This window comes from Diaphorina citri, unplaced genomic scaffold, assembly GCF_000475195.1.
Source record: "Diaphorina citri unplaced genomic scaffold, Diaci psyllid genome assembly version 1.1 scaffold937, whole genome shotgun sequence".
In the NCBI taxonomy this organism is placed as follows: domain Eukaryota; kingdom Metazoa; phylum Arthropoda; class Insecta; order Hemiptera; family Psyllidae; genus Diaphorina; species Diaphorina citri.
This window is the reverse complement of record NW_007378368.1, coordinates 1-58,406: the sequence shown is the minus strand read 5'-3', so window position 1 is coordinate 58,406 and position 58,406 is coordinate 1. Positions and strand designations below refer to the sequence as shown.

The 58,406-nt window shown below is 38.8% G+C and overlaps 5 protein-coding genes and 1 long non-coding RNA gene across 6 annotated transcripts; 2 read left to right on the top strand and 4 right to left on the bottom strand.

Annotated features, from left to right (window-relative positions):
* Positions 1-326: 326 nt before the first annotated feature.
* On the top strand, positions 327-4,010 carry LOC103513188 (synaptogyrin-like). Its single transcript, XM_026826462.1, has 4 exons — positions 327-534; positions 1,031-1,264; positions 1,974-2,127; positions 3,976-4,010. The coding sequence occupies exons 1-4, from the start codon at positions 436-438 to the stop codon at positions 4,008-4,010; spliced, it is 522 nt and encodes a 173-aa protein (XP_026682263.1). The 5' UTR covers positions 327-435.
* Positions 4,011-11,981: 7,971 nt separating this feature from the next.
* LOC113469051 lies at positions 11,982-13,695 on the bottom strand. The gene is made up of 2 exons (XR_003392593.1): positions 13,586-13,695; positions 11,982-12,014 (listed from the first exon to the last, which is right to left on the bottom strand). It is a non-coding gene; the product is annotated as an uncharacterized LOC113469051 (long non-coding RNA).
* A 2,075-nt stretch (positions 13,696-15,770) lies between these two features.
* LOC103513186 (muskelin-like) lies at positions 15,771-22,195 on the bottom strand. Its single transcript, XM_008477997.3, has 4 exons — positions 21,888-22,195; positions 20,118-20,187; positions 19,331-19,477; positions 15,771-15,902 (listed from the first exon to the last, which is right to left on the bottom strand). The coding sequence occupies exons 1-4, from the start codon at positions 21,986-21,988 to the stop codon at positions 15,771-15,773; spliced, it is 450 nt and encodes a 149-aa protein (XP_008476219.1). The 5' UTR covers positions 21,989-22,195.
* Positions 22,196-24,349: 2,154 nt separating this feature from the next.
* LOC103513185 (chromobox protein homolog 1) lies at positions 24,350-41,961 on the top strand. Its single transcript, XM_017445716.2, has 6 exons — positions 24,350-24,446; positions 24,887-25,006; positions 26,077-26,311; positions 26,664-26,754; positions 27,293-27,459; positions 41,628-41,961. Exons 2-5 carry the CDS (start codon positions 24,888-24,890, stop codon positions 27,409-27,411), a joined length of 564 nt encoding a protein of 187 aa, XP_017301205.1. The 5' UTR covers positions 24,350-24,446; position 24,887; the 3' UTR covers positions 27,412-27,459; positions 41,628-41,961.
* On the bottom strand, positions 32,232-48,362 carry LOC113469052 (hornerin-like). The gene is made up of 7 exons (XM_026826461.1): positions 48,309-48,362; positions 47,766-48,008; positions 47,319-47,670; positions 47,098-47,264; positions 46,514-46,907; positions 45,282-45,361; positions 32,232-32,978 (listed from the first exon to the last, which is right to left on the bottom strand). Exons 1-7 carry the CDS (start codon positions 48,334-48,336, stop codon positions 32,338-32,340), a joined length of 1,905 nt encoding a protein of 634 aa, XP_026682262.1. The 5' UTR covers positions 48,337-48,362; the 3' UTR covers positions 32,232-32,337.
* Positions 48,342-58,159, bottom strand: LOC103513183 (cell wall protein IFF6-like). The gene is made up of 7 exons (XM_026826460.1): positions 58,070-58,159; positions 51,573-51,649; positions 51,020-51,213; positions 50,202-50,326; positions 49,827-50,067; positions 49,281-49,760; positions 48,342-48,511 (listed from the first exon to the last, which is right to left on the bottom strand). The coding sequence occupies exons 1-7, from the start codon at positions 58,157-58,159 to the stop codon at positions 48,342-48,344; spliced, it is 1,377 nt and encodes a 458-aa protein (XP_026682261.1).
* Between the last annotated feature and the right edge of the window lie 247 nt (positions 58,160-58,406).

Below are 58,406 nucleotides of genomic sequence, written 5' to 3'. Positions count from 1 at the left end.
GCAGTTTAAACCACTTTTTTCACCACTATTTTTATCCCCGGTCACTGTGTGTTCTCCCTGTTCTCAGTTGCCCTTTTGAATGAAGGTTTAAGACTCAAAAATTAACTAACCCAGTGTTTGGTGGTTATTACACTTTTTATGAGAAAGTACCCCGCTCTGAGCCTTTAGGTGCCAAACATATTATAAGGAATCTTTCCCTTTGTGAACGGTGAAACACTGGAGTGAATTACCAATTGTCTTTTTAATTATCTATAGAGAAAAAGATGATTTTGACTTTCAGTTTTAGTTTATGTTTTATTAGGCATATTCTTTGTTATTACTTTTGAGACGGATTTCCTGTATCTTTGGACGGTTTTTCTCAAGTTTGACGGTTTTTCAAGTGGGTTTTGGCCCACTTTGGTTGTGTGTTCTTGGTGGTGGGTTTAGTCGGGGACAATGTCGACAGCAGCATACGGAGCTGGCAAGGCGGGAGGCACGTTTGACCCGCTGACATTCGTCAAGAAGCCCCAGGTCGTCTTGAAGCTGGTTTGTTTTGTAAGTGTGCCTCTTATTTGTTTTCTTTCATCCTGTAGGGTATGATTATATATCCTCGGCCAGAAGAAATTTCCAACATACTATTTAGGTACCAGTTAAAAAAAAAATAATAATAATAATAAAAATGTAGGTACCTAATAATAATGCAAAACGGCAATTTTTTCACGAGACGAGACAAAAAAAAAACTTTTTCTCGTCTTTTAAATTTCAAATTTGGAGACGAGAAGAGAGATTTCTCGTCTTATTGTAGGTACATCACTACCATTAAGGACAATTTTAAAAAAGAAAGAACGAAAAAAGAAGAAGAGAGAAAAAAAAAAAAAAAAAAAAAAGAAACAAAAAACAACAACAACATTCCAAGAGTTGATAAAGGGAGGAAGTTTATTGAGATGGAATTTCAAATCTAGATACTTGAATCCAACGAATCCGGATTCATTAATTCGATGGATAAAAAAAAACCCATCATGTCCAATTGTCCACTGTTTCTCTTCTTCAGCTATTCGGTGTGATCGTCTACTGGTGCATATCCTCCGGAAGCTGGTACCCCGAGGGGGAGTCCAAAAAGGAGGTCTGCCTCTTTAACAAGGATGCCTCGGCCTGTATGTACGGCTCTACCATTGGCTTCTTTGGCCTCCTGGGGGCAGCTGCCTTTGTGGCCGGCGAATACTTCTTCGAGCAGATGTCATCGGCCAAGTCCCGGAAACACTTCGTCATTGGTGACATGGGATTCGCCTTTGTGGCCGGCGAATACTTCTTCGAGCAGATGTCATCGGCCAAGTCCCGGAAACACTTCGTCATTGGTGACATGGGATTTTCAGGTAGATACTGCTTCCTAGTATCTAATAAAAAATACAGATATAGGTACAAAATGTTTGTGAAGAATATGAACAATACTGAATGCCAGCCTGGTTAGCTTAGTTGGTAGTGCGTCTGCCTTGTAAGCGCTAGGCCGCGGGTTCGATTCCCGCCTGGGGCGGATTTTACCCTGATGGGGTAATGTTCGTTCCCATCTAGAATAGTTAGCTTGGAAGATCACTTGCCTTATAGGCATTAAGTCGTAACCCGTACGTGGGTTCAATACCCGCCAGATACGAATATTATTCTCAGGAGGTAAGGTTCGTTCTCTTATCTTGTCTTCCTCTCTCCAATTTCGCAACAATCAAGACACGATTCTTTCTATCAAACCTCTTAAAAAAAGTCTCTTGAGTGGAAGGTAAATCCAATACTAAGCAAGGTTGATACCACAGGCCGAATTCTCGATAAAATTTCACCATCTTTTCTAGCATCAAAGCAGATAGAATGATGTTCATCACCACCTATATGAAACGAAGCGCTCACTCATGACCAGGTCGTTTGGACTCTCGGGCCCTCAACAAAATCCTGGATACGGCCCCGAATCAAAGTCAAGGCTTGAATCTTACAAACCCTATATTGTTTCCTCAGGTCTCTGGGCGCTGCTCTATTTCATCAGTTTCTGCTACCTGGCTAACCAATGGAGTGATACCTCAGAAAAGGACGTACCAGAATCTGCCAGCACCGGGGATGCCTATTCCGCCATTTTGTTTTCATTCTTCTCGATATTTACCTGGGTAAGTAGACCTTATAGACCGCCGAGCTGTTATTTTGAGCTTTTTCCAAATTTAGCCCCGAAATCAGAATTTTGGCCTTGAATTTAAAAGGGCCGATCCGAAATTCTGCACCTTCTGGGAACCCCGCCAAGGGACACTTTTGATCTACATAAGTTGTTGCATCTCTCAGTGAAGTTTGAGGGACTTGGGCCAAAATATTAAGTCCTGAGAAAGACGAACTCTTTTTTAGTTTTTCGACATTTCGGCCTTAAATTAATAATGGCCGACCCGTACCATGAATGGTCTAATTACCTAATTAAAAAGACAAGACATTAAAAAGACGTTTAAAATGAGACATTAATGGTCTAATTACCTAATTAAAAAGAGAACTTTTTAGAAGAAACTTTCATCTGATTGAACTTCTTCTTTACTATGACCATCAACAACCTCAATCTTGCACCCTGGACACATGAAGAAGTCCTCATCATCATCATCACTATCTAGAATATAGTCATAGTTCTTAGGGATACAGCTACGATGGTAACATCTCTTGCCCTCTTGTGCAAACCTGCAGTTTCTCAATATGTTTATCTAATGAACACTTAGCGCACACTTGAACCTTATCCAAAGGAGCTGGAGCTCGGTCCTTTGCCTTGGTAGACTTTCTCAAAGGAGCTTGGACCTCCTGACCTTGGGGCTTAGAAGTTATTTCTTTTTTGATTCTCTTGATAGTGAGAGCCAATGAAGATGTTTTAAGTGGTGTCACCGTCTTCAGCAAAGACCTCTTCTTCTTTTGGGTTACTTTGCTCAAAGCTTATACCTTATGTAAACATGTCAGGCTTCTTAGGGGGTAACTTTTCCCATTTGGGAAATGTATCCCCGAATCGAGTAAATTTCGACAGAAAAAATTATTTTTCAATTTATGCAAGAACTACAGTAGCTAGAAACATGGCGTTTACATGAATTAAAAGAAAACAAAACACATTTTATGATATTGAAACAGACTTACCTCTAACTTCTGCACACTCTCCTGCAGAGTAGAAATTTTCAGACCAATTTTTCACAAAAAAAAACAATCAACCACTTTTTCTGAAATTTACGAGAACTGAGCGTACAAATTCAAATTTTTGCACCTCACACGGGTCCGACATAATGTAAACAAGAAAAATCCCCCCCCAAAAAATCTTTTTTGTTCAAAATAAATTCGTGAGATGGCGCCACATTTTATATTCAATGATGGGAAAAGTTACCCCTATATGGGCAATCTATCCCCCTACGACGGTACCTACAGTTTTTTATAACAAACATTCCATTTTATCCATATTTACACTGACAAAAAAATAAAAAAATCCTGAAATGCATTTCAAGAAGAGCACTCCTTGTAAGGCTTCCTCAGTATTCAAGGAGGGTGATTCTTTAAGTAGGTTAATAAATTCGTGAGATGGCGCCACATTTTATATTCAATGATGGGAAAAGTTACCCCTATATGGGCAATCTATCCCCCTACGACGGTATGAATAAAAAATAAGTAAGAGCAACTGCTCTATTATTAAAAATTTCCCTAGAGTGCATTAGACCCTAAAAGTTTGTCCTAGAACAATAGAAATTTTCTTCCTAGAATCTAATAATTTACCTGTTTTTCAACCCTAGAATAATGAATTGAGGGAGAGAAAATCCCTAGAACCTACAATGATTTAATCTTATTTGCATTGAATTTTTTTCCTAGTACCTAATGGCTGGGTTCAATCCCAGCCTAGGTGTGAAATAAATTTTAGCCGCAAGTATGAATACTACAAAAATTAAGAGACTCTTTCGTCTTATTCGAGCAGCATAAAAAACAAAATGAAATTATTGTTCCTTCTTTATTTTTCAGGTGGTGATGAATACCAACAGCCCCCTGCTTACTAAGACCACCCCTTAGCTTCTGGCCCTGATATTTAGGTTGTTAATAAACCAAGACATCCAATGTCCCTTTGGTACTTGAAACCCTTGCCTGGGATTAGAGGAGAGAATTTTCTGGCATACTCAGTAGATGTAAGAAGAGTAGAAGAGAAGCGATACTTTTGACATACCCTGTAGAGTGTAGATGACTCGCCAGCAATGGAAAATTTGCAACGTTTTATTCTTAGAATAGAATAGAATAGAATAGAATAATAAAATAATTGTATTTATCAGAAAGATTTTACAATGTGGTTGGCAAAATGCAAAAATAAACAAACATTGGTATAAAGAAAACACTTATAGGTAGTAGGTTCTCTTTACAAGCAAAAATAATAATAATAAAACCGACTGATATAAATGTTACAAAGTATAAAACTAGAGCTTGTACCTTTAATTTTAACAATGATCCAAAGATTAGAGGTATCTAAAACTTCAACTTCAATTCCATGTTTGGAAAAAATTATCAATCCACCACTTGCTCGTCCTCTTTGTTTGTTTTTAATCGCAGGAGCGAAAACCATACTGTAATAATCCCTGAATTTTTGTATACAGGGTGTTTCTGTTAGCCAAGTTTCACACACTTCCATGTTTGGAAAAAATTATCAATCCACCACTTGCTCGTCCTCTTTGTTTGTTTTTAATCGCAGGAGCGAAAACCATACTGTAATATTCCCTGAATTTTTGTATACAGGGTGTTTCTGTTAGCCAAGTTTCACACACACAGATTATATCCCACTGCAACAGTAGTTCCATTTCTTTCAAATCTAAATTTTGTATTCTTGTCATTCCATTTATGTTCCAGAATGAAATTTTAAGTTGTTCGCCATTTCCGGGTTTCATGACTCTTTTTGGCCTGGATCCAGTTCCATTTCTTTCAAATCTAAATTTTGTATTCTTGTCATTCCATTTATGTTCCAGAATGAAATTTTAAGTTGTTCGCCTTTTCCGGATTTCATGGCTCTTTTTGGCCTGGATCTTCTGGACGAAAAAAATTATCGATACTAGGTTGAGAGTCATCCCGCCTAGCTGTCTGCTTAGATTTCACTTGTGGAGTTCTCGGTAGTCCAGGGTTTAACATAGGAGCACGCAATACGGACGAGGTCGCCGAGCTTGAAGCAATGTTGCCAAGTGACATCTGTGTAGACAACGAATCAGCATTCGTGCTATCTGTCTGCTGAACAATTTCAACACCTTGCTGATCATTCGTTTGGTCCTCAGTGATTGTATCCATGAAACTATCAGAAGAATATGCATCACTTGTGTTCAAGTTCACTCGTTTATTATAAAAACCATTTTGTTCCTGCTCGGGTGACGTGACACGGAAAGTGCTCTTTTATTATTAGCATCCGTGTTATATTGGGATGGAATAGTATCGTAAGTAATCAGTCGGCCGGATCTGATTACCGCGTACTTTCCCTCGGCTCGCAATCTTTTCATTTCTACGCGCAGCTGTTTCTCTTTCTCTCGAACTTCTGGTGACGTGTCCTCATGAATGAAGATATTTGATCCTCTGAGATTGCCTTTGTTTTTCAATATCTCAAATTTACGTCTTTGTGTGGTAAAACCTATAATGACGGGTCTCGATTTGTTAGGTTGACGGTTACCTAATCTTCTGAGGAAGTCAAGCTCAAATAGTGTAAAGTTCTTAATTTTCATCAAGTTTACAATCACATCCATCACCATGTTTTCCAAGTCACTGGGTGTTTCCTCTCTGTTCTCGCTCAGTCCGAATATAATCAAATTTTTTCTTCTTTTCTCATAGTCTAGATACTTGAGTTCTTTCGTATGCTTTGCTACTTCTTGAACCAATGGTTGAAAGTTGGACTGGATGTTATCTAATTTTTTGTTAATTTTCTTATCGCTCTCTTGTTGTGTAGCTTTAATGCCTGCCAACTCTTGAAATAGCGCTTTCATGCTATACTGGTTATCTTCTTCAGCCATGATTACCTACGAGTTGTTAAAATTACCTACAAGGTGCATAAAATAAAATCGAATCGGTGACTAGTAGGTGTATACGTAATCTTGGATATTATAGGTAGAGCCGGCAGTAGGTACCGTTAGACCGGTATCTTCTTCAGCCATGATTACCTACGAGTTGTTAAAATTACCTACAAGGTGCATAAAATAAAATCGAATCGGTGACTAGTAGGTGTAAACGTAATCTTGGATATTATAGGTATAGCCGGCAGTAGGTACCGTTAGACCGATAGGTATTACCTATATCTATTGACACAGTGACTGAGAGCTTAGTCGTACAGAGTAAGGGTCATAGAACAGGTAAGCAATACAAACACGCGTCAGAGCTTAGTCGTACAGAGTAAGGGTCATAGAACAGGTAAGCAATACAAACACGCGTCGTGTGTGTAGAATTAACCTTGAGCTTTATAGTGAATGAAACTATTCCTCGCTAGGTACCAATTAGTTGTATCACATGAATGAGTGCGTATTGTGCGTGAGTGGATGAACTCAAGTTACGAGGTGACAAGTTGATTTACGCTGCCACTACGCTACTCCCACTTGGTACTTATTTTGTTGCGCAGTGGGTTATCAGTCAGAATTGGTATTTAATCTACATCGATTTCAGAAGTTGGTATACCTGGATTTGCTTGTGATGCTATCTCCCGAGTTTTTGGGAAAGTTAACAAGATGATGGTCCGATCATGCGCACAGCCTGATTAATTGATCGTTTTATAGGTCTTAATTTCTAGAAAATAGAATCACCGGTTCTAAAAGGGAATCAAGCCATCTTGAATTTTAAACTTCCAATGGGTTTCGTGAAGATGATGGTCCGATCATGCGCACAGCCTGATTAATTGATCGTTTTATAGGTCTTAATTTCTAGAAAATAGAATCACCGGTTCTAAAGGGGAATCAAGCCATCTTGAATTTTAAACTTCCAATGGGTTTCGTAACTAATTTTCGTACTTACTACGGTACCAGGTCACCTAGGAACGTCCAAGATATCTCAAAATGAAGCTTGTGAAATTAAAAATTGTTTTAACACTAACTTATAATTGAAAAACACATTAAACTATCAAAAAAATATTAAAATAGCAAGAGCAAATTTCACTTTGACTTTATCTAATCACGGCAGTATTGCCAACACTTATAATTGAAAAACACATTAAACTATCAAAAAAATATTAAAATAGCAAGAGCAAATTTCACTTTGACTTTATCTAATCACGGCAGAACTACTTAATCAACTGAAATAATGGCCATTGTTTTGGCATTTCCAGACTCCAGTCTTCTCTGTGCTAATACGTACGTAGGCAGTTTATCGAACGTTGACCCAATAGAATAGTCAGAACAATGACCCTTTAAGAAGAAGAAGAAGAAGAAGAAGGGGGGGGGGTGAACAAGTAGGTACCTACATCTTTTTTGTGCTAATTACTAATTTCAGTACTTAATTTCTACTTGTTAATTATTCTAAGTTCTTACTCCTTGCCTATGTTAACTGTGCTTGTGTTGTCTTACGTGTGTTAATGTGTTATAATTAAAATGAAGACAGCTGTATCGTAAGAGATGGATACTTAATTAGCAGAGTCCTTATCCTTAGTCCCTCTTGTAAGTATTTATTTAGACCAAATAAATTAGACGCGTACCCTAGCTGGTTAACTAATGGTTTAAAAAACAGTCATAGCCTGTGGCTGGGAACTCTTTAGACCTATTCGAGCAGAACTTGTAAAAAAAGCTCCATTACACTAACCTCAATGGTAAATCGTGAACTTTGACGCCATGGCATACGCTCCCGTAGGCGATGACGTCACATCAAATGTCCCGAGCAAAGCTCCTTCGCAGGCAACACATTAACGTGTTTGTGCGCATTTCTTTCTGCTCCTCTGCAAGCGTGCTTGTATACTGGCGCTACTTAGCGGACGAAAAAAAAACAACTGCGTAAAGTCTGACGTCACACATCTTTGAACTACCTGGGGTGTTGTTAAGAGCTTCTTCTAGTAATCTCTCAGCGTACAGATTGAAGAGAGCTGGGGACATGCAGCATCCTTGCCTCACACCTCGTCCAATGATCACTTCCTCCGTTTCTTCATCTTCCAATCTAACAATTACTTTTTACCTCAGATTTGGATTTTTCCCAACTTTTTACATAGGAATCGACCATTTATTTATAATTTTTACCCATTTGCAACTGCTCCATTTTAGCGCAGTGTATCAAGTGGGGAACAACATTTGTGACAAGCATTTACTCGTATGCTCTAATGCTCAACATATAATTCCTTTTTTTTTACTCTATTACCTAGCTACTTACTTAAGGTAAGATTTTTTTTTTTTTTTTACTTAAGTAAGTACCCACAAGTGCTCACGGATTTCACTTTCTCTTCTTCCTAAGTAGGTAGGTACCTCCCTCCTGTTCTTCCCTTGTTGTTACCTATCAAAAGAAAACCGCCGCCACAATACCAGCTCATGTTACCATTATCACAAATATTGTCGTTATCTTATCACTCTCCCCTTATCATTCGTCTTATCACCAATCCTCAGATCAAAAGTCAAAATACATCTTGGGAATATTGCTTTCTCTCTGCACATCTCATTTCCTTTCTCATCTCTAAAGACACCTTATCAGAGGATGAAGTGAGTCAAGTCCTTTGTGTGAAAATGATTCACTCAAGGCCAGGTGATCTAAGAAACTGCTCTTTTTTACTTTCCTTAGGTATCCTATAGGAAGGAAAGTAATGTAATCGGGTCAAATTTTCGATGGTCAGTTTTTAGTGCCAAAACACGTTTTGAGGTCCCTAGAGCCTAAATCCAAAGTTTCAGCCATTGGTCCGTGTGTCTGTCTGTCCTTCTGTCTGTCTGTAAACAAAATATCTCGAGAACGGTAAGAACTCGAGACTTGAAATTTGGTATGTAGTTCACAAATGTGACAAGGATGCAACACAAAACGTTTGGTTAAAATAGGTGCTGCGGTTGGCGGTATTTTGACCGCTTTTTGGCGTTTTTCAGCTATATCGATTAAACGGTTAGAGCGTTAGAGATATTATAAATGTTACAACAGAACACCCAAATAAGCACCATTCAATAGGATAAGAAAAGTCGTGTGATGTTCACACCAGATTCTTTTCTAAACGGTTTGATAGAAGAAACTTAAACTCCATTTTTCATAAACATATTTTTTTGAGGTCTTCGATTGGTCTAAGAGTCAGAGAGTTTTTCTAACTTTCCAAACTTGTGAACCCAAACTCCCAAATTAACTTCTTTGATGTATTGTTAGTACTGTGAGTACCTAATTTCTACTTAACTACTTATGCTATGTTTAAATTCGATAGACATACATTACTTACCACCAATATCTGAGTAGCTGCAACTTATTTATGCTATGTATAAATTTGATACATACTTACCACCAAGCCAGTTTTGATACGATATGTAGGTATACCCGAAGTATGAATTTCAAGATGATGTCCTTGGAACTCCTCACTAAAACTACATATTATACCTACCTACTACCTACTCTACTATCAGTATCTACTTATTTTTTAATATTAATGATACAAATTTCTTGACCACGCACCCGGGTCTCCCGGCTTCAACGCGTCAGCTCCCATGGCGTAGTGGTCACTGCGCTCGCCTTGCACGCGGGAGACCCGGGTTCGATTCCCGGCGGGGTCAAGAAATTTGTATCATACAAATGATTGATTCCGTGACTGACTGTTGCGGGGCCCACTCAGCCTCGTGAGGAAAATGAGTAGCTCTGACATACACATAAATGCGCATAGCGACCGGTGCCAGCATGGTAGGTAAACATTGGATTTTAGGATTACTTATTGAGATATTGGGAAAAATCCTGCTGCAGTGAGCACCAAAGTTGTGACATAATAACAAAAAGAAACTGCATTTTATTTTATAATTTTAATATTCGTACTAATCTACTAATATTCTAATGAGTAGAGTTTATAGAAGAATAAGTTCCATTACTCGACCTACTACACGTAGTACCTGCTTTACAGAGTGTCCAAAAATTATCGTACCAAACTTCAAGAGGCGATTTTCACTGTTTTGAAGTAAGACTTTTTTCCTCTCTATGAACGGTTCTGCAAATGCTCTCAATTTGAACTGCAAGGGTTCTTGGTTACTTCTAGGCCCATTTTCTTCTATATCCATGCTCACCCGGGAACAGAAAAATTCTGTGAGCCGTATCAACTAGAAAAGTTTTTCCGCCCAGGCCGGGATTCAAAGCGAGGACCTCCGGTTGAGAGTCGCTGTTCATAACCAATCGGCACAGGGCCCCAGAGGTGGACAAACCACATCCAACTCAACTATTGACTAGTTGTATAACTGTGTAACCGCAAGTGTGTGTGTGTGTGTGTTGAGAGTCGCTGTTCATAACCAATCGGCACAGGGCCCCAGAGGTGGACAAACCACATCCAACTCAACTATTGACTAGTTGTATAACTATGTAACCGCAAGTGTGTGCTGTGTGGTGTGTGTGTGTGTGTTTTTTTTTATGCAAAAAAATGTGTCTATCTCGTTTCTTCGAAGTGTGTGTATATCTCTTCCCTTACTTTGAAGAATGAGTCGGTAAGTACTGAACAAAGGTGAGAAATAAATGTCCTTTAATTAATTTACTTCAATTGAAGTAACAAAGAAGCAGTAAGATGACATTGAAGTTGGATAGTAGCCATTCTGTGCTCTGTGTGTGTGTTGTACAATGCTATCTGCTGCTCTGTGTGTGTGTTGTACAATGCTAAATAATTAAATTATACCTATCACATTACTTTATATTGTGATCTCGGCACAAAGAAAACCATCTTACACACCTATGAATACATAGAATAATAAAGATCTTTTGTACCTAAGTACATACATACTAGAATAACTATGTATTCTATGTGATAACCTATCCATCTACTCGGAATAGGCCACTTTACTTACTCAGTTACTCACACTTAAGTCTAATAATTACATACCGTTACTTCACTTCAAAAACAAAACTGTCCTCTCATTTATTTTATTAAAATTTTCAATTTTAATGTTTTTTTTTTTCGATATAATCTCCTGAAATTTTTTGAGATGGTACCTAACCACTCAACATGAGTTTCTACGGCCTAGCGTTTACAAGGCAGACGCACTACCAACTAAGCGAACTAGGCTGGCTTAATAGGTACTTACTTGAAAAGTTCATCAAAAACTAGTAGTTTGGTGAACCGTAGGTAGACCTCCCTGGAAAAGGTTTCCCTGCAGGGGTCCCCGTGAGACCCCAAAACCTGATGGAACTGTAGCAAATAGGTCTTATCGCCCCAAAATGGAATAAAGGAGGATGGGATAGGAGAAAGCCAGCCGTTCCGAGAACGAACGTCATCTGTTTAGGATAAAGTTCGCTCGGGGGCGGTAATCTAACCTGTGACAGTCTGTGACCCAGCGCTAAGACGCACTATACTTACCCTCCAAGCCAACTAGGCTGGCGACCCTGGTTGAATTGAATCATTCCAATTTCAAATCTTCCACACCCCGTTCCGAGAACGAACGTCATCTGTTTAGGATAAAGTTCGCTCGGGGGCGGTAATCTAACCTGTGACAGTCTGTGACCCAGCGCTAAAACGCACTATACTTACCCTCCAAGCTAACTAGGCTGGCGACCCTGGTTAAATTGAATCATTCCAATTTCAAATTTTCCACACTATGTAATATCGGGCAGATTTGATCATCGTATCTGATAAACCCACATTAGCACAGTTTATTCGATTATCTCATCTAATTTGACATGACTCGTATTTCCCGTGTTCTCATCTCACACACACACTCACACATATTCAATTTTTTTATTAAGGAGCGCGGTAGCGCTCCGCCCCGCCAAGTCAAGAAAGTTTGACCGCGCTACTAGAGATATTATACGCGACAGGGAATACTTACTATTGATGGCATTTGTCATTAGTTGTTCTACTTGTTCATAGTCACCCTCGTGGACTAGTACATTGAATAGTTGTGTTAATAGTGGATGTTCTAACCTGATACCTGGAAAAAGAAGAGAAATATTTATACATAAAAGGAAAAAAATAGAATAGAATATACCCGGTTTATAGTTAGGGCTGATTGAGATTCTGATGAAAAACGCCGACCCCGTCTGTACACGGGAAAAGGCGAAGAAAAAGAAGAAGATACTTGGAATGAAACTGAAACTTCCGCTATTCTAAACAAGGTCTCATGTATTTGGTACAGAATAAATTCGCTAATTATAAATGAAAAAATAGTATACAATAAGTATACCCTGCTTATACTGCCAGAATGAGACTGAAAAGTCCCTTTGCTCCCAGAGTCTAAACAAGGTCTCGTGTATTTGGTACAGAATAAATTCGCTAATTATAAATGAAAAAAATAGAATACAATAAATATACCCTGCTTGTACTGCCAGAATGAGACTGAAAAGTCCCTTTACTCCCACAGTCTAAACAAGGACTTGTGTATTTGGTACAAAATAAATTCACAAATTATAAATAAAGGTCCCTTTACTTTCGTAATCCAAACAAGGTCTTATTTATTTGGTACAAAAATAAAATAAAAAAAAAACTTTCTAATACATTCTATTCTCACGTCACCCAGAAAGATACACAATCCTACAAACAATACTGAAAGGATCCCTAGAAGGAAGAAGAAGAGGACGAGGAAGAAAACGAACATCTTGGATGCAGAACCTGAGAGAATGGTATCAAGAAACAAACACATCCCTATATCAAATAGTTCAAGATCCAATAAGATTAGCCAATTTGATCACCAACGTTCAGTAATGGACATGGTACTAGAAGAAGAAGAAATACATTCATTCATTCATTCATTCAAGATTTATTGTCGGTACAAAAATTCTCGGATACATGAAAAACGTTCGCATTCGTCAGATTTGATTTTACGTGCAACGTGCAATGCAATGAAATTCGTTAGTTTGGACGTGTTTGAAAAAGTTGCAGCAAAGTTTTTTGAACATTGCAGCAAACGTTTGTGGGTATCCGAGAGGTTGGCGGTTTTCTGGCGAATGTCTTTGATGTGCGTTGCACTAGTTTGGACGTGTTTGCAAAGCATCGTGCAATGCAATGCAAATGATGTACCTACCTACTATAGGCCGTAGTTGAGTAGGTCCATCACTCACCACATATTCTACGTTGGGACATATCAGGGTCCATCACTCACCACATATTCTACGTTCGAGAGGTTGGCGGTTTTCTGGCGAATGTCTTTGATGTGCGTTGCACTAGTTTGGACGTGTTTGCAAAGCATCGTGCAATGTAATGCACATGATGTACCTACTATAGGCCATTACTAGTTGAGTATCGGTACAAAAATTCTCGGATAGGATGAAAAACGTTCGCATTCGTCAGATTTGATTTTACGTGCAACGTGCAATGCAAATGCTTTGCACGTTGCTTTGCACAAGTCTGGACCCACCATTACGTGCAACGTGCAATGCAAATGCTTTGCACGTTGCTTTGCACGTTGTATTGCACAAGTCTGGACCCACCATTACGTGCAACGTGCAATGCAAATGCTTTGCACGTTGCATTGCACAAGTCTGGACCCACCATTTAGATTCTTACCAGTGGCAGACTGGAGGAGATTGTAAATATCCATGTGATTCTTCTGACGGAAATATTTCATACAGAGCTTGGTGATTTCTATGTCTCGATACTGAAACAACCGGTCTGCTATATTTCATTTCGCCAACTATTTTAATTGTTTGACCTAGATTCTCCCTCTTTCTCCCTCCCCTCTTTTCTCTCTCTCTCTCTATCCCTCTATCCTTATTTTGCATTGTTTCGTAGGTATGAGTGAGTTCTCAGCCTCTGAATTTTAACTCTGCGATTTTCCTACATTTGTTAGTTTGTTGTTTCGTAGGTATGAGTGAGTTCTCAGCCTCTGAATTTTAACTCTGCGATTTTCCTACATTTGTTAGTTTGTCTGAGTGTTTGTTTTGCGATAACTCTGAGTGTTTCTTTCACTATAACTCTGAGTATTTGTTTCACCATAACTCTGAGTATAAAGAGGTTTGACAGAGGGAACTGTAACTGCTATGGTCTTAATCGTCCCGAAATCGAAGAGAGAAGGAAGACAGGATAGGAGAAAGCTGTTTCACGATAACTCTGAGTGTTTGTTTCACCATAACTCTGAGTGTTTGTTTCACTATAACTCTGAGTGTTTGTTTCACCATAACTCTCGAACGGTTTGTCCGATTTTGATGAATTTCGGCAAACGTGTGCTTTATTTGAGGAAAGATGCCTTTTTTGGGATTGATCAGTGCTATGGGATACTTGGTAGCAGCCCTTCTTCTAAGTGACTCGAACCAATAACTTTCGAATCAGAAGTCCACCGCGCTCCAAACAATGAGAAAAAAATCGTCATTTAAGTACCTTTGCCTTCTACAGTTGACAATCATCTCTTTCACGAAGGACTCATGGATAGACGGTCCGTAAATGTAGACTTTACAATAGTATCTAGCAAACACTACCCTCTATCCCTGTGCTTGGCACTCGCATTCAGACCATCTGACAGACCTAGATCTCGATCTCGAACCACGTTAGGACGGTCTGAGCGGGAATGCCGGGCATAAGGTATGCGAATATGTCCATGAGCTACTATGAGAATTCACAACGGACACTAAAGCGAATGTCCGGACAGGCAAATTTGGCACCAACTAAGCGTCTAAAATACTACGAGTACAATACACACTGCCAATATTTGAAACCCTCGCGTATGTGAACAAAGATTTTTGCTAAGAGGGTAATCTACTCATCATGGATGATGTATTCACGTGTTGCTACGAGTACAATACACACTGCCAATATTTGAAACCCTCGCGTAATCTACTCATCATGGATGATGTATTCACGTGTTGTACCTACTGCAGGAGCAATGACCTCGGATGTAAACAAAGATTTTGCTGAGAGGGTGGTTGGGGTTGGTAGATGTTGTGAGGGTGGCGGGTGGTGGTAGATGCTGAGAGGGTGGTGAAATGGGGTGGTACTGATACAAGGTATAGTGTGTTTATGGAGTTGGTTGTACCTCCCTCTAAATTTTTGAATAAGCAGGTAGGTAACGGTGTATGAAGGTATTTTTTCTTCGTGCACCAGCTGTACGGGGCATCCACTTTTAGGTTCTAAAGCGGTCCTCCATCCCCTGGCTGTTTCGCTGGAATTTCAACCAGCTCCTCAGTTGTCCTCACGAGGCTGAGTGCACCCCGAATAAGTGTAAGTTTGATGTCAATCTCGTATCCAGGGGCAGAGTTATGCATTTTTGAAGATTCACTGTCCGTCGTGCTAAAGCGCTTTACTGAAAGAGGAAAAAAAAGTGTACCATGTTATTTCTTTAGGGAAACTACTAAAAAATAATTAAGGTATTCTGAAAAGCGATTTGTGCTTTGAATTGGCGACTTACATGATTCATCTTGAAAATGAGACTCATGAAATTCGAACACAAACTTGAGATTTTAAATTCTGTGTCTGATGATTTGATAAGACCTTCAAATCACATTTTTGGGTCTGAATATCGTCAGTATTGAGATGAATCATGAAAGTGAAGCACATATAATTAAGGTATTCTGAAAAGCGATTTGTGCTTTGAATTGGCGACTTACATGATTCATCTTGAAAATGAGACCCACGAAATTAGGACACAAACTTGAGATTTTAAATTCTGGGTCTGATGATTTGATAAGACTTTCAAATCACATTTTTGGGTCTGAATATTGTCAGTATTGAGATGAATCATGAAAGTGAAGCACAGACTTTATGAACACACTATATTTGAAGATGTTGGTGAAAATGTAGGACTGCTGTCAGGTACAGCATGTTGAGAGGGTTGTTGAAATACAATGGAGGTTTTTTGAGATCTCTGCGTAGTTTTCAGTGCAGGTTTATTCTGGAACGAGATGTTCATGTTAATGATTTGCTTTGTGCCTTTGTTGTTGCTGTTTTGCCTTGTGTCTCTTTCTTGCTGTTTTGCTGTTTACTTGTTTCCTTTGTTTGTAGTATGAGCTTTCTATGTATTACGGATTCAAGTACCGACTTTTGTTCAGGGTATTGGGATTTGGGGATTCAAGTACCGACCTTTGTTAAGTGTATTGGAATTTGGGGATTCAAGTACCGACTTTTGTATTGTGTAGTTGAGACTCTTTTTATTCCCATCTTTTACAACTTTTGACACTATGTTTACAATTTCGTCTATCTAAAATTCTAAAATTAGTATCGAACTATCTATGTAAGATAGAGACGATCTTTTTCCCCCCGACAGCGATCTAAAAACAGTATTGATGAATTCGTTTTTATCTTTTTTATTACTTTATTTGATGGCCATTACTTGTCGCTATCGCATTTCATATTTGTGTTGTCCACATGCCCACAGCCCACACGTGTATAATTATGTACAAATCAAAGTTTATTTTTTATCCCAGGACAAAATATGTACATTAAATTCCAATTGAAATGTGTTCGCTATTGATTCAAGACACAATACTATCACTAATATCAAACATTACATTAGATATGAGATATGGAGACCATTAGTAGTGTGTTCGTGGGAGCTTTTACCTACAGGGTGTCCTTGTTGGGAATCGAATCCATCATGTCCTTGATACAACTTTACCACCCATCGTATCATTAGCACAAACTACTTACCATGTCCATCTTGTATGTAGCTTGATATTTGCATATTGTAATTCAGTATTCTATTAAGGTGATATTTAATAACAGGTTCCAAGGTTTTGGCCTCAGCAGAAACTCTGCAAAGTTCCTCGGGTTAAATATTTATTTTAACAACACACATTAAAATTGATCCCAACATCTCACAAGTTGATAAAAGTATTCGGTTTATCTGCAGGGAAATTGGGTTTAAAGGTAGCGAAACCTAGGTGAAAGTGGAAATATAGGTAATAGGTACTTTTTTTATTTTTATTTTTTTAGGAGGTTTGACAGAGGGAACTGTATGGCGATTATTTGTTAGGTTTATATTAGACATCCTATGTATTAACATTATTCTTACCGTTTCTATTATTACTGGATACTAGGTATTTGTGTTTTTCTACTCCGACTCGAGTTTCGCCTATCTTATAGGCATCTTCATGGGTTCTGATAGCAAGCACCCTGATGCAATTGAAGACTCAATTCAGGTAGTTTGACAGAATAATAAAACCAATATCAAATATGAAAATATAATATGGAGACGTGTGTTAAATACGAAGGCACGAGGGTAATATATGCATCGAGTTTTAACAATATGCACGTATTGGCATGAGTGTGTGTATGTATATTGTACATGCATCGAGTTTTAACAATATACACGTATTTCACGTACGACGATAGCAGACGTGCGAAACGTGACCCCTTTGATATGGAGGAATCGCTAAGGTAAATATTAAGGCAGCAGACCAATCAGCAATTCATATGCAGAAGATTCTAAAGTAGGATAGGACATATCAATCAGAAATTCATACAATCGAATCGATTGATATCTTATGCAGTGTATACTACTAATAGTTGATTGGTGTCGATCGACATCGCTTGAAAAGCGTCCTAATGATAAAGTTCTAATTCCGCCAGAATCTTTTGATCTTACCTACTAATGATATAAACTTCTTCATTCCGCCTAAATCGTTTGATGTTAACCTACCTACTTTATAAGTTAAGTCGATTTCGGTCGACTGTGTGAACTTTGTAGTGTGTACCTATAGATTTGTAAAACTATAATGCTTATTGCTTCTGTTTTTTCTTGATTTCAGGTGAGATTCTGGTTTGATTTCCTCTTAAAAAACAAGAATATCTGTGGTAACTCAAGTCTAGATTATGTAGTAGCTCATGGGTAAGTACTAAGTATGTACATATTTGTGAACAAAATTAAAAGAAATAGAAATAAAGTTCCGGAAATACATAAGTATTTATTTATTTATTTACAAAAACATCATACACATACAATATATAATGAAAATGCTCGAGCATCAGCAAATATGTAGCAGGCCATTAGTGCATTTTTTTAACGAAAAAAAAGGAAAAGGAAAAAAAGGAGAGAAAAAAAAAAGAAAATTTGATTATCAGCTTTAAGAGTTTTGAATATTGCAGGAATTTTAGGACCTTCTTATAGTGTCTGCAGGTGAATCCTTGAGAACTTCAAAAAGGGTGATCTGTCTTGATGAACCAAATATTGAATTCCTGAGGGCGGCTAGGGTGGGACATTCGATGATGATGTGTTGAACGGTGAGACGTTGACCACAGGAACAGAGTGGCGGCTCCTCCCTCTTGATAAGGTAGACATGAGTGAGGTTTGTATGTCCGAGCCTGATTCTCGCCAGGGCCGTTTCTAGTGGAAATGAGTATGAAAATTGAAAAATAGGTACTTAAATATTATTTCCTCTCCTCAATCTCCAATGAAGTCTTGCAGATCTGGTTGTCTTGATAAAAACTTAACATTTCCTGACGCATCATGCAATCTGCGATGATGTTTAGACTTTAGAGTTAAGACTCGGGTGTTTTATGTTTTCTGGTTTTTTTTCTCCCACAAATACTTATTTCAAATGAGGCATAAATTATGTTGTCTGCAATTTTCATAAGAATCATAAACAAGTCTAATGTACATAACTACATATCGGATGTGAATTGGAAAATTGGCGAAACTTATGTACGGCATAGGTACTAGTTAATACTATTTGTTGGGCAGTTGTTTCATTGCTACGAAATAAAAACGGTGGTGAAACACTCATCTTTTAAAACAAAAAAAAAAAAAAAAATAATTAGGTCATCGTTATGTACAGGGTTAAGTAGATGTGTATATGCCTGTTTGGGTGCAGCATACTAAAGAGATAGGAGCCCCTCATTTCCTGATTTTTTCCTCACCATATGAGGGGCTCCTATCTCTTTAGTATGCTGCATTGGGACAGGTATGTCCACACCTACACTGAGACAGGTATGTCCACACCTAACCCTAAACCTGCCTTGGTAGCGTAGTGGTCAAGTTCGCCTGGTATGGGTTTGATCCCAGCCGATGTATGGAATTTTATCCTCATTTACTTATTTGAGAATTTGACCACATAATAATGGAGCTCTAAGGGTTAGGTGGTAGAAAACACTAAAGGCGTTAACCTCACCTAGTGGTTGCCTACCACACAAGAGTCTATTATTATTATTATTACATAATCATGACATAAGACTGACCTCAACAGTTAGAGTTTAACAGTTCTCTCTATCTAACAAGCCAACTTGCATAATAAGATCCGAAGTCCACCGCGATAACCACTACACCACCAAGGTTGGTTACAGTACCTAGTACCTAAACTCTTCAGGAGAAAAAACAAAAAAAACTTGCCAGTCCAACAACTCGATTGTAGTGTTTTCATCAAGGCCTCCAAATATTTTGAACTTCTTCAAGTTACAAACATGAGTCTTCTCAAACTTCCCGAACGTAATTGTCTTCACTATGGCAGGCCTTTCTAACTTGAGTACAAGATACTGGAAAGAGGAATGAATAAAAATAAAATATTTAATGTTAGATTGGGTGAAAGAAATGACCTTAAGTATAGTGCTCAAGATGCTTGTCAGGAGGGTGTAGGTTCAATTCCAGCCAAGGCATGGATTTCCCCCCCCCCCTGAGAATTTGAAACCTTACCAATTTGATTAACTGTGATTGCTATAAATGAATCACTAAATTAATGGTTGTTGTTGTTGTAGTGGCTTTAGCTTTCCCCGAATGGCGATAGCAGAATAAAGAAAAGATATCTTTTTGTATCTGCTATACACTGGGGTGATGGTCTCTAGCTCTAGCCATGTTAAATTGGCTGGCTCGTCCTGAACTGCAGTCAACCATTCTGAGGACTTGTGCTTGGTCTTTAAAAGCAGAGAGAACCGTTTGAGGAACTGCCAGCTAGCTAGGCTGGTTAGGGTTAGGTGTTCTCCTCTCTGTTTACAGTCACACAGCCAGACACTAGTCGTTTCTCTGTTTAATGTCGCCTAGCCAGACTAAAATAGAGGTAGGTACAAAGTTACTGTGGAATTCTGACTGGGGCAGACTTTATCCTAAACAAATAAGGTTCACTTGTGGAACAAATGGTTGTCTTCTAACCTGTCCTTCTAATGCTAAAGATTTATTTACCTGTGGTGGAAAGTTTGAGTCCGATGACCAACGGGATGATTGATCCGTACTTTTGTCAACCTTGATATTCCTGTAACAAGATTAGATCCGATTTAAACTCTTCATTTGCATAATTATTTCTGGAAAAGCTAAGGCACAATACTTTACACCAATTCAAAATATTTTGCACTGTGACCGTTGGACTGAAGGGTAAATATGCAGAAGTCATGTCCGTGGAAAAGAAAAGCTCCTTTTTGTATTTAACCTAACCCTATAATAACACTAATCACTGCTCTAATNNNNTTTTTTTTTTTTTTTTTTTTTTTTTTTTTTTTTTAATGCTTGACTCCTTGAAATTGAAAATAGAAGATTTATCAAATCCCAATGGTCCTTGTTGTAGTATGTGTGGCTTTTTTCCCCAAGAGGTTTGGTAGAGGGAACTGTAACTGCTGAGAAGGTCTTATCGTCCCGAAATCGAGGAGAAGAAAGACAGGATATGAGAAAGCCAGCCGTTCCAAGAACCAAGCTTGTCTCTTAGGGATAAAATCTGCCACAAGTGGGAATAGAATGCACAACCTAGTGCATACAAGGCAGACAGCCAGACACACTACCTTCCAAGCTACCTAGATGTGCTCATTGGCTTTTCAGCCATTGTAATGGAAGGTTAAATTCATGAGAGCCAAATGAATTTATGACTTAGTTATTAGCCAATCTTGCAATATCTGTTTTAGACTTACATCATCACTTGATTTGACCATCTCTTAATATTTTAAAATTAAGTACCAATAATTTCAGGAAAGGTTTACATCTAAGTTCTTTTTTAGTGCTTTGCCCAAAAATTATTTTGAGTGCTTTTCTGTAGATACTTGATATGTTAACCGCAGTAGCCATGTACCTTTTTTATCAAATTTGTTATGTCCCTTCCCCTCCTCCTCCAGATAAACGAGAGAAAAAGAAGTCAAAATCCGACGACTCACCAAAAGGCTTTGCGAAGAACTTGGAACCGGAAACCATCCTGGGAGCTTCAGACTCGACCGGCGAACTAATGTTACTCATGAAATGGAAAGGTAAGTGAAGTCTATTTTCTTGTTTCGTAACACTTTGTCTCTTGGAAATATGGGAAAAAGACAATACTTTTTTCTGTATGAACTTAAAAATTAAAAGAAAAGAAGGTATACTAGTTTAGAAGCCACAACAATGAATAATTGTAACTAAAAGCAGCTGTCACAAATGAGCAGTGACCAGTGTTTTAGTTATTACTATTACCTATGGGGTTAGGTTAAACACTAAAAGGAGCTTTCACGATTTGAGCAGTGACCAGTGTTATTAGTTATTACTATTACCTATCTATGGGGTTAGGTTAAACGCTAAAAGGAGCTTTCACGATTTGAGCGGTGACCAGTGTTATTAGTTATTATTATTACCTATGGGTCCTATGGGGTTAGGTTAAACACGACCTTTTATTAAAAATATTTTCCCAACTGCAACTCCTCCATTGACTTAGGCTAGGTAACCATGCACACTCAGCAGACCTAGATCTCAAGCTTTTTCCACCACACACAATATTCAGACAGTCTGATAAACCTAGCTCTGAAACCATGGTCTGTCAGACCATCTGAGCATGAGTGGTGATCATTAAGTACTGAGGGTGTTTTTCTACAAAGTTGGGCTCGAACTGTTCAGATACACCATGCATTTTAACGTGTTTTGTCTGAAACCTGGACACTTTAATCCCCTCAGGAGACCTGTGGGAGTGTGGGGTTGTCAAGTTTTACAAAGCTCTCTACTTACTCTGGCACGTAGGTGGTTGAATAGCTGGAATAACTATGAACACTGTACTCGAGCTTTTTCATCTTGACACCCTCATCTTTCTGTGTTTTACACTCTGCCATCTTTTACTTTCCTTAAAAAAAAACACTTCGGATATACAGAAAATTTAGAACGGGAAAAGCACGCTTGTGAAAATGGGACTTTGTGCGTTAATTCAGCAGTTTTCAGAATCCCGCTGCAAATTCTTTGATAAAAGATAAGAATAAGAAATGATAAAAATCCGAAAGGATTCCTTCAACTTTTCACCATTTTACGGATTTCTTTCTGTGCCCGGTTCAAAACTTTTGTTTATGGAATCAGCTGTTATAATCAGCATCCATCGGTGGCAAACGTTTTCAAACGCAATCGGATGTGAATATGCATTAAAAAGTTTTAATGCGCATTCATTTTATTTGAAGGCGTTTTTTACCTGTGATTTGCCCGCAGTGCATTTGGCAAACAAAATAAATTTTATGCGTTTCCTTTCGTATTTGAGCAGGAAACTTGGAAAGAAAATCTTCTAATTTCCATTTACTGAAGGATTTTCCAAATTTCCCCATGGATCTTTCGATTTTTCTGTAAATAATTGGAAAAAAATCGATCGATTCCCCACGTCCAAAATGTCTTGCATATTGCCTAGTTCCGAGAGCGAAGAATAAACAGGCGTTTTATGTAAATTCCCGCGCATGCGCATAAGCTTCCGATTCCTGGCGCTAGGGAGAAAAAAAGGAAAACAAAAAAAAACTTCAAAAAGAAGAACCAGAAAGGGAAGATTTTTTGAGGACGCCATTAATTTTCCTACTTTTTAACCAATAATTCCCAAAGGATCTGCTGATTTCGACCATTCTCCTGGTCTTCAGGAAACAGGATAACTGTACATTCCATTCTTGACGCCCGTACAACTTTAACTTCTTCAAGTAAGTGGCTTTGCTTTTGTCTAAAACAGCATCTTAAAACGACCGGAATCAATTCCGATCTTTCTTAAAACAACCTGTAATATTTGGAACGATTTCGGGAAATTTCATTTTTACTGACAGTCCGATTAAAAAGAATATTTATCATTTGTTTTAAGTGTTGGAAGTGTAAAGTCGACGGGCAGTTTGTGGGGATTCCACTAGGTAACTTTTGGAAAGATTGCATGTGTCTTGGGTCCTGACTTTGTTGATGTGTTGAACCCAAACAAACTGAGAAATAGGTACCACAGTAGGTACTCTTTGATGGAAGGAAAATGCCACTGATACCAAGGGATTATTCCATTATTAATTTTACATTTTTCTTAGATGGCATTTTCATTTTACCAACAATCACACTTAAGACTCAACAATGTTGCGGTTTTCTGGACTTAATGTTGGCACGTACCTTGTTTTGTACTGGATGTTTCAGGTCTGAATTCCAGACCCATCTTCAGCAGATTTTCACAATTACATCATCTGCAAACTTGTCAATTAACAAAGAAATAACAAAAATACTGTCTTTCGATGAAAGACTTTTAAAGAGGAAAAAATTAACACAATTAATTTGAACTTAATCTTATAATTTCTGCAATTTGTATTTCCATTTCAGAATGTCTGACAACGAATCCGGATCTGGTAATGAAGAAGAATACACTGTAGAGAAAATCCTCGACAGGCGAGTTGTGAAGGGCAAAGTAGAATACTATATCAAATGGGAAGGCTATGGAAAGTAAGTGCTGTGTTTATTTGTGTCCCATTTTACATCTCTTGAGAATTCCAATGTGTGATTGGATTATGGATTACTTTCCTGGTGTTCTCGTGTTGATTTATTAGGATTTTACAATATTTTTACAATACAATATTTACAAACAGGTACACAAAACAAAATAACAAAATAATAAGAAATTAACAAACGAAACGAAAATTGAATAAAGAAAGAAAAAAAAATTGAAAAATCCTAACTCAGGGGCGGGATTAATGCCTAAGGCATTCTCTTCCATCCAACCCCTAATTAAAAATGAAAATGGCAGCATGTTATCAAGTCATGATACTTTCTTAGATTCTTACCAGTGGCAGACTGGAGGAGATTGTAAATGTCCATGTGATTCTTCTGACGGAAATATTTCATACAGAGCTTGGTGATTTCTATGTCTCGATACTGAAACATGAGAATAGAATAGGTTGGATTAGAAAATAATAGAATAGAATAGAATTAATCAAAATCAAATCGTTAATTTAATTTACTCAAATCGTGAATCAATTGTGAATTAAATTTGTTATTCGTGGTGAAGCTGGAAGCCTCTTTACAACTTTTAAAGGTATCACAGCATTACTAATTAAGAGCCTCCTTTACACTGGTAATGCTGCCACAGGTCACTACTTGATTAAAGTTACTTCTCCAGGTACTCATGAGGCAGCCCATATTTCAATTCCTATTGTAGAGCCAAAAAATTTGACTCTGCTGAAATTCTGGAACGATTTCGGGAAATTTCATTTTTACTGACAGTCCGATTAAAAAGAATATTTATCATTTGTTTTAAGTGTTGGAAGTGTAAAGTTGACGGGCAGTTTGTGGGGATTTCACTAGGTAACTTTTGGAAAGATTGCATGTGTCTTGGGTCCTGACTTTGTTGATGTGTTGAACCCAAACAAAAACGGAGAAATAGGTACCACAGTAGGTACTCTTTGATGGAAGGAAAATACCACTGATAATTCTACCTATTAGTAATTTTACATTTTCGTTAGATGGTATTTTCAATTTACCAACAATCACACTTAAGACTCAACAATGTTGTTGTTTTCTAGACTTGAAGTTGGCACGTACCTTGTTTTGTACTGGATGTTTCAGGTCTGAATTCCAGACCCATCTTCAGCAGATTGTCACAACTACATCATCTGCAAACTTGTCAATTTCCACAGAAATAACAAAAATACTGTCTTTCGATGAAAGACTTTAAAGAGGAAAAAATTAACACAATTAATTTGAACTTAATCTTATAATTTCTGCAATTTGTATTTCCATTTCAGAATGTCTGACAACGAATCCGGATCTGGTAATGAAGAAGAATACACTGTAGAGAAAATCCTCGACAGGCGAGTTGTGAAGGGCAAAGTAGAATACTATATCAAATGGGAAGGCTATGGAAAGTAAGTGCCGTTTGTTTTCTAAGTGTAATGACAGAGTTGAGTGGAGAGTATTGAGCATCAAGCTTGTATGATAGAGGGAAGCTACAAATTCAAACTGCAAAGAGCTGAGAGTATACAGCTGTGTGCTCTCCACTTATTGTTATGCACTTATGGACTCTTAGGCAGATTTCACATATAGACTGCAACTTGTAGTATACAGTTTTCATGTTGATGGCTACATAGTCTTATGGGCCTGTTGACACTTAAACTTAAAGTTCAAGTGTGAACAGGCCGATAAGACTTTGTAGCCCTCAACATGAAAACTGCCGTATACTACAAGTTGCAGTCTAGATGTGAAATCCACCTTACACTGTTAATGGTAGGTAAAGCTGTAGAGATGGTGATGGATAATAGCAAGCATATCTTTTGATATGATCAGGGCAAGTTCTTTTAATTTGTTCTTCCTGAAAGCTGTTTGCTCCTAGTAGGAATCAAACCTGCAACCTTGTTTTCACAAGGAAGGTGTACTACCCTCCAAAACCTAACTAGACTAGTTGAAATAGAAGCTTAGCTTAATGAAAGCTGCTATTGAACTCATATGGTAGATTTCACCCATGAGTTAATGAGAGATTTCACTAATGGGAGAATTTTCAATGACCCAAAAAGGAATTTTTAAAAATTCCTTTTTGGTTCATTGAAAACTTTTTTTAGAACATCAAAGGAATAAGTTTGTAGTTTTTACTCACCCAAAATCATTTTTAGTCTTTTTTTTAGATTTTTAAAACTCCTTTTTGGATTATTAAAAATTCTCCCATTAGTGAAATCTCTCATTGTGAAATCCACTATAAATTATTTATTTAATTAGCTACTCTCAATTATGCAATAGTTGAAATGTTTGTTCAACATAATAAAAGCTGTTGAATTGAAGTTCTCATTAATTATTGAAGTGTTAATTAATTAGGTAAGACTTCTAAGAAGTAAAAACAGCAGTGAAACACTCATCTTGAAAAAAAAAAAAAAGAAAAAAAAAGAAAAAAAAAACTAATCAGTGATGCAATATTTCTGTCCAATTTTACATCCCCCCCCTTTAGTGATGAAAACACATGGGAGCCGGAAGAAAATCTCACCTGCCCGGACATGATCAAAGAGTTTGAAGAGAATCGGAAAAACAAGGAGGCCAAAAAGAAGGAGAAGGAAAAAGTCACGACAAAGAAATCACTATCGAGTGTGGAAAGCTCCGAGGAAAATAGCAAGGACAGCACGAGCAAGAAACGAAAAGAATCTAATGACAGCTCAGGTAAGGGAATCAACCTTTATTTTATCATAGTACTTTTTGTTCCACCAAGGAGATTCCTTGTTGGATGTAATCATGTCACCACACTTGCTGCCACGGTTCACTTGTGTATTTTCAATGGTTATCTGAAAGACAAAAATTTGTACTCGTTTTTCGATTGCAAATATTTCAACGGGTTACTTTCTGGTGTTCTCGTGTTGACCCAGCACCTAAATGGGAAGTATTGTGTCTCTTCTCGCCCATCTGATGAGAGGCATACTACGGGATGGACATGCTACGACACAGGCCACATGCGTCTAATGTAGCAGTTGTTCCATTGCTACGAAAAAAAAACGGCGGTGGAACACTCATCTTTTAAAAACCCAAATCTTTAAATCTTTAAAGATGTGGAGATATACCAGTGGAGATATTGAAGTAGAAACATACTTATCCACAACAGAGACGGACTGTAAAGTAATATTGAACAAGATATGGAGTAATATGAACTAAGGTGACCGAACGTATACGTGACGAATAAGTGTGCGTGAACCTTAAACGTAGAAACACACCACTATCACATCACGTCACGGCAGGTTACGTGTACTCATGGGGAGTAAGAAAGATGTAGTTCAAAGTTTTCCCTTAATAATGTAGCTAGGTAAATCCGTTGATAGTAGCCACAGCTCACGTGACGTGATAGTGTGTCTTTCTTTCGGACCTTAAAGACGAGATCTTTAAGGTCCACGCACACTGTCTGATGCACTAATGTGGACTTAGTGGCCTGAGATACCTCGTCTAATGGTTCACACTAGACTTAGTTGAATGGCAAGTTATTATCCCAACTTCCGGTCAATAAAAATCTTCTCGAGTCTTGGCCTATGCAAGGAAACGCCACAAACCCAGTGCTGTGGTGGCGGGAATCGAACCCGCGGCCTAGCGCTTACAAGGCAGACGCACTACCAACTAAGCTAACTAGGCTGGCTATTCATGAAATAAATTTAAATATTATAATGATTTGTTTTCTCCCTCTTCAGGAGTTGATGAAGCCGACCTGGTCCCCGCCAAGGAAGCCAACCTCAAGTGTCCGCAGATCGTCATCAAATTCTATGAAGAACGTCTCACATGGAACTCATCGGGACGAAATTCGAACTAAACCCCGTAAGAAGTCCATCTCAAGAATATGCTGTGACAGAAACTGTATACATGGAACTCATCGGGACGAAATTCGAACTAAACCCCGTAAGAAGTCCATCTCAAGAATATGCTGTGACAGAAACTGTAATTGTACTTGTACTTGCGATACCAAGTACAATTAAAGTACTTGTACTTTGTACTTTGTACTTGCAAGTACAATTTTTCCAACTCTCTTGACTGTGGGTTTACCGAGTATTGAACTTACGTGAAAATTTGACAGGACTGTGTGTTACCGAGTATTGGAAAATAAAGAGGTTTTATTGATACTGGTAAATGGGAATAGCTTTCCACGTATCTTTCCAGAAAAATGATGTTTTTACTGAACCCTGATACAAAATAAATTGGTAAACTGTTGGTCTGGAAACAAGGAAGATAAAGTGATCCATTTCCGTGTAGGAATATGGTGTTTTACTAAAGTGAGGTGGTCCATTTCCATGTATCTTTCCATGATTATTACTAGGTATTGATGTTTATACGAAGCCACAATAAAAAATTGGTAAACTGTGATCTAATAGTTGACAATTTTTAAATGACACCCAAGCTTGATTGATGTCAGTATTCATTATGTTTGAGGCTTGATTGATTGAAATGTCTCGGGATTGATTGATTACACTGTTCCAAGATTCGATTTACTTTTGAACCCCAGCATTAGTGAAATCTCCAAGTCATTGTAAAACTTGACAAGTGTTCATTCCTCTTTTGTATGACGTTTATATCAATTTCACTCTGTTTTACGTTTATAAATTTTCATTTGATAAAGGGAAGAAATTTATTTGAGTTTTTTTTTACTTATCCTGTAGGAAAGAAAGGTTTGTTATTATTTTAACTTGTGTCTGTCATATGTAAGATGTGTGCAATAACAAACACAATTCACATGCCTGATTTTAAGTGGCAGATTTTAAATACATATGTTGAAAATGAATGAAAATATCTGAATAGGGGTTTGTGTGGTAAGATTTTGAACAAGAAAATGTATGTGGAAATTGAGTGTAAATTTGGAGCCGGGAAATTTCAATGAATAACTTTTTCCAATCATATCACACATGACACTTAAAAAGAAATGAAAAAATCAATTAGAAGAAAATTATCCTGATTTTTTTTTCCGAAATGTCAAAATGGGGGCTTCTTTCAGGGGTTTATTTTTATTAAGGGAATAGCTTCATGTTCCCTTGGAATTCTGATTTTGACTTTCTCTTTCTACTTTTTAATTTTGTATATATGAATGTGTATGAAAAGGACAAGAATTGAGCGGCCCACTTTTTATTTTTCTTTTCAAGCCAGCCCGTCTTTCTACTTTTTAATTTTGTATATATGAATGTGTATGAAAAGGACAAGAATTGAGCGGCCCACTTTTTATTTTTCTTTTCAAGCCATCCCGTACTTCTGGAACGGAGTGACTTGAGATTTGATGATTATTTTTTCTTTCCAAACTATTATTCTACCAACATCCAAGATTATGATTTTAAGTGGCAGATTTTAAATACATAGGTATGTTGAAAATGAGTGAAAAGGTATATTTTCTTTTATGAAAATATCTGAATAGGGATTTGTGTGGTAAGATTTTAAACAAGAAAATGTATGTGGAATCTGAGTGTAAATTTGAAGCCGGGAAATTTCAATTAATAACTTTTTCTGGAATTTCTCGAACGATAGATTGAAGATTCTGTAACTTTGTGAAGGTCCATCTTGACTAGGCAGGTTGAAATGATAAACATATACCTACTGTGATATGTTTATCATTTCAACCTACCTAGTCATGGAATTTCATTCCGGGAAAAGCGTATAAACCCTGCATTCATTTCACCCAGCCCAAGGCCGGACAACTGTCCTGATGGTCACCCATCCGAATACCAGCGGCAAGCAACGTTGCTTAACTTTAGTGTTCAATTGGGGTCTGGTGCATTAGATGTGCGTTTACTACTGGATCTATCAAAGATAAACAAAGTAGGTAATTTCGGGACGATAAGACCATAGCAATTACAGTTCCCTCTGTCAAACCTCTTTGGGTGAACAAGTCGTATTGATAGTGCCAAAGTTGGTGGAAGTAGCTAGAGAAGAATCAGTTGACAAAGTTATAGCGCTGGAAGAATTAACTGAAGTAGTTATAGGTGTACTAGAAGAAGGAACTGAAGTCGGTATAGCTGTACTGGGAGAATCTGTTTTGTTAGATGCCAACGTAGACACTGTACCAGAATCAGTTGACAAAGTTATAGCGCTGGAAGAATCAACTGAAGTAGTTATAGGTGTACTAGAAGAAGGAACTGAAGTTCCAATCATATCACACATGACACTTAAAAAGAAATAAAAAATCAATAAAAAGAAAATTATCCTGATTTTCTTTTTTTCAAAATGGGGGCTTCTTTCAGGGGTTTATTTTTATTAAGGGAATAGCTTCATATTCCCTTGGAATTCTGATTTTGACTTTTTCTTTCTACTTTTTAATTTTGTATATATGAATGTGTATGAAAAGGACAAGAATTGAGCGGCCCATTTTTTATTTTTCTTTTCAAGCCAGCCCATTTGTATATATGAATGTGTATGAAAAGGACAAGAATTGAGCGGCCCACTTTTTATTTTTCTTTTCAAGCCAGCCCGTACTTCTGGAACAGAGTGACTTGAGATTTGATGATTATTTTTTCTTTCCAAACTATTATTCTACCAACATCTAAGATTCGACTCTTGTAACCTGTTCATAAGTATGTGGTGAAGCTGTTGGGCTAAGTTTCCATCACTTGTAAATTTTACGTAACAATTTAGGTTTTTTTTTTCTTTTCCCTACCACTTTTATTTTGACTATGATTTAATTATTCAAATACAAAACATTTTGATTAGATAACTCCAATTTTGTGTTTTTCTTTCAAAGTGATTTGTTTGGGGGTTTTAATGTCACTGTTTAGCTGCCAAAGTTTTAACAGGGGTTTTATCCACCATGTGGCGACTGGCGACAAGCTACCCGCTTAATCACATTCACAGGGTTTATATGCGACCTGGAAAAGTCATGGAATCTGAAAATCGGCCAAAAAGTCATGGAAAATCGTGAAAATTCAAAGAAAACCTGGAAAAGTGCCATCCATAGTTTTAGCTACTCCGGAAGAACCAAGAGTAGAAATTGCCATAGTATTGGTGGTATTAGATAAACTAAGTGTAGAAATTGTCGTGTTGATGGTGTCGGATGAATTAGAGGTAGTACCAGACATAGTATTGATGGTACCGGCAGAATTGGGGGCAGCATTTGTATCAGTGGTAGTACCAGCCTTAGTATCCATTCCAGCTGAATTAGAGGAAGAATTCGTCGTACTGTTGATAGTAACAGTTGAAGTACCAGCCGCAGAAGTGCTCACTGAAGTGGGGCTTGAGGAATCAGCATCAGACGATTTAGTACCTCCGGTTGCAAAAAGTGAAGTACCAATAGAAGCAATACCCACTGAAGTAGTACTTAAGGAATCATCATTTGAAGACTTGGTCATGGTATCATTAGACGACTTGGTGGTGTTGACAATTCCAGTTGATTTAGTAGACGTAGCTTTCGCACCCACTGAACTAGTGGAAGTTCTGCTGGACTTGCTGTTGGGTGAACAAGTCGTATTGATAGTGCCAAAGTTACATCAGACGATTTAGTACCTCCGGTTGCAAAAAGTGAAGTACCAATAGAAGCAATACCCACTGAAGTAGTACTTAAGGAATCATCATTAGAAGACTTGGTGGTGTTGACAATTCCAGTTGATTTAGTAGACGTAGCTTTCGCGCCCAATGAACTAGTGGAAGTTCTGCTGGACTTACTGTTGGGTGAACAAGTCGTATTGATAGTGTCAAAGTTAGTGGAAGTAGCTACAAACAAAAATTAGAAAAATAAATGTGGGCAGGTGGGCCAATAAATGGTACGTTTTTAGGTGGGCGAATAAATGGTACACTTACCCTATGTTTATCATTTCAACCTACCTAGTCATGGAATTTCACTCCGGGAAAATGCGTATAAACCCTGCGTTCATATTCATATCACCCAGCCCAAGGCCAGGCCAGACAATTGTCCTGATGGTCACCCATCCGGATACCAGCGGCAAGCAACGTTGCTTAACTTTAGTGTTCCATTGTGGTCTGGTGCATTAGATGTGCGTTTACCACTGGATCTATCAAAGATAAACAAAGTAGGTAATTTCAGAGACCGACCGAGTGACAGACACCGAAGCGAATACAATAGTCCGTCCCTTATACCTTTTTATTACTATTGTAATAATAAAGGGAGGACGGACTAAAAATAATAATAAAATAAATAAAATAAAATGGAAAGAAAGAAATAAGAGGGTATATATTGTTATTTTTTCTTATAAATTTAATAATAAACAAAAAGGAACACAATAGGTCTAGATATTTTATTTGGTTCAAATTAAATTATAAACCAAGAAAGCACACTTTAATAAATGTTAATAAAAAATAAACCAAGAAAAAAGCAAAGGTTCATTTTCCTTTTGGAAACAGAACCGGGTCCCTCTTGGAAAGTGACCTTCTGTTTAGAAATGAGAAAAAAATAGGACAAATTCTTAACATATATGTAAAGGAACATACTGAAAACTTGGAAAACTCTAGGAATAATAATAATAAAAAAAAAACTAGAAATAAGAAAGACTCTTGCCTAACATTATACTTATTTAGAAAAAAAAAACCTTTTCCCCAATTGGCACCAGGGGCCTATTCTGGGGTATTAATCACAATCAATTGCATGGACCACTTCCATCATTTCCACCCTAAAAACCTTTTCCCTCTCTTCTTTCATAATTGGCACCCTCTTCTTTACTCTGATTTTTCAACTTATTGTTTCATTACAAATTTTCATGAGTAAATGGTTTCTTCAAATTCAATGCCATGCCCACTATCTCTCTTTTCAAAATTAGCTAGGTACCCTTTCTTCACTGTCTTGATTACCATGTCCAACTCTTCCCTGAAAATCATGTCCACTTTGGTCTCTCTTTTCGTAACTATTAGTGCCTCTTTCTTCTCTTCCCTGATAATTATGTCCACTCTCATACCCACTGCCACTTCCTACCGATCTTTCATGTCCACTTTCTCTTTTCTCATAACTATTAGGGCTTCTTTCGTCTCTTCCCTGGAAAACATTTCCATTTTCTCTCTTCTCATGAGTGGACGGGCCTCTCTCTTCTCTTCCTTGATAACCATGTCCACTTGGATGGCCATTTCCAAACCCTCTGCCAGCATGTCCACCAACAGCAGTAGTTCCACTTCCTCCAAGAACAGATTTAGCCCTGTACCCATAGTAGACTTCGCCAGTGGCCGATTTAGAGGAAAACTCCGACTTAGCAAACTCTTTCTTAGGGGAAAAATCAGATCGGGAAAACTCCGATTTCGCGAATTCCTTCTTGGGAGAAAAATCGGATTTGCCATACTCCGACTTGGCGGAAAATTCCGTTTTGGCGGCAAACTCCCTCTTGGTGTAACCTCCGGAAGCGTTACGCTTGCCACTGTTGGCGGCCCAGTCGGTTTTGGGGGCGTAATTGGGCCGGAATTGAGAGGGTTTGAACATCAAAAATCCTTCAGCTATCATCAAGAAAGCACAGATGTCAGTCATTTTATCTACCACGTCCATCGTTAGGAAAGTCTTGAGAGATTTAGATATTCATATGTTGAAAGTTATTTCCCATATGTAATATTATGTACCTTAATAAAGTGATTACGCAATAATGATAATGTTAATGATAATAATAATAATAAGCTGGGCCCGTCCCTCCGGGAATTTTTCAGCCCGTAGTTTAGTTGAACGTGATTAGAGAAAATCAGTACCTATGTACCTACCTAATTTGTTTAATATTCAGTTTATTATTATTCTTGATTTGATTTTTCGACTTTACTTTCATGTAATGGTTTAAAATCAAGACCAAAATAATGTTTTCACATCCACATTTATTGGCCTTCCTCGGCGTAGCTTAACATAGGTAACGCTAAAACCGGTCTTAAATGATCGACTGAAGTGTTATCAATTTATTGGCTTTGCTCGGCGTAGCTTAACATAGGTGACGCTAAAACCGGTCTTAAATGATCGACTGAAGTGTTATCTGAATGACCTTGCTCAGCTAGCTTAACATAGGTGACGCTAAAACCGGTCTTAAAATAACGACTGAAGTGTTATCTAAAACTTTCTCGCTTTGAGTTTATAGGTCGTCGCGACAAATTTTAAGATCAGAGCTCATTTGTGTGAGAAAATGTAAAAAAAACAATCCCCGAAAAACCAGTTTTTTGATGCCTTATGGTCAGTCAGCTAATTTTCGCACTCCTTATGGCCAATCAGTTGAATTTTGTGTAATCAGTTTTTTAGGTATACCCCATTTGTTTGTGTGAGAAAATGTAAAAAAACAATCCCCGAAAAACCAGTTTTTGATTTTTTGGCTTTTTGGTTTTCTGGACAAAACTTGCACCACCACTTTCGTGTTCCTGGTAAAAAGACCTTTAATTTGATATATAGGTCGACCAGGTTCAATCCCCGGGGAGCAACAAGTTTTGGCCATTTTACTGTGCATTTGCCATGCATATTTCGGCGCACACTATATAAACTGCATTCTTAATTTAAAATTTGAAAGTAATATTACAGAAGAAAACAGTGCATGAAAACGTCAACATTTTGCGAAATGTGACATTGCTTGCAAAGTTGCTTTCAGAAGCTCAGACTACTCTGAAGTGTTATCTAAAACTTTCTCGCTTTGAGTTTATAGGTCGTCGCGACAAATTTCAAGATCAGAGCTCATTTGTGTGAGAAAATGCAAAAAAAAATCCCCGAAAAAACAGTTTTTTGATTTTTTGGCTTTTTGGTTTTCTGGACAAATGTTGCACCATCACTTTCGTGTTCCTGGTAAAAAGACCTTTAATTTGATATATACATAGGTCGACCATCAGGTTCAATCCCCGGGGAGCAACAAGTTTTGGCCATTTTACTGTGCGTTTGCCATGCATATTTCGGCGCACACTATATAAACTGCGTTCTTAATTTAAAATTTGAAAGTAATATTACAGAAGAAAACATTGCATGAAAACGTCAACATTTTGCGAAATGTGACATTGCTTGCAAAGTTGCTTTCAGAAGCTCAGACTACTCACAAACTAAAGCTTTCCGAACTTTTTCTTCCCCTAGGGTCCTAGACAATGCATTAAATTTGTTATACACTCGGATGTTAACTTCTTACATGGTTTTTCCCTAGGCAATGCATCTGTTGTTAACATAAACGTAGCATGGTCGTATCCAGGATTCTGTCAAACAGGGGGGGCTGGTCAAATTTTCGGAGCCTGGCCTACAGTAATAGAAAAAATGAAGCTCGAGAGGGAGGCCTGGGCCGCCCCCCGCCCTAAAAAAATACGGCCCTGATGTAGAGATAGATAGTCTATTGTACCTACATGGTATGTGCATTATCTGTATAATTTGATACAAAAGTAAGCAAATAAATAGAATAATGGTTGCTCTTTTCTATGCACAAAAGATTGAAGAGAACTAGCATAGCCCCGCTATACATTAGTACAGTAGAGCAGTCATTTGAACTAATTGGGACCGGGGGTAGTTGAAATGATCACTTTCTATAATCTTTGTCTCTGATAAGATAGGATATCCTTATGAAATAGGTAACACAAAACTTATTACCTTTATATGATACAATGGATACACGTTCCGGTTTTGATCTTATCCGACTCGAGTTTCGTCCATCTCCGTGGACTTTTTCAAGGAGACTCAAGGAGACAAGGACAAGGAACGTGTATCCATTGTATCATATAAAGGTAATAAGTTTTGTAGTTACTTATGTCATAACTTTATAACCTAGGATGTCTAATATAAACATATTTAATAATAGGATATCCAAAAATTCCCGGAGGGACGGACACAGCTTGTTCTCCCTTTCTCAATCTCTCTCTTTACTTTCTTTCCTTCTATCTCTGTGCCTCACCCCCCCCCTTCCTCTCTTTCTATCTCTCTCCCTTCTCTATTCTTATCTCCCTCCCTATCATGTTTCATACTCTATCTCTATTCCTCCTTGAAGAAGAAGATCCCCTGGAAGTTAAACATAGGTAAGTACAAAATTCACATCTGTAGCTTTTTACTTTCCTTATCCTATAGGAAGGAAAGTAATGTAATCGGGTCAAATTTTCGATGGTCAGTTTTTAGTGTCAAAACACGTTTTGAGGTCCCTAGAGCCTAAATCCAAAGTTTCAGACATTGGTCCGTGTGTGTGTGTCTGTCTGTCTGTAAACAAAATATCTCAAGAACGGTAAGAGCTAGAGACTTAAAATTTTGGTATGTAGCTGTCAAATGTGACAAGGATGCGACACGAAACTTTTGGTTAAGATCGGTGCATTGGTTGGCGGCATTTGACCGCTTTTTGGCGGTTTTCGGTCTAGTTTGAAAATATCTGGGGAACGGTATGAGCTAGGGACTTGAAATTTGGTATGTAGTTCACAAATGTGACAAGGATGCAACAGAAAACGTTTAGTTGAGATAGGTGCTGCGCTTGGCGGTATTTTGACCGTTTTTTGGACGGATTTCGACCTTTTTTTTTTGGCGGTTTTCAGCTATACCGAAATAAACGGTTAGAGATATGGTGAATGTTAGGGTAAAATAATACTCAAATAAGCATCATTCAATAGGATAAGGAAAGCTTATGATTTAAATAAATAAAGTGGTGCAATATTAAACTGTTGAGATAATGGGACTACATGTCCTAATTCGACAGTCTAAATAAAGCAATAATATCTAATATCCTTTGAGAGATAGAAAAAAAACAATAGATTTTGGAGTTGAAATAATAGAAGTTAAAATAATCGAAGGTTCTACTGTACATAGAAAGTAAAAAGAGATTCGATGAATGGGAAGCAAGAGAATGAAAGAATAGGAGATTAGAAAGAAAAAGAAAGTCAAAAGATAAGAACACCCAAGTGACACACAGAGAAAAAAAAATATGTTCCTCATGGGAAAAAAGATCTAGAGAGAAGGAAAAAAAAAAAAAAAAATCTGGTGTGAACATCACACGACTTTTAATATCTTCGAAGGATTTTTACTTTCTAATGGGTAATACCTAAGTTGGCCTTCATTTAGTTGGGATAAAAGCCTGCAGAAATACATAATTATAGAGGGCCGGACCTCGAGAAATGTACAGTTCGGCCGCTTTTTAACGCCATGTCTTTGAAAATGCTCGAAAAGAGTTCGCAATTCTCAGGCCTTTAGATTTCAGCCAAAGTCGCTCGAACTTGGCACAGAGATTCGGTAAATTATATAGATTAAAAATATCCTTGGGCCCTGTTTCCAGAAGGTACGGTTCGGCCGTTATTCCGGACCAAAGTTCCGCCATTTAGGGCTGTACACCTGTACAGGGAAAAAGCTCAAAAGGAACTAGCGCTTCTCACGACTTTACCTTTAGCCACAGGTCGCTCAAATTTTGCAGAGAGCTCCCATACTTAATATTATAAAGAGAGTCCAGTCTTTGCTCTGTTAAATCCAAATGGACCGTGTTATCTTGAAGCAAGGAAAGAAAGTTGGTAGAACTAAAGGAAAAACACCTTCTAGTCCTTGTACTAACGAAGACTTATTTATTATTTGACCTAAATTAGATAATGATTAAATCATTAAATTGCACTTATTAAGTTATTAATCAAAAAGCTAATTTTAATTTTTCAAATTGAATTTTTAACTTGGAAAAATTAAAAACACATTTTTGGCACGTGCCGAAAAAACATTTTTTGAAAGATAAACCTCTGGCGGGAAAAATTTGGACCAATCAGAAATCAAAACCGGGTACACACGACTCCCGAGTTGTGAATTTAATCAAGGGCTAGGCCCGGCCCTTAGGGTATTAGATGTCAATGGCCCGGCCCAATTTAACCAAGAAAGATCAAATATATGTTACCACCTTTGCTCAAAGGTTGAAAAACAATTTGACATGTACCTTTGGGCTTTATTTAAAATTAGAATAGGTATAAGAAGAGGTTTTATTTTTTTGTCCTTTTTTTTTTTCAAATAAATTTTTGGATTTTAATTTTACAAATTTACACCGATTTCTTTTCTCTACGGTCGTGTGTACTTAGCCTAATTTTTAATGCGCAGTCACATTGCTCAAAAAAAGTTTCGTGCGCATTCGCTGTTTTTGGCGCGAACTTAATTTTCATTTTTCATACAGTCGAACCCGGATTAGGTGGAGTCAAAGGGAATGGTAATGGTTGATACCTACCTATTTTCCAGCAAGTAAAAAAAAGTTGATTACCTATTTTCCTTTTTAGAGACCGCGCAGTCACATTGCTCAAAAAAAGTTTCGTGCGCATTCGCTGTTTTTGGCGCGAACTTAATTTTCATTTTTCATACAGTCGAACCCGAATTAGGTGGAAGGTGGAGTCAAAGGGAATGGTAAGTAATGGTTGATAGGTACCTATTTTCCAGCAAGTAAAAAAGTTGATACCTACCTATTACCTATTTTCCTTTTTAGAGACCTTAAAAAAGTTCCTGTTTAGAGTTCCAAATTTTCATTCTCTGTTTACCTTTTATGCCTGTCCCGGCTGAGATTTGAACCCTGTACCTCCAGGTTGAGAGTCAGTTCTCTTGACCACTCCAAACAATGGACCTGTCCTAATCAGCAGTCTAGGCACAGTAGAACCTCATTTATTTCATTTTGATTAATTACTTCAACTCCAAAATCCCTTGTTCTTTTTCTATATTTCAAAGGATATCCTATCTTATCAGAGGAAAAGATTGTAATTATGCAGAAGTCACATCCGTGGAAGAGAAAAGCTCCTTTTTGTATTTAACCTAACCCTACAATAACACTAATCACTGCTCTAATTGTGAAAACTTCTTCTTGCGTTTAACCTAACCCTATAATAACACTGGTCACTGCTTGTTTGTGCCAGTTCCTTTGGTAGCAATATTCCACGGATGTGACTTCTGCACAAGTACCTACCATGATCATGTCAACCTTTATCATTTCAACTACCCCCGGTCCCAGTTAATACTAATAATATTACTTACCCCATTGGTTTCCAAACTGGCCAACTTCCGCTAACCCTATAATAACACTGGTCACTGCTTGTTTGTGCCAGTTCCTTTGGTAGCAATATTCCACAGACATGACTTCTGCACAAGTACCACCTGTTCAAATGATGCTACATTGTTAACAATTCTAAACCATGGATTTGCATTTAGTTCCAAAAGGACTTGTTGATTCTCAAACCTACCTGGTGCTTAAATGCAATAACTAGAAGAAGAAGAGGAAACTATGGGAAGGGAGAGAGAGTGAGAGAGAGAAAGAGAGAGGGGAAGGGAGAGAGAGTGAGAGAGAGAAAGAGAGAGGGGAAGGGAGAGAGAGAGAGAGAGAGAGATAGAGTAAACAGGAAGGAAAGAAACTGAATATTACTCCCCTAGGTTGAAAATCTTGAAGGATTACATTATGGTTTTATTATTAAGATCTTTATTAGAGTCCCTAGATAATCTTTCCTTCCTTTTTCTCCCTTTCTCAATCTCTCTCTTTCCTTTCTTTCCTTCTATCTCTGTGCCTCACCCCCCCTTCCTCTCTTTCTATCTCTCTCCCTTCTCTATCCTTATCTCCCTCCCTATCATGTTTCATACTCTATCTCTATTCCTCCTTCTCCAACACCTTCTCCTCCTCCTCTTCCTCCTCCTCCTCCTCCTCCTCCTCTTCCTCCTCCTCCTCCTTAGTGGAGACAATAACAAGACTTAGTGGAGACAGGGACCAGACTCAGTGGAGACAATCACATTAGTGCCTCTATCCCTCCCCAGGGGATAACACCTCAGGAGGGAAATGACAATTAAAATCTCCTGCTACACATGAGCAGAGAGGAAAAGCTTAATTGAAAGCCGATAATTTTGTAGAGGGGAAGGGAGAGAGAGTGAGAGAGAGAGAGAGGGGAAGGGAGAGAGAGTGAGAGAGAGAAAGAGAGAGGGGAAGGGAGAGAGAGAGCTTTATGCCTCCAAACCGCTCATCCGATTGCTATGAAACTTTGTCAACTTATTGCTTGCACTCCCGTGAAGGTTATAGGCTATTTTTCAGGTTCGTTTTGGTTCGGCTACACCGAGCAAGACCACTAAATGGATGAGTGATATGAACGGCCATGCCTTAAGGATTTCGGCTAGTGCTAAATAAATTGAGAAAACACATTGATCTCAGGTACCATAATAATAATAGAGCTTATTTAAGGATTGACAAACCCTTTTAAGGATTGACAAACCCTTTTAAGGATTGACAAACCCTTTTAAGGATTGACAAACCCTTTTAAGAATTATTGACAAACCCTTTTAAGAATTATTGACAAACCCTTTTAAGAATTGACAAACCCTTTTAAGGATTGACAAACCCTTTTAAGAATTGACAAACCCTTTTAAGAATTGACAAACCCTTTTAAGAATTGACAAACCCTTTTAAGAATTGACAAACCCTTTTAAGAATTTAACCCTTTTTAACCCTTTTAAGAATTGACATATTGTTGGAATGTTTCCCCCCTTTTTTTATTAATATTAGGTAGGTATTGATATTTTGCAATGAAGGAATTACTAAGAGAGCATTTCAATATTCAGAAAACAAAGACTTAAATACAACATAATAGGAAATAAAAGGACTGGATTGAAAATAAAATACCCACTACTGAAAGAACTGTAACAATGGAGGTGTTATCAAAATTGAAGAGAGATCTTTTCTCTTTTTTTTTTTTTTTTTTTTTTTTTTTTAATTCACTTACAAACCAATATCAACATTGGGTTAACTGCTCCTTTTCTTGACAACTAAACACAATTGACTGTATTTTTTCCTACAAAAGAAACCTCCTTCCACTTTGTCCCTGGTAAAATTGCCTCTGAGTATTTATTGTTTCCCGCTCAAATTATATTGAGGATAAAATTCCATACCTCGGCTGGGATTGAACCCACGCCCTTCTGTTTACCAGGCGAGCGCCTTGACCACTATATACACCACCGAGGTAGGTACAAAACAATAAATAACCTTATGCGTGTAGGATAAAATCCTCCCGGGGGGGAATCGAACCCGTGACCTAGCGCTTACAAGGCAGACGCACTACCAACCAAGCTAGCTAGGCTGGAGGAGAATTTCGAAATCATACTCCTTTTGAAGTCCTTTATTCTACTTTCTTCTAAGTTGTGCCTCGTGCAACCTCAACCTTCTGAGTATTCTCTCTTCTTCTTCTTCTTCTTCTTCTCTCTCTTCTCCTCCTTCTTCTTCTTCCTCCCCCTTATACATATATTCCTCCTTCTTCTTCTTCTCTTTCTTCTTCTCTCTCTTCTCATTCTGCTTCTTCGTCCTCCTTCCTCTTCTTCTTCCTCCTCCTCCTCCTTCCTCCTTCTTCTTCTCTTTCTTCTTCTCTCTCTTCTTCTTCTTCGTCCTCCTCCTTCTTCTTCCTCCTCCTTCCTCCTTCTTCTTCTCTTCCTTCTTCTCTCTTCTTCCTTTTTCCTTCTCCTTTCTTCTTCTTCCTCCTCCTCCTTCTTCTCTTTCTTCTTCTCTCTCTTCTTCTCCTTCTTCTTCTTCGTCCTCCTTCTTCTTCCTCCTCCTCCTCCTTCTTCTCTTTCTTCTTCTCTCTCTTCTTCTCCTTCTTCTTCGTCCTCCTTCTTCTTCTTCTTCCTCCTCCTCCTCCTCCTCCTTCCTCCTTCTTCTTCTCTTTCTTCTTCTTTCTCTTCTTCTTCTTCGTCCTTCTTCTTCTTCCTCTTCCTCCTCCTTCTTCTCCTCTTCCTTCTTCTCTCTTCTTCCTTTTTCCTTCTCCTTTCTTCTTCTTCCTCTCCTTCCCTTTGTTCTCTCTTCCCTCCCCCTATCCTTTTATCTCACCTCTCTCACTCCCTTCTTTTGGTAGGACTGAGGCTTCCTTCCTGGAACCAACTAAGCGAAAGCAACCTTATGCTCCCTTTGCCCTTTGTAAGGACTGGGGTTGCATTCCCGGAAGCAAGTTGAGCAAATGCAACCTCACAACTTCTCATTTTGCGAAATTCTGTAAAATAAATGTTGACGGTATAGTATCTCGGAAAACGGAACGGTTTAAAACAGGTCCGTATCCAGGATTTTGTAGAGGAGGTATGGGGGAGCGAGAGTCCAAAGAATGATGTATTGGGGGTGGATGCTTCCAATTTTCAGAGCCCAGCCGAGAGCAAAGGAGAAATAGTAAAAATTAACCTCGAGGGGGGGTTTTTTTTTAACTGCAATTTCAACTTTGACTTGACTGTGGGTTTACCGAGTATTGAACTTACGTGAAAATTTGACAGGACTGTGTGTTACCGAGTATTGGAAAATAAAGAGGTTTTACTGATACTGGTAAATGGTAATAGCTTTCCATGTATCTTTCCAAAGAATGATGTTTTTACTGAACCCTGATACAAAATAAATTGGTAAACTGTTGGTCTGGAAACAAAGATAAAGTGATCCATTTCCATGTAGGAATATGATGTTTTACTAAAGTGAGGTGGTCCATTTCCATGTATCTTTCCATGATTATTACTATTGATGTTTATACGAAGCCACAATAAAAAATTGGTAAACTGTGATCTAATAGTTGACAATTTTTAAATGACACCCAAGCTTGATTGGAGACTTGATTGATGTCAGGCTTCATTATGTTTGAGGCTTGATTGATTGAAATGTCTCGGGATTGATTGATTACACTGTTCCAAGATTCGATTTACTTTTGAACCCCAGCATTAGTGAAATCTCCAAGTCATTGTAAAACCTGACAAGTGTTCATTCCTCTTTTGTATGACCTTTATATCAATTTCACTCTGTTTTACGTTTATAGGAAAAAGAAAATAGGACAAATGTCACAGACTTGATTGATGTCAGGCTTCGTTATGTTTGAGGCTTAATTGATTGAAATGTCTCGGGATTGATTGATTACACTGTTCCAAGATTCGATTTACTTTTGAACCCCAGCATTTGTGAAATCTCCGAGTCATTGTAAAACCTTACAAGTGTTCATTCCTCTTTTGTATGACCTTTATATCAATTTCACTCTGTTTTACGTTTATAGGAAAAAGAAAATAGGACAAATGCCATTTCAAATATTACAAGGAAGATACATAAGAGTATTATTTTCATTTGATAAAGGGAAGAAATTTATTTCAGTTTTTTTTTTACTTATCCTGTAGGAAAGAAAGGTTTGTTATTATTTTAACTCGTGTCTGTCATATGTAAGATGTGTGCAATAACAAACACAATTCACATGCCTGATTTTAAGTGGCAGATTTTAAATACATAGGTATGTTGAAAATGAGTGAAAAGGTATATTTTCTTTTATGAAAATATCTGAATAGGGGTTTGTGTGGTAAGATTTTAAACAAGAAAATGTATGTGGAAATTGAGTGTAAATTTGAAGCCAGGAAATTTCAATGAATAACTTTTTCCAATCATATCACACATGACACTTAAAAAGAAATGAAAAAATCAATAAGAAAATTATCCTGATTTTCTTTTTTTCAAAATGTCAAAATGGGGGCTTCTTTCAGGCGTTTATTTTTATTAAGGGAATAGCTTGATGTTCCCTCGGAATTCTGATTTTGACTTTTTCTTTCTACTTTTTAATTTTGTATATATATGAATGTGTATGAAAAGGACAAGAATTGAGCGGCCCACTTTTTATTTTTCTTTTCAAGCCAGCCCGTACTTCTGGAACAGAGTGACTTGAGATTTGATGATTATTTTTTCTTTCCAAACTATTATTTTACCAACATCCAAGATTCAACTCTTGTAACCTGTTCATAAGTATGTGGTGAAGCTGTTGGGCTAAGTTTCCATCACTTGTAAATTTTACGTAACAATTTAGGTTTTTTTTTTTTTCTTTTCCCTACCACTTTTATTTTGACTATGATTTAATTATTCAAATACAAAACATTTTGATTAGATAACTCCAATTTTGTGTTTTACTTTCAAAATGATTCGTTTGGGGGGTTTTAATGTCACTGTATAGCTGCCAAAGTTTTTAACAGGGGGTTTATCCACCATGTGGCGACAAGCTACCTGCCTAATCACATTCACAGGGTTTATATGCGACCTGGAAAAGTCATGGAATTTGCCATCCGGTCAAAAATTAAAAATGTTCAAATTAAATATCAAGTTTTTTTTTTCGAAAAACGGCCTGCGGCGCATTCCCCCTCATATTCCTTGACGTTCTGCATATTGCATATTTTATTTAAATGAAGGGGTAATCTTACTGATTTTTAAGTACCTCTGCCCCTTAATTTTTCTGGAAAAGTCATGGAAATTTTCTGGAAAAGTCATGGAATTTCTGAAACGATAGATTGAAGATTCTGTAACTTTGTGAAGGTCCATCTTGACTAGGTAGGTTGAAATGATAAACATATCACAGTGTGTAGGGTAAGTGTACCATTTATTGGCCCACCTGTACCATACGCCACATAAGTCTGAACTGGACGAACTTTTCCAAGATCCAATTTCATCAAAAGAAAGGGCTTAAAGACTGCTATCAAACCAGTGCTATTCAAAAATTGTAGTCATAAAAACAAAAATTAGAAAAATAAATGTGGGCAGGTGGGCCAATAAATGGTACGTTTTTTAGGTGGGCGAATAAATGGTACACTTACCCCATAACAAAATTCATAGTAAGCAAGAATAGGGGGAAGTCCATCGTAATATGACTACATTTAAATTGATAAAATAAGAAATATGCATACATACAGTAAAGGTAGGAACACACTACTATCACGTCACGTGAGCTCATGGGGAGTTAGAAAGATGTAGTTCAAAGTTCTCCCATAATATACGTGATTTCGTTCATGATAGCTACACTGTCCTTACGTCACATGAGTTCACGAGACGTGGTAATAGCGTGTTAACAAAGAGAGAAAAGTAGATAAAAATATACATCAGCTCAACTTATTGTTGCATTACAAATTTTCATGAGTAAATGGTTTCTTCAAATTCAATGCCATGTCCACTATCTCTCTTTTCAAAATTAGCTAGGTACCCTTTCTTCACTGTCTTGATTATCATGTCCAACTCTTCCTTGAAAATCATGTCCACTTTGGTCTCTCTTTTCGTAAATAGTAGTGCCTCTTTCTTCTCTTCCCTGTCCACTCTCATACCCACTGCCACTTCCTACCGATCTTTCATGTCCACTTTCCCTTTTCTCATAACTATTAGGGCTTCTTTCGTCTCTTCCCTGGAAAACATTTCCATTTTCTCTCTTCTCATGAGTGGACGGGCCTCTCTCTTCTCTTCCTTGATAACCATGTCCACTTGGATGGCCATTTCCAAACCCTCTGCCAGCATGTCCACCAACACCAACAGCAGTAGTTCCACTTCCTCCAAGAACAGATTTAGCTCTGTACCCATAGTAGACTTCGCCAGTGGCCGATTTAGCAAACTCTTTCTTAGGGGAAAAATCAGATCGGGAAAACTCCGATTTCGCGAATTCCTTCTTGGGAGAAAAATCGGATTTGGCATTTGTACCCATAGTAGACTTCGCCAGTGGCCGATTTAGAGGAAAACTCCGATTTAGCAAACTCTTTCTTCGGGGAAAAATCAGATCGGGAAAACTCCGATTTCGCGAATTCCTTCTTGGGAGAAAAATCGGATTTGGCATACTCCGACTTGGCGGAAAAGGAAAACTCCGACTTAGCAAAATCTTTCTTAGGGGAAAAATCAGATCGGGAAAACTCCGATTTCGCGAATTCCTTCTTGGGAGAAAAATCGGATTTGGCATACTCCGACTTGGCGGAAAATTCCGTTTTGGCGGCAAACTCTCTCTTGGCGTAACCTCCGGAAGCGTTTCGCTTGCCACTGTTGGCGGCCCAGTCGGTTTTGGGGGCGTAATTGGGCCGGAATTGAGAGGGGCGTCCGCCACCTCCTGAAGGTTGGTAGGGATTCCTGTCTGAAGGTTGGTGGCTGAAGGAGTTCCTATCCAAAGGTTGACTGCTGAAAGAGTTAGCTTGGAGGGTAGCGCGTCTACCTTCTAAGAATCTAAGTGCTAGGTCGCGGGTTCGATTTCTGCCAGACAATTTTATCCTGAACAGACAAGGTTCGTTTTCGGACCGACTGGCTTTCTGCTATCCTGACTTCCTTCTCTCTTCGATTTCGGGACGATAAGACCTTAGCAGTTACAGTTCCCTCTATCAAACCTCTTTATTTTTTATGGCCTTTTTTTATAGGTGGCAGGGTTCTCCTAGAGGAGCTCTTCCATCCAACAATTTTTCTTTCACTGTGAGCCTTTAAGATATTTCACCAGGGAGGTCTTGAATGCCACTAGACTATTGGATGGCTAAATTTGAGCTTAAAAAGGGGTATTTGTCTAAAAAAGGTTGGGAACCACTGCACTAGACTTTGTCCCTTATACCCCTATGAAGAGAATTCCATAGTCTATCTGCAGATACATGGTAAGAGCAGAGTCATTTCTGTTGCACTATAGACTGCTTTTTCTTTCACTATGAGCCCATAAGATATTTTCAGTCTCAGTACCTGGGGCTCTTCAGTCTCATTCTGGCAGTATAACAGGGTTTATACGCTTTTCCCGGGAATGAAATTCCATGACCCTTCCAGGTTTTCTTCAAATTTTCACGATTTTCCATGACTTTTTGGCCGATTTTCAGATTCCATGACTTTTCCAGGTTTTCCTGTTTTTCCAGGTCGCGTATAAACCCTGTATAAGCAGGGTATATTCTATTCTTAGTGGTGTTTCACTATAAAGGATACAGCATGGGGTTCTCGGGGAAGGGCTCCTGTTTCATCAACGCCTCCACAGTTCGAATGAAACACTCAGTGACGCCTAGTGCTTACAAGGCAGACCCGCTACCAACTAAGCTAACTAGGCTGCTGGCTTCAATCAGCCTTAACTAGGGTGATTGCTTTGGGCTGACATTTTGGTCTTGGCTACAAATTTTACGAGTGGATGCCCTTCGCACTCAACCCTTGCTATTTCTTGAGCAAGGGAAATCATTCTGGCAGGATGAACAACGTATTTTCTATTCTTATTAGTGTTGCACTATAAAGGATACAGCATGGGGTTCTCGGGGAAGGGCTCCTGTTTCATCAACGCCTCCACAGTTCGAATGAAACACTCAGTGACACCTGCTGAAAGGGGCACCTCTTTCGGAAAGTTGGTTGTTGAAAGGCGAATTTCTTCCTGAAGGATGCTGGTTATAACCATTCCTTTCGGGTTGGCTATTAAAAGGACCGCTCCTCTCTGAAATTTGGTCGGCAAAGGACGAATTCCTTTCATGGCTGTTGAAAGGGGCTGAAGGTTGATAGCTTGAAAGTTGGTTGAAGGGCGAGCTCTCTGAAGGTTGGCCGTACGGTGAAGGTTGCCCGAACGTTGAAGGTTGACCTGAAGGTTGATAGCTTGAAAGTTGGTTGAAGGGCGAGCTCTCTGAAGGTTGGCCGTAGGGTGAAGGTTGGAACGCAACCGTCCCGGAAAGTTGCCCGAGAGGTCCCAAAAGTGGCGGACTGTACCCTTCCGTCTGTCCTGGAAACGGTTTGAAGGTTGGAACGCAACCGTCCCGGAAAGTTGCCCGAGAGGTCCCAAAAGTGGCGGACTGTACCCTTCCGTCTGTCCTGGAAACGGTTCATTAGCGGTAGTTTCCCGTCCGTTTGAGTACCCCGTCTGTCCCAAATAGGGGTTTGGACCGTTCTGTCCCGGAATTAGAGGGGCGTACCCAAACTGGGCACCCTGGTAATACCCAACACCGTTATATGGGGACTGGCCGATGCTTCCTGGGCTAAACTGTCCAGTTGACATTTGAGGGTATCCAAACTGTCCATTTTCCTGGGAAAACTGGGAAAATCCCACGGGGGTCCCAGAGTTGGCCATACCATTAGGAGTCTGCGGAGGAAAACCTGAAAAAATCCCTGGCGATGGTGAAATGTTCCCACCAACCCCTCCAGGGGGATTTCGATAGATCCCTTGGTAACTGGATTGGTTTCCAGGTCCTGAAACACAGGTGAAATGTTCCCACCAACCCCTCCAGGGGGATTTCGATAGATCCCTTGGTAAGTGGATTGGTTTCCAGGTCCTGAAACACCTTGATAGGTGGAAGGGTTGCCATAGCTTGATCCGTTGCCATTGGATGGATTACCAGGTCCTCCAAATGGGTTGCTAGGTGGGGCAGTGCCCGGTTCGAAAGTGGCGTAGTGGGGAACACCTAATGGGAGACTTGGAGACGATTCGGTGCCGCTGATTCCGGGGTAGCTACCACTTCCTCCGACACTGGGTCCTTTATGTCCTCTGCCTGAAATGAGAAGAAATAGGCACAAAAAAAATCGTTAAATACTATTGTATGTACTCAGATTACTTTAAAAACTAATAAAGTTGGTCAATAGAGACTAATAAAGTGGTTTTCGGATCTTTTGAAGGAAACACCTTGATAGGTGGAAGGGTTGCCATAGCTTGATCCGTTGCCATTGGATGGATTACCAGGTCCTCCAAAGGGGTTGCTAGGTGGGGCAGTGCCCGGTTCGAAAGTGGCGTAGTGGGGAACACCTAATGGGAGACTTGGGGACGATTCGGTGCCGCTGATTCCAGGGTAGCTACCACCTCCTCCGACACTGGGTCCTTTATGTCCTCTGCCTGAAATGAGAAGAAATAGGCACACAAAAAAAATCGTTAAATACTATTGTATGTACTCAGATTGCTTTAAAAACTAATAAAGTTGGTCAATAGAGACTAATAAAGTGGTTTTCGGATCTTTTGAACGGCTTAAGATGAGAAGCTGAAATTTGGAGTACAAGTTTTTTCTTTTAAAATCCCTTTTTTTAAGTAGTCACCAAATTTCAGGCGGAGCGAGGGTTCGCCCTATGGGGTCAACTTTAAAATCATTTATTTTTATTTTTTTATGGTTAAAATTGCCTACTTTGTTTGATCAATTACCTGTTTCTTGCGCGCTCTGAACATACATCTTCTTCAGTAGCTTCTTTCATCAGATGAATTAGAGGTAGTACCAGACATAGTATTGATGGTACCGGCAGAATTAGGGGCAGCATTTGTATCAGTGGTAGTACCAGCCTTAGTATCCATTCCAGCTGAATTAGAGGAAGAATTCGTCGTACTATTGATAGTAACAGTTGAAGTACCAGCCGCAGAGGAGGGAGGGGTGTCGTAGCGGTTGGCTAGGAAGTGAGATACGAATCTGTGACCGGGCGAAATAGTGTGGGTTAAGGAGGAAAAGGGACGAAAAGGGTTGACGAGAAAAAAATAATAAATAGAGAAATTCAGAGGATATTCAAGACAGAAGGAGCCAGCCTAGTTAGCTTGGAGGGTAGCGCGTCTGCCTTGTAAACGCTAGGTCACGGGTTCGATTTCCGCCAGACAATTTTATCCTGAACAGACAAGGTTCGTTTTCGGAACGACTGGCTTTCAGCTATCCTGTCTTCCCTTTCTCTTGAATTTCGGGACGATAAGACCTTAGCAGTTACAGTTCCCTCTATCAAACCTCTTTATTATGGCCTTTTTTTACAGGTGGCAAGGTTCTCCTAGAGGAGCTCTTCCATCCAACTACTAAATTTTTCTTTCACTGTGAGCCTTTAAGATATTTCACCAGGGAGGTCTTGAATGTCACTAGACTTTGTCCCTTATACCCCTATGAAGAGAATTCCATAGTCTACCTGCAGATACATGGTAAGAGCAGAGTCATTTCTGTTGCACTATAGACTGATTTTTTTTTTTTTTTTTTTAAGGTGTTGATGGTATCGGATGAATTAGAGGTAGTACCAGACATAGTATTGATGGTACCGGCAGAATTAGGGGCAGCATTTGTATCAGTAGTAGTACCAGCCTTAGTATCCATTCCAGCTGAATTAGAGGAAGAATTCGTCGTACTATTGATAGTAACAGTTGAAGTACCAGCCGCAGAAGTGCTCACTGACGTGGGGCTTGAGGAATCAGCATCAGACGATTTAGTACTTCCGGTTGCAAAAAGTGAAGTACCAATGGAAGCAATACCCACTGAAGTAGTACTTAAGGAATCATCATTTGAAGACTTGGTCATGGTATCATTAGAAGACTTGGTGGTGTTGACAATTCCAGTTGATTCAATACCTACTGAAGTAGTACTTAAGGAATCATCATTTGAAGACTTGGTCATGGTATCATTAGAAGACTTGGTGGTGTTGACAATTCCAGTTGATTTAGTAGACGTAGCTTTCGCGCCCACTGAACTAGTGGAAGTTCTGCTGGACTTACTGTTGGGTGAACAAGTCGTATTGATAGTGCCAAAGTTGGTGGAAGTAGCTAGAGAAGAATCAGTTGACAAAGTTATAGCGCTGGAAGAATCAACTGAAGTAGTTATAGGTGTACTAGAAGAAGGAACTGAAGTTGGTATAGCTGTACTGGGAGAATCTGTTTTGTTAGATGCCAACGTAGACACTGTACCAGATGACGTGAAGGTACCAGAACTGGGGGAATCTGTTTTGTTAGATGCCAACGTAGACACTGTACCCGATGACGTGAAGGTACCAGAGCTGGCAACATTTGAACCACCAACTGCATAAAAAGTAATAGAAGAATTGGATGCAGCATTTGAAGAAGAGCCATGCGCACCATAAGAAGTAACACCAAAGACATTGAAAGCATCTGAAGCCCTGTTTGAAGTGCCACTCAGACAAGTCATATCGGAATTGCCAGCGGTTACCCCGGAGCTTTGGTGACGAGGGCTCGCGGGTTCGGATTCGCACCATAAGAAGTAACACCAAAGACATTGAAAGCATCTGAAGCCCTGTTTGAAGAGCCACTCAGACAAGTCATATCGGAATTGCCAGCGGTTACCCCGGAGCTTTGGTGACGAGGGCTCGCGGGTTCGGATCCCGTTCCGTGGTCGGGAAATTCTTCCAGCAGAGGAGGCAGGTTGGGGAATGGCTTTCGGATAGCACCAACACCATTTGGCGGTTTCCCTGAAAGATGGTTAAACGGACGAATTTGGTATTAAAACGACAAAACCAGCGCAGCGGAGATGACATGTTAAACGCACCAGTTCCGCAAGGATCACTGAAATTAAGCAGTGCTGAACGTAATTGGTATTTGAACGGACGACTATTTGAGACAAAATCTGATGTGAACGTCCCACAACTTTCTGTTACATATGTATGTTAGGCTCATTCCCCGAATTCGCTCAATCCTCGGAACAAAAAATGCAAAATGCTCATTCCCCGCATTTTTGCATTTTTTACTCCACGAAGTTAAGAAACGTTGTCTGCGACTAACTTTACTGAATTCAGGGGACCCTAAAACGGATAGTTCTAATCTTTTCTCGATTTTAAAGACGAATTCGGGGATTGAGCCTAACATTTATATTTGTAATTTACCGAAGTTAAGAAACGTTGTCTGCGACTAACTTGACTGAATTCAGGGGACCCTAAAACGGATAGTTCTAATCTTTTCTCGATTTTAAAGATTTGGACTACTTCCAATCCTTTCGCATTACATTGTATGACGGTTCCCCATTTATAGTGTAACAGTTCCCTCGGCTTTCTGGACAAACCCCCTGGAGAAGGCTCCATTCCTTGGATTGGAGAAAGATTGAAATGTCGACATAAACGTTAACAGTTAACAGCAACAGTAGTGAAACAGAAAGTAAAAAAACTCACCGGTTGGGAACGGTTTCTTCTGCAACTCTTTCCACGGCGGAGGTGCGTTCAGACGTTCTGGGGGCACTCCCAGATAGGAGCTGGGATGCGATGGCCCCTCCTGCCCCCCGCAATGCTCACAGTGACAGGGCGGGGGAGGGAGAGAAGAGGAGGGAGGGGTGTCATAGCGGTTGGCTAGGAAGTGAGATACGAATCTGTGACCGGGCGAAATAGTGTGGGTTAAAGAGGAAAAGAGACATTTTACTTTCCTTATCCTATAGGAAGGAAAGTAATGTAATTTACCGAAGTTAAGAAACGTTGTCTGCGACTAACTTGACTGAATTCAGGGGACCCTAAAACGGATAGTTCTAATCTTTTCTCGATTTTAAAGATTTGGACTACTTCCAATCCTTTCGCATTACATTGTATGACGGTTCCCCATTTATAGTGTAACAGATCCCTCGGCTCTCCCCCCCCTGGAGAAGGCTACATTCCTTGGATTGGAGAAAGATTGAAATGTCGACATAAACGTTAACAGCAACAATAGTGGTAACAGAAAGTAAAAAAAACTCACCGGTTGGGAACGGTTTCTTCTGCAAGTCTTTCCACGGCGGAGGTGCGTTCAAGCAAATAAATAGAATAATGGTGTCTCTTTTCTATTCACAAAAGCACAAAAGATTGAAGAGAACTAGTATATAGCTCCGCTATATGTACATTAGTATGTACAGTAGAACAGTGTTATTTGAACTGATTGGGACCGGGGGTAGTTGAAATGATCACTTTCTATGAGATAGGATATCCTTATGATTTAAACAAATAAAGTGGTGCAATATTAAACTGTTGAGATAATGGGACTACATTTTATGTCCTAATTCGACAGTCTAAATAAAGCACTAATATCTTTTGAGAGATAGAAAAAAAAAACAATAATAGATTTTGGAGTTGAAATAATGAAAGTTGAAAGAATCGAGGTTCTACTGTACATAGAAAGTAAAAAGAGATTCGATGAATGGGAAGCAAGAGAATGAAAGAATAGGAGATTAGAAAGAAAAAGAAAGGCAGAGGAGGCAGGTTGGGGAATGGCTTTCGGATAGCACCAACACCATTTGGCGGTTTTCCTGAAAGATGGTTAAACGGACGAATTTGATATTAAAACGACAAAACCAGCGCAGCGGAGATGACATGTTGAACGCACCAGTTCCGCAAGGATCACTGAAGTTAAGCATTGCTGAACGTAATTGGTATTTGAACGGACAACTATTTGAGACAAAATCTGATGTGAAAGTCCCACAACTTTCTGTTACATATGTATGTTAGGCTCATTTCCCGAATTCGCTCAATGAGCGAAAAAATAGCTCACCCCTCGGTACAAAAAATTGCAAAATGCTCATTCCCCGAAATTCGGCAATCGAGCAACTGTAAATAGCTCAGTCCGCGGACTGGATTGATGCGAAAGTTAAATTGCCGAAATCGATGAGCATCATGAGATTGAAGGCTAAACTGCTCACTCCGCGGAGTGGAGAACATTAAATGCCAGAACGCGGATTGTGCGTTTTGAAAAATGCTCAAACCCCGATCTAATGGTATACTGCGGGACTTGAACCCCTTGTAACTTTTAAAATAGCTTCCAGTTCCGCAAGGATCACTGAAGTTAAGCAGTGCTGCACGTAATTGGTATTTGAACGGACGACTATTTGAGACAAAATCTTATGTGAACGTCCCATAACTTTCTTTTACATATGTATGTTAGGCTCATTCCCCGAATTCGCTCAGTGAGCGAAAAAATAGCTCACCCCTCGGAACAAAAAATGCGAAATGCTCATTCCCCGAAATTCGGCAATCGAGCAACTGTAAATAGCTCAGTCCGCGGACTGGATTGATGCGAAAGCTAAATTGCCGAAATCGGCCATTGAGCATCATGAGATTGAAGGATAAACTGCTCACTCCGCGGAGTGGAGAACATTAAATGCCAGACCGCGGATTGTGCGCTTTGAAAAATGCTCAAACCCCGATCTAATGGTATACTACGGGACTTGAACCCCTTGTAGCTTTTAAAACAGCTTGGAATTTTAAAGTTTTGTTTTTTTCTGAAGGTAAGAAAGAGCCCTTGACAAATTTGATGGTGATGTCAAAATCCAGGTTCGAACCCCAGCAGTGGCACTTTTTCGATAAAAGTCGTCGTTTTCTCGAGAAATTCAAATAAGAACCCCTATATTTTATTTCATTTTTGAAATCTACGTCAAATTTCATGGGTAACCAAATGACCTTTTGCTATTATTGGTAAGTGGTAAAAGTTACAAGGGGTTCAAGTCCCGCAGTATACCATTAGGGGGTTTGAGCATTTTTCAACGCACAATCCGCGGTCTGGCATTTAATGTTCTCCACTCCGCGGAGTGAGCAGTTTAGCCTTCTTTCTCTTGGTGTTCAATGGTTGATTTCGGCAGTTTAACTTTTACATAAATCTAGTCCGCGGACTGAGCTATTTACAGTTGCTCAATTGCCGAATTTCGGGCCTTGGTGCTCAATGGTCGATTTTGGCAGTTTAACTTTTACATAAATCTAGTCCGCGGACTGAGCTATTTACAGTTGCTCAATTGCCGAATTTCGGGGAATGAGCATTTTGCATTTTTTACTCCGCGGAGTGAGCTATTTTTTCGCTCATTGAGCGAATTCGGGGATTGAGCCTAACATGTATATGTATATGTAATTTACCGAAGTTAAGAAACGTTGTCTGCGACTAACTTTACTGAATTCAGGGGACCCTAAAACGGATAGTTCTAATCTTTTCTCGATTTTAAAGCGACTTTTAATATCTTTGAAGGATTTTTACTTTCTAATGGGTAATAAGTTGGCCTTCATTTAGTTGGATAAAAGCCTGCAGAAATACATAAAGAGGGCCGGACCTCGAGAAATGTACAGTTCGGCCGCTAATTAACGCCATGTCTTTGAAAATGGTCGAAAAGAGTTCGTAATTCTCAGGCCTTTAGATTTCAGCCAAAGTCGCTCGAACTTGGCACAGAGATTCGATAAATTATATAGATTAAAAATATCCTTGGGCTCTGTTTCCAGAAGGTACGGTTCGGCCGTTATTCCGGACCAAAATTCCGCTATTTAGGGCTGTACACCTGTACAGGGAAAAAGCTCAAAAGGAACTAGCGCTTCTCACGACTTTACCTTTGGCCACAGGTCGCTCAAATTTTGCACACAGCTTCCATATTTAAGGACGATGAAAAGTGTCCGCGGGCCGGACCTCGAGAAATGTACGGTTCGGCCGCTTTTTAACGCCATGTCTTTGAAAAAGCTCGAAAAGAGTTCGCAATTCTCAGGCCTTTAGATTTCAGCCAAAGTCGCTCGAACTTGGCACATTACTTAAATTATGAATACGTAGAATACAAACCCTCTCGTGAACAGGGAGAGGAGAGAGAGGGAGAGGAGAGGGAGAGAGAGGGAGAGAGAAAGAAGGGAAGGAGAGAGAGAGAGAGAGAAAGGAATAAAAAAAGAAGGTGGAGCAAATCCAAGGAGAGAGAGAGAAAAAAAAGAGAGAAAAAAAAAGGGAGTGATTAAGAGAAAGAGAGAGGGAAAGAGAGAGAGAGAGAGAGGGAAAGAGAGAGAGAAAGAGAGAGGGGAATGGAGAGAGAGTGAGAGAGAGAAAGAGAGAGGGGAATGGAGAGAGAGTGAGAGAGAGAAAGAGAGGAGTGAGAAAGAAGGGAAGGAGAGAGAGAGGGAGAGGGATAGAGAGAGGGAGAGGAATAGAGAGAGAGAGAGGGATAGAGAGAGAGGGATAGAGAGAGAGATAGAGAGAGTGAGAGAGAGAGAGATAAAGAGGGAGAGAGAGAGAGGAGAGGGAGAGAGAGAGAGAAAAAGGAATAAAAAAAAGAAGGTGGAGCAAATCCAAGGAGAGAGAGAGAAAAAAAGAGAAAGAGAGAGAAAAAAAGAGGGAGGGAGTGAGTGAGAGAAAGAGAGAGAGAAAGAGAGAGGGGAAGAGAGAGAGAGAGAGAGAGAGAGAGAGAGAGAGAGAGAGAGAGAGAGAGAGAGAGAGAGAGCTCTCAATTCCTTCTCCTCCTCCTCCTTCTTCTCCTTGTTCTTCTTCTTCTTCTTCTCCTCCTCCTCCTCCTCCTTCTTCTTGTCCTCCTTCTTCTTGTTCTTCTTCTTCTCCTCCTCCTCCTTCTTCTTCTTCTTGTTCTTCTTCTCCTTCTTCTTCTTGTTCTTCTTCTTCTCCTCCTCCTTTTTCCTTTTCTTTTTGGAGAGTGTCCAACGGAATCTCAAGAACATAAGAAATGAGAGAGAGAGAGAGAGAGAGAGAAAGAAAAAACTGGGGAATAGAATAGGGATCGACTTCTCAATATCAAGTAAGAGAGAGAGAGAGAGAGAGAGAGAGAGAGGGAGGGAGAGAGAGAGAGAGAGAGAGAAAAGATGAAGAGGGGATGAAAGGTAAACAGGAAGGAAAGAAACTGAATATTACTCCCCTAGGTTGAAAATCTTGAAGGATTATATTATGGTTTTATTATTAAGATCTTTATTAGAGTCCCTAGATAATGTTTCCTTCCTTTTTAGTCCGTCCTTCCTTTATTATTACAATAGTAATAAAAAGGTATAAGGTTAGTCCGTCCTTCCTTTATTATTACAATAGTAATAAAAAGGTATAAGGGACGGACTATTGTATTCGCTTCGGTGTCTCTGCTCTGTCACTCTGTCGGTCTGTCGGTCTGTCCCCATAGAAGGACTTATCCAAACCTGGTCGACCTATATATCAAATTAAAGGTCTTTTTACCAGGATCACGAAAATGGTGGTGCAAATTTTGTCCAGAAAACCATAAAGCCAAAAAACCAAAAAAAACTGGTTTTTGGGGGATTTTTTTCACATTTTCTCACACAAATGAGCTCTGATCTCGAAATTTCATTTTATCACACAAATGAGCTCTGATCTCGAAATTTGTCGCGACGACCTATGAACTCAAAGCGAGAAAGTTTTAGATAACACTTCAGCCGATCATTTAAGACCGGTTTTAGCGTTACCTATGTTAAGCTACGCCGAGAAAGGCCAATAAATGGATGGGTGACATTATATTGGGAATAAAGGGAGAACGGGCTCCAGTCTTGATTTTAAATCATTACATGAAAGTAAAATAAAAAAATCAAATCAAGAATAATAATAAACTGAATATTAAACAAATTAGGTAGGTACAAAGGTATTCTTTAACCATGATCGAATAAACTACGGGCTAAAAAATTGAGACAATAACAAGACTTAGTGGAGACAATAACAAGACTTAGTGGAGACAATAACAAGACTTAGTGGAGACAATAACAAGACTTAGTGGAGACAATAACAAGACTTAGTGGAGACAATAACAAGACTTAGTGGAGACAATAACAAGACTTAGTGGAGACAATAACAAGACTTAGTGGAGACAATAACAAGACTTAGTGGAGACAATAACAAGACTTAGTGGAGACAATAACAAGACTTAGTGGAGACAATAACAAGACTTAGTGGAGACAATAACAAGACTTAGTGGAGACAATAACAAGACTTAGTGGAGACAATAACAAGACTTAGTGGAGACAATAACAAGACTTAGTGGAGACAATAACAAGACTTAGTGGAGACAGGGATAAGACTCAGTGGAGACAATCACATTAGTCCCTCTACCCCTCCCCAGGGGATAAAACCTCAGGAGGGAAATGACAATTAAAATCTCTCGCTACACATGAGCAGAGAGGAAAAGCTTAATTGAAAGCCGATAATTTTGCTCCCATGCTGAGACACATTTAACCCTTTAAAGAATTGACAAACCCTTTTAAGAATTTAACCCTTCCTAACCCTTTTAAGAATTGACACATTGTTGGAATGTTTCCCCCCTTTTTTTATTATTATTAGGTACTTAGGTATTGATATTTTGCAATGAAGGAATTACTAAAACAAAGACTTACTTAAATATACAACATAATAGGAAATAAAAGGACTGGATTGAAAATAAAATACCCACTAATGAAAGAACTGTAACAATGGAGGTGTTATCAAAATTGAAGAGAGAGCAACCACATCTGTTTGCTGTTTAGGAAAGATTTCTCAGTTCAGTTACTCATTTTTTAATTCACTTACAAACCAACATCAACATGGGGTTAACTGCTCCTTTTCTTGACAACCAAACACAATTGACTGTATTTTTTCCTACAAAAGAAACCTCCTTTCACTCTCTGTCCCTGGTAAAATTGCCTCTGAGTATTTATTGTTTCCCAAATCTTTTGAGTTGTTGCCAAATTTGACAAAAACTGGCTTGGTCATTAACTCAACACCCCTTGTTCTTTTTCATCCAATGTCTCAGACATTAAGTTTTGAAACTCCTTCTAATGCCATTTTCTTTTTGGAGTTGAGAAAAAAAGGGGGACCTAACACTAAATACCTACCTACCTAAGTGTATAACAACTCAGGTGGACTCCAGTTCCTTTTTTTTCACCAAGACACATAATTGAATTGAATTGACACATTCTTTCACATCCATGCCCACCCAAGAATGGAATAGTTTGGTTAGAAAATTTCTGTCCCGGCTGAGATCCAGTTCCTTTTTCACCAAGACACATAATTGAATTGACACATTCTTTCACATCCATGTCCACCCAAGAATGGAATAGTTTGGTTAGAAAATGTCTGTCCCGGCTGAGATTTGAACCCTGTACCTCCAGGTTGAGAGTCAGTTCTCTTGACCACTCCAAACAATGGACCTGTCCTAATCAGCTGTCTAGGTACAGTAGAACCTCATTTATTTCATTTTGATTAATTACTTCAACTCCAAAATCCATTGTTCTTTTTCTATATATATTTCAAAGGATATCCTATCTTATCAGAGGAAAAGATGGTAATTATGCAGAAGTCACATCCATGGAAAAGAAAAGCTCCTTTTGTATTTAACCTAACCCTATAATAACACTGGTCACTGCTTGTTTGTGCCAGTTCCTTTGGTAGCAATATTCCACGGACGTGACTTCTGCACAAGTACCTACCGTGATCATGTCAACCTTTACCATTTCAACTACCCCCGGTCCCAGTTAATACTGATAATTACTTACCCCATTGGTTTCCAAACTGGCCAACTTCCTAGGATGTTCTTTGTTTCTGTCCATCTCCAACACTTCCATTTGTGGACACCTCATGTCCATTTTATATCAATGCTTCTCACTATTGGTTACTTTCTCAGTTGTCTACTATCTAATCACTTCAGTTATAGGTATTTCACTCAGATTATTATAAAGAGAGTCCAGTCTTTGCTCTGTTAAATCCAAATGGACTGTGTTATCTTGAACTTGAAGCAAGGAAAGAAAGTTGGTAGAACTAAAGAAAAAACACCCTGTAGTACTTGTACTAACGAAGACTTATTTATTATTTGACCTAAGTTAGATAATGATT

What these genes read in the sequence shown, in the direction of transcription:
- LOC113469052 (XM_026826461.1), bottom strand. Translation starts at nt 48,336, where the DNA reads ATGTATGTTCAGAGCGCGCAAGAAACAG. An exon ending in ATCCGAAAACCACTTTATTA is followed by an intron (nt 47,671 to 47,765) that starts GTCTCTATTGAC and finishes TTCTCATTTCAG; the next exon opens with GCAGAGGACATAAAGGACCC. An exon ending in TACCAGGGTGCCCAGTTTGG is followed by an intron (nt 46,908 to 47,097) that starts GTACGCCCCTCT and finishes AACCGTTTCCAG; the next exon opens with GACAGACGGAAGGGTACAGT.
- LOC103513185 (XM_017445716.2), top strand. Translation starts at nt 24,888, where the DNA reads ATGTCTGACAACGAATCCGGATCTGGTAATGAAGAAGAATACACTGTA. An exon ending in AAATGGGAAGGCTATGGAAA is followed by an intron (nt 25,007 to 26,076) that starts GTAAGTGCCGTT and finishes CCCCCCCTTTAG; the next exon opens with TGATGAAAACACATGGGAGC. An exon ending in AATATTGAACAAGATATGGA is followed by an intron (nt 26,755 to 27,292) that starts GTAATATGAACT and finishes CTCCCTCTTCAG; the next exon opens with GAGTTGATGAAGCCGACCTG.
- LOC103513188 (XM_026826462.1), top strand. Translation starts at nt 436, where the DNA reads ATGTCGACAGCAGCATACGGAGCTGGCAAGGCGGGAGGCACGTTTGAC. An exon ending in TCTTGAAGCTGGTTTGTTTT is followed by an intron (nt 535 to 1,030) that starts GTAAGTGTGCCT and finishes TCTCTTCTTCAG; the next exon opens with CTATTCGGTGTGATCGTCTA. An exon ending in CTCGATATTTACCTGGGTAA is followed by an intron (nt 2,128 to 3,975) that starts GTAGACCTTATA and finishes TTTATTTTTCAG; the next exon opens with GTGGTGATGAATACCAACAG.
- LOC103513186 (XM_008477997.3), bottom strand. Translation starts at nt 21,988, where the DNA reads ATGGCAGAGTGTAAAACACAGAAAGATGAGGGTGTCAAGATGAAAAAG. An exon ending in TCAACCACCTACGTGCCAGA is followed by an intron (nt 20,188 to 21,887) that starts GTAAGTAGAGAG and finishes ATCTTGTTACAG; the next exon opens with GAATATCAAGGTTGACAAAA. An exon ending in TCGAGTTGTTGGACTGGCAA is followed by an intron (nt 15,903 to 19,330) that starts GTTTTTTTTGTT and finishes ATCTCGTTCCAG; the next exon opens with AATAAACCTGCACTGAAAAC.
- LOC103513183 (XM_026826460.1), bottom strand. Translation starts at nt 58,159, where the DNA reads ATGGACATGAGGTGTCCACAAATGGAAGTGTTGGAGATGGACAGAAAC. An exon ending in CCAGTTTGGAAACCAATGGG is followed by an intron (nt 51,650 to 58,069) that starts GTAAGTAATTAT and finishes TGAATAGAAAAG; the next exon opens with AGACACCATTATTCTATTTA. An exon ending in AGTGAGCACTTCTGCGGCTG is followed by an intron (nt 48,512 to 49,280) that starts GTACTTCAACTG and finishes CCTCTGCGGCTG; the next exon opens with GTACTTCAACTGTTACTATC.